Genomic DNA, 72,089 nt, shown 5'->3' with positions numbered 1-72,089 from the left:
TCTGATGTACGTGCTAAGGGAGTATCCATAGATTTTTATTTTATTAATTATGTTTTGTTTTTTCAGGAATAGGTATTTAATTTCATTCAAGGATATTTTGGTGTCTATGAAGATAATTATATAATTCTTATTATTCTATTTGTATATTAGATATATTTATTTATATATATATGTAATATGTATGCATTTATATGTTTGTGACTTAAAGAGGGTGTGTGTGTGTGTGAATTTAATTAACTTGATCACACACACACACACACACACACACACTGACCTAAATTAATATCAAAGTCAGGTCTGTCTGAATGTAAAGTCAACAGTAAAATCTTTCTCTCCAAATGGAAAAGAAACTAGGGATTATGGGCAGCTACACTGCTAAATGTTAAAACCTTATTTTTAAATGTGGCCATAAAAATCATTAAATAAAATTGACAATATATGTTTTTGATGAATACATTTCATATATGTATATGTTGGAAACTATACAGCAATAAAAATTAACCATATACAACTAAACTCAATAATGTACATAAATTTCATAAACATAATAAGTAAAAGAAGCCAGACAAAACGTAGTGTATACTGTTAAATTCCATTTACATAAAAGTTCAAAAAGGCCAAAAGAAACTATGCTGTTAAAAGTAAGGATTATAGGTACTATACAGGGAAGACAGTAGTAGCTGGAAAGAAACATAAAGGGGGTCTCTGAAGTAGAGTAATGTTCTGTTTTTTGATCTGGGTATTAGGGTGTTTAATTTCTGAAAATTACTTTATACTTACTGTATTATTGATTTTTTGCTTAACAAATTACTCAAAACTTAGAGGTTTAAAAAAAACAATTAATTATTGTATTAATTTCTCTGGGCCAGGAATTGGAAAGAACTTAGCTGAGTAGTTCTGGCTCAGAATTTCTCATGAGATTACTGTCAAGCTGTTGCAGGGGGCTGCATCATCTGAAGGCTTGACTGAGACTAGAGGATCTACTTTCAAGATGTCGCACTCACATGACTGTAGGCAAGAAACTTCAGTTCCTCATTAGCTTTTAGCAGGAGGCCTTAATTTCTCACCACATAGATCTCTCTATAGGGATACTTGACTGTCCTCACAGCAAGGTAGCTGGCTTTCTTCCGAGCCAAGTGGCTCAAGGGCAAAGAGGAAGTCACAATGCCATTTATGACCTAGTTTTGGAACTCACACATTGTCCCGAATTGACCTTCCATCACTTTCTATTCATTAGGAGTTAAGTCACTAACTCTGATCCACAGTCAAGAGGAGAAAAATTTGGCTTTATTGTTGGAGGATGGAGTAGCAAAGAATTTGTGGACACGTTTTAAAACTACCATACTTATAGTTCAGTTTTCTGAATATACTTCAATTAGAAGTTAAAATAATGCAATTTTAAAACATTCTTTCAAATGAACACGGTTAGGGAGAGAAGTGCTTCTTCTGCATATCTAATGTTTCTTGCCTATTTAGGGAGTTCCATTAGTTTAACTCTTTAAGTCTCTCAGCATGCACCACAACCCCCGCACCACCCTAGTGTATTGTCTTTCCTTCCCAAGGGGAGGTAAGGTGATGCATTTGATGGTCAGTTGGGTGTGAATAATCTGGGCCTGTCTAACTTAGCTTCTCCTTTCCCCCTTTGAAAGTTATCATCCCTCTTGGAATACTTGCTTCACGGTAGGATTTTGTAGTTTGGGGAGCTTTATCTCAAGACCTAACATTTGGTACATAGGCTTTCCACACTGAGAATTAAAATTGGGTGTAGAATTTGTAAACAAACATAATATGTCAAGAAGTTTCTCATAGGGTTTGAATTCGTGAACCATGGATTTTGTGTGAGTAGCACATACCCCCTTTTTTGGTTGGTAAAATATTATATTATGCCAAGAAGTTTTTTTAACATTATGTGGTTGGCATTTAACTGTTATGGCATGATGTTGGCAGTTGACTGCTGCTATGGCCATTTTGTACACAGGCAAGTGGCTATTTCATAGAAGCAGGGCTGTACATGTGGGCAGCTGCACTCAAATAATCTTTGGGCTGTGCAGATCTCAGCTATAGCATGGCAGTGGGAAGACTGGGGATGTGTAAAGAGGTACAGTTCACATCTCAGAAGAGGTATGTGCTGCTAGACCATTCTAAGCCTAATGGTGGAGGCGTTATAATGTAGGCTGCTGCATCTTACATTGCAAGCATACCTGAAGCAAAGATTTAAGTCTAGGAAAAAGACAATCCTTCTACATTTGACAGTGGAAGACAGAACAATGTTAGTTACTTCAAATGCAAGACTGCTGAGTCCTACATACACTGTAGAACACCGGGGAAATAACAGTTGTAGATTGTTAGAGGCAGTTTCTAGATAAGCAGCACTCAATCTGTTGCCCCAAATTCCACTCTGAATTTAGGACCAAGGAGGAACCCATGGAAAGACTTTCTTTGTCTGTTTTGTGTTGCTATAATAGAATACTACAGACTGGGTAATTTTTACAGAGGAGAAATTTATTTCTTACAGTTCTGGAGGCTGGGAAGTCCAAGGTCAAGAAGCGCACTCTGGCAAGGGCTTTCTTGCTGTGTCATCTCATGGCAGAGGCTGAAAGGACAAGACAACATGCACGTGTGAGAGTGGATATAAGAGGGATCTGAACTTGCAGTATAACAAACCCGCTCTCACAATAACAAACTTACTCCTGCAATAATGACACTCATTCATGAGAGCAGAGTCCTATGGTATTGTGAAATATATATTTGATCTTTGACCCTGCTTCCTGGCGTATAACTTTTAAAATCCTTAGAAACTCCAAAATGATGTCTTTTTGTATGCTAATGAGTTGACCGGTGGCTGGGAGCCCCTGGGTAGCTTCAGGATGGAGGCTGGTCACTGAAAAGACCAAGAAGGACTAGGAGGCTCGGACTTTCAGCTCACCCTCAGCCTCCAGGAAGAGGAGAGGGGCTGAAAGTTATTGCCAACAGCCAGTGATTTAATAATCATGCTTATGTAGTGAACCTTCCACAAAAACCCAAAAAGACTGGGTTCAGAGAGCTTCTAGATAGCTGAACATGTGCATGCCTACAGGAAGGTAAATAAGAACTCATCCACATGCTGGGAAGGTGGTGCACCCCAACACCACCAGCATAGAAGCTTCGTGCTTGTGACTCTTCCAGATCTTACCCTATGTATATCTTCATCTGGCTGTTTATTTGTATCCTTTACAATATCTTTTGCAATAACCTGGTAAGTGTGAGTGTTTTCCTTAGTTCTGTGAGCTGCTCTAGCAAATTAATTGAACCTTAGGAGGGGATTGTGGAAACCCCAATTTATATCCAGTTGGTCAGAAGCATAGACAAAGCAACCTAAGGCTTGCAACTGGCATCAGAAGTAAGCAGGGAGGGGGTGGGCCAAAGTAAGCAGGGAGGGGGTGGGCCTTGGGGACTGAGTCCTTAACCTGTAGAAACTGATGTAATCTCCAGGTAGATAGTATCAAAATTGAACTAGAGGACAACCAGCTGGTGTCTGCTGCAGAATTAATTGCTTACTTATTGGTAGGGGAAAACCTCCACACATTTGTTCACAGAGGTCTTCTGTGTTGATTGTTGTTGTAGAGTGAGGAATAGAAAAGTCATTTTGAGTTTGAGTGAGCTTTTCCACACTCAGCCGTCATAACCTAATCACCCCTGAAAGGTCCCACTTCTCAACTCTGTTGCATTAGGGATTAAGTTTCTAGCACATGAACTTTGGGAAACACATTCAAATTACAGCAATGACTAACCTTGAATTTGTGAGGTTTGTACACAGGTTCAAGAGTGGAAAATATTTAAGAATTACTGGGTATGTTTCAAGGTTATCCTGTTACTGTAGGTAGCATTCAGGTGCTTTAAAGAAATGTGCCTAAGAAAATTTATGGAATTGAACAGCACAAGAAAAAAGGTACTAGGGAGAATAAACTAGCTTTCATGGAACACCCAAAAGTCAGTGGTTCTCAGCCTCAGCTGTACATTATACTCACTAATTAATTCAAAATGTCTAGGGGTGCAATCCTGGCATTGTATTGACATATTTCCTTGGGATAAAGCATGAAAAGTGCCTAGCCTTGAGCCTGACAGGTAGCTGACATCTACTAAATAAATTGATTCCTGTACCAGTTTCCTCTTCCACATACCAAAGTCTTTCATTTTCCATTGAGGATTGGGTTAATTACATAAGGAATTTAAATTATCTTTCCACCTTGTTTTTTTTTTGCAAGAACAGATAATCCAACATTGCAATGTAACCCATCAGCCTAAGAAAACTCTTATTAAATGGTCATTTTTCTTTGAGACTTAGTGATCTAATAATTTCAACTGCCTTTCCTTCTTTTTACTTCCTCTGAGTGAAATATTATAAGTTTCCCAGATCTTTAGGACCAACATTACTAAAATTTGACCATAAAGATATAGAATAATTACATATGAGAGTAAGCTGGGTAGTAAGAAAAATAAAATTTCTGCTTCCAGTTTTCAAATATATGGTGTTTCTAAGATATTTTTAGATCTTTTATGGCTGGATGCTTCCCAGGAAAGAAAGTTGGCTCTTCCATCAGAAACTCATTCATTTTATCTGAGGATTTTTAGATTTTTAGATCTTTTGAAAGTGCTTTCCAAAGTCAAAAATTCTGAACCACTGAGGGATAATTAATGAGGATAAAAAAGGTATTGGGGAGTCAGCCAGCATCACACAGAGCCAGGCCCACAGCCTGTCTTAGAAGCCACAGTTCCAGCTTCCAACCCAGGAGACTCCCTTGTTCTCAATTCAACCAGCACCGGTCACATCCTATTACTCATTACACACATTTGATACATATTTTATTTCTGAGTACTTATTGGGCTTCGTTTGCTTGACTTGTATGTTTCTATATTAAGTATTATTTTGGTTATTATAAAAGCCCAATTGCCAGTTATCATGGCTTTCAGTTATAAGCTTCCTAATAATTTCTTGCTTGTTTATAACATTCCGATAATTTTCATCTCTATTTTGCCATGAACCCTAACCTGTTTTCCAAAAGCATGATTTCTGCAGAGAACAATATGTTCTATTGGAATCACTTGAAATAGCATCACAAATTACTCTTGGAGATATTGTGAGCCAGGTGCAATGTTGTGTTTGCCTTAGTTAGTTGTTGCTCTTGGCGCTGCCACAACTGATGCTCACATTGTATTAAATAGACATGACTTATTTGGGGGTCACCTTGCCAGCAAAGCTGACAGTGCTATAGCTCCACTTGTCTTGATGTATGCTGTTTCTCATTAGGATGATTCTAAATTACATTCCTTTTCATTTACTGTCGGTCATTCTATGCGGCTCTGCTCCTGGCCCACTGTCCCTTCTCTGTCTTTTTTATTCCATTATTGATATGATAACTGGATATCAGCCTTGGAAAGAGATTCTGAGCAGAAGATGTATCCTTCCGGGAGGCGTTATTGTCAAAATCCATTTCAAAAACTCAGGGCTTTGAAGATGAAGTTGTTGATGGGCCTAAACTTGCTTTGAAGTGTAAAGAAGCTTCATAATCAAAAACAAAACTTGTTAATTGTATACTTAAATACTAATTCTAGGTGTAATTATTTTTACAATAATAATGATGTTATAGCTACTAACCCAGAATGCTAACTCCACTATATGTTCTAAACAATTTGCATGTATTTGTCTTATTTAATCTCCCAGCAGTCCTATAGAGATTTCTTTTACTCTTGGTCTTCAGACGAGGCACAGAGAAATTAAGTAACATGCCCAACATCACTCAGCACCTAGATGTTACAGGCATTATTTTAAACCCTGACAAATCTGACTCCATATTCAACAGCTCTTAATCACCACCCATTGTAATAGAAAGAGAAGGTTAAAGTAGTAACTAAATAAACTCTCATGAAAAAGGACAAGATATTCTAATCTCATTTCTTGGAGGCTGAGGCAGGAGAATGGCGTAAACCCGGGAGGCGGAGCTTGCAGTGAGCTGAGATCCGGCCACTGCACTCCAGCCCGGGCGACAGAGCAAGACTCCGTCTCAACAAAAAAAAAAAAAAAAAAAAAAAAAGAATTAATTCCATTGGTGGTAAATCACAGGTCTTACCAACTTGTATTTATGGATGTGGCAATTTTAGTTTCTTTTAAAATATATGGACTATTCCTTATCATTTTATCCAATAAACATTGGTTGAGCAAACATCTGTCAGTTACCATACTGTGCATGGGTAGGTCACAAAGTTAAAAAAAAAAAAAAAAAAAAAGACACATTTCTGACCTCAAGTTGTTCCCAATCAGATAAAAGAGGCAGAATGAAAATAAATCTGAAATATAGTGGGAGTAATGTTAGGAAGGGAGTGTACACAAAATATAAAGATGGGTGGAAGGGGACCACTTTATTTGGATGTATGGCAACATGTCAACATACTCTAATGTTCAAGTATTATCCTCAGCAATTCAGCTACTCAAAAAGGATCTAAAACCCTGTTTCTTAGCCAAATCAACTTTTCTCCAAGAGATGGAAAATGGTATTATTGCTTGAATGTAAGCTGTGAAGCCAGGGTAGTGAGACAGATTCCCTTGACCCCATAGGACTTGTGAAGGGCTAGCTTGCTTACTCAGCCTGCAGGGCTCAAACCCCTTGAAAGAGGGAGAAGATGTAGGTGAGTGGGTGCAGGAGCTGGGGTGAGTGTCTTTGGGCACCAGCAGGAATGAATCCCTTACCAGCCCACAGCAACTTCTAGGGGCTGTCCACAGCCTCTAGAGCCCCAGAAGGCATGTGTTAGAGTATGCTGTTTTAGCTTTGCTGTCTGCAGGCAACTTAAGTGTTAAACAGCTCAGTGGAGAGTCAGTGTGACAGCTTCCTGCACCCGCAACTGGGTCCTTGTCCAGTGCCCAAGAGGAATGAGGTCACACGACTTGAAGGATGGTGAATGTGGAGATTTTATTGAGTGGTGAAAGTGGATGTCAGCAGGATGGGGAACTGAAAAGGGGATGGAATATGAAGGCAGTCTTCCCCTGGAGCTCAGCCAAACTCCTCTCTTACCACAGTTTCTGATGTCCAGCTGCTTCTTCTCCTTTCGATGTTCAGATGCTTCTCTCTTCTGTGTGTGTGTGAGCTGAGTTTGGGGTCTGGGGTTCTTATGAGCACAGGATAGGGGGCATGCTGGGCCAAAAGGCAACATTCAGGTGGGAAAACAGGGAAGTAAAGTTCTCATTTAGGGCCGCAGAGCCCAGTATTTTCCTGCCTCCTGTTCAAATCAGTAGCAGAGTTTGAATCCTGGCACTACTAATTTTGAGCAACTTACTTAACTTCATTGCATTTCAGTTTTGTTATCTGTAAAATAAGCATAACTTTAATAATAGAATTATTGCGAGAACTGAATGAGTTAATATGCATGAATTCTTTAGAATAGTGCCAGACATATAATAAGTACTATGCTACATGTATCAGTTATTGTTATTGTAATTATAAATAAAATATCTACATTCAATGGAATATCCTTATAAAATAAAAATGGATACCATTCTGCAAATGTACTATGATGTTAATAATACACACTTATTGAGCTGCCAATATATTCTAGGTACCATGCTAGCCTCTGGGGTAAAAGTTCAATTCAGCAGCTCAGGAGTACTTAGGGAGTTTATAATAAAATTCAACAAAAAGCTAGCCATATATATTAGGATAAGTGATATTTTAATATAATATGCTATGAAAAACATAAATAAATAAAAAATTATTTTTATCCTGAATGGATTCAGAAAAGCTTCATAGAGTGGGTGACATCAGAGCTAGACCTTGAAGGAATCCAACAGCATAAATATGAAAGCCATTCTGGGCATAGGGAGCAACATGGCAAAGATGTGAAGGGATAAGAGTAGAAGTTAAAGGCTCACGGGGTGCATATGGAAGAGGGTCTGAAGAAGAGCAGGACATATTAGTCCATTTTCACACTGCTGATAAAGACATACTTGAGACTGGAAAATTTGCAAAAGAAAGAGGTTTAATGAACTTACAGTTCCACATGGCTGCGGAGGCCTCACAATCATGATGGAAGGCAAGGAGGAGCAAGTAACATCTTACACAGATGGTGTGCAGGGAAACTCCTGTTTGTAAAACCATCAGATCTTGTGAGACTCATACACTATTTGTAAGAACAGAGCAGGAAAGACCCACCCCTATAATTCAATCGTCTCCCACCAGGTTCCTCCCATGACACAGGGGAATTGTGGGAGTTACAATTCAAGATGAGATTTGGGTGGGGACACTGACCAAACCATATCACTCTGCCCCAGCCCCTCCCAAATCTCATGTCCTCACATTTCAAAACCAATCATGCCTTCCCAACAGTCCCCCAAGCCTTAACTCATTTCAGCATTAACTCAAAAGTCCACAGTCCAACATCTCATCTGAAGCAAAGCAAATGCCTTCTGCCTATGAGCCTGTCAACTTAGTTACTTTCTATATACAATGGGGATACAGGCATTGGGTAAATACAGTCATTCCAAATGAAAGAAATTGGTCAAAACAAAGGGCTACAGGCCCTAGGCAAGTCCAAAATCCAGCAGGGCAGTCAAAGCTTAAAGCTCCAACATGATCTCCTTTGACTCCATGTCTTGCATGTGGGTCATGCTGATGCAAAAGGTGGGTTCCCATGGTTTTTGCCAGCTCCACCCCTGTGGCTTTGCAGGGTACAGCCTCTCTCCAGGCTGCTTTCATGCAGTGGTGTTGAGTAACTTCAATTCTTGACTTCTGTGCACCTGCAGGCTTAATGTCATGTGGAAGCTGTCAAGGTTTGGGGCTTGCAACCTCTGAAGGCACAACCTGAACTGTACTTTGGCCCTTTTTAGTCATGGCTGGAGTGGCAGGGATGCAGGGCACCAAACACAGCATGGGAACCCTGGGCCTGGCCCATGAAACCATTTTTTCTTCCTAGGTCTACAGGCCTGTGATGAGAGGGGCTGCCATGAAGACCTCTGATATGCCCTGGAGACATTTTCCCCATTGTCTTGGTCATTTAAAATTCAGATCCTTGTTACTTATGCAAATTCCTGCAGCCAGCTTGAATTTCTCCTCAGAAAATGGAATTTTATTTTCTATCACATTGTCAGGCTGCAAATTTTCTGAACTTTTATGCTCTGCTTCCATTATAAAACTGAATGCCGTTAATAGCACTCAAATCACCTCTTGAATGCATTGCTGCTTGGCAGTTTCTTCCACCAGATACCCTTATCATTTCTCTCAAGTTCAAAGTTCCACAGATCTCTAGGACAGAGGCAAAATGCCATCAGTCTCTTTGCTAAAACATAACAAGAGTCACCTTTGCTCCAGTTCCAAACAAGTTCCTTATCTCCATCTGAGACCACCTCAGCCTGGACCTTATTGCTCATATCACTATCAGCATTTTTGTCAAAGTTATTCAACAAGTCTCTAGGAAGTTCCAAAATTTCCCACATTTTCCTGTCTTCTTCTGAGCCCTCCAAACTGTTCCAACCTCTGCCGGTTATCCAGTTCCAAAGTTGCTTCCACATTCCACATTTTTGGGTATCTTTTCAGCAATGCCCCACTCTCCTAGTAACCAATATACTGTCCATTTTCACGCTGCTGATAAAGACATACCTGAGACTGGGAAGAAAAAGAGTTTTAACGAACTTACAGTTCCACATGGCTGGAGAGGACTCATAATCATGGTGGAAGACAAGAAGGAGCAAGTCATATCTTACATGGATGGCAGTGGGCAGAGAGCTTGTGCATGGAAACTCCCATTTTTAAAACCATCGGATCTCATGAGATTCATTCACTATCATGAGAACAGCATAGGAAAGACCCACTCCCATAAATCAATCACCTCTCACTCCCATAATTCAATCACCTCCCACCGGGTTCCTCCCATGACACGCAGGAATTGTGGGAGTTACAATTCACGATGAGATTTGGGTGGGGACACAGCCAAACCATATCACAGGGAAAGGTGGAGTTGGTGCTTATGAAGGACCTGGTGGTCAGTGGAAGAGTAACCTTGAGAGAGAGTAATATAACATGATAACATCTGCATTTTAGATGGATCACTCCTGTGGCACCATGGGAAATGGATATGAAGAACGAAAAAAAGTGTAGAAAACTCATCACAAGATAATTGCAATGATCCTACCTCAGGCTGGATTGTGAGAGAGAAGATAGGATGAAAGTGACAGGAAAGCAGAGCAGTGGACAGATTTGAGAAGCATTTGCCAAGCTTTAATATATACATATTGTATATCTAAATTAGTACAATTGTACAGTCTTAAGCATAATGAAGATAATTCCTACATTTCTGTGAATTGAAAGCAGCATTTCCATCTACACTGAATTACTAATTTGATGAGTTTACTTTTATTTTGTTCTTGCTATGTTCCTTAAGTAATTTAATCAAATTATATATATATATATATATATATATATATATATATATATTTTTTTTTTTTTTTTTTTTTTTTTTGAGACGGAGTCTCGCTCTGTCACCCAGGCTGGAGTGCAGTGGCCGGATCTCAGCTCACTGCAAGCTCCGCCTCCCGGGTTCCCGCCATTCTCCTGCCTCAGCCTCCCGAGTAGCTGGGACTACAGGTGCCACCACCTCGCCCGGCTAGTTTTTTGTATTTTTTAGTAGAGACGGGGTTTCACCATGTTAGCCAGGATGGTCTCGATCTCCTGACCTCATGATCCGCCCGTCTCGGCCTCCCAAAGTGCTGGGATTACAGGCTTGAGCCACCGCGCCCGGCCAATATATTTTTAAATATTATGGTTTGACCTTGGAAACATGAAGGTAAAGAATGAGCCTATTCTTAAATCTGAATTTAATATCTTGCAGGAGAGTAAAAGTTTCTCTCATAATTGCCTTCAGTACGAAAACAATTAAGTTAAAGCCTAGGTGAACTATCATAAGCAAATAAATGTTGACATTTAAAAATACAGCAGAAAACCAAACACATTTAAGAAGTTAGTACATGCAGAGATTCTAGTAATGGTAGGGAACTTAAATATCTTTTCAATGAAATGTATTCTTTGAAGATGAGGAAACTGAGTGACTTGCGAAGGATACAAAATTGACAAGCAGTCAGAGCCTGGTCTAGGACCGACTCCAATCCAATTCACTTTTTAACACAGATTTTACTGTCTCCCAACAAGGATATTTTGCTATTCACATGTGTGATTCTCTAAAGCAGGATCTCTCAATCACAGCATTATTGACATTTTAGACTAAATAATTGACATTTTAGACTAAATAAGGTACATGTGGGCATGTACCTGTACATTGTAGAAAGTTTAGTAGCATTCCTGGCCTCCATCCATTAGATACTAGTAACATCCCCCTGCTACCCATTGTGGCAATCAAAATGTCTCTAGACGTTGACAAATATCCCCTGAGGGGCAAAATGCCCCCCTCCAGTAAAGAACAACTGCTATAAGTCTTCTAGACCCCCAAAATGTTGTGAACTTGAGCTAAAAAAGGAAGAATCCCAAAAACGTCTCATATAATTTTAAATCTGTTACACTTTCTGCAATTTTCATACCCTTTTCTCAAAAAATTCAGGATCTGTTTGCCTGCTCTCTAACTCTCAATTTGCTATTACAGTCTTGTTAAAAGAAAAATCACTGACAAATTAAATTTAACAGACTTTAATTGAGGAAAGAATAATTCACTGGAGTCAGAGAGACTCACAGCCAGGTGGTGGAAGATTTATGGACACAAAGGGAAGTGATGTACAGAAAATGGAAGTAAGGTACAGAAACAGCTGGATTGCTTATAGTTCTGTGTTTGCCTTACTTGAACCGAGTTTGAATAGTTGGCTGCCTTTAACTGACTAAAACTGAGTGACTGGCACAAGAGTAGGTTATAGTTGGTTTACACACCCAGTTAGGTTACAGTTCACTGTGCACAGAGAAACCTTTAGGTAAAACTTACTATGTAAGAAGGCATCTTTGGGCTAAACTTAATCTAACAGTCTTTTCTTTCTGTCTGCTCTCAGCCCAGCCCTTGCCATTCTCAGCTCTGCTTTGGGTCAGAGGAAACTATATTTTCTAGGGCCACTTGTTTTCTGACTTCTAGGTGGCCTCAGTCAATGGAAGTCTGACAGGAGACTGAAGTGGGAGGAAGAGAAGCCAGGGCAATTCTCTCTGTCCTCTCTCTCTTCTTCTGATAATGAGTGCTAAGTCTCCATGGCTCCTGTTCCTGTTAGACAGTCTTTCTCTGGAATCCAAGCCATGGCTCATCTTCCACAAGGCAGCCCTGGATCCTGGGGTCTGGTAACATTATCTCTGTTTCTCCAGTCCTAAGGGTAGTTGCAACCCCTACTGTTGCTAATCTCTGGTTTACCTTGCCTCCTAATTGGCTTCTTACTTTTTCCATCACCTCTGTAAGCAGTTACTGTGGATTGAATTGTTTCCCCCTAAAATTCGTATGTTGAAGCCCCCACTGTGGCTGCATTTGGAGTAAGAAAGTAATTAATGTTAAATAAGGTCATAAGGGCGGAACCCTGGACTGATAGGATTATTGTCTTTATAAGAAGACACAACAGAGCGCACATACTCTCTCTCTTTTTACCTTGTGAAGACACAGCAAGAAGTTCAACTGCAAGTCAGGAAGAGAGCCCTTACCAGGAACTGAAGAGGCCAGCACCCTGATCCTTGACTTCTCAGACTCCAGAACTCTGAGAAAAAAAAAATCTGTTGTTTAAGCTACCTAGTCAGCTGTATTTTGTTATGATAGTCCAAGCTGACTAATATAGGAGTTCCCTGTATAATTTTTTCATTGTTTGAAATAGCTGGAGGGTTTTTATTTTTCTGTCAACCCTGACTGATACAAGCTCTTTATATCATTGATACTATATAATATTTGTTGAGCCTGCAATATGTACCCGACATTATGCAAAAGACATGTTAATATTCATTTTCTTATCTAGCCCAATAACACTGTAACATATGACAAAATGGTATGATGTAAAAAGCATGGATTTTGAGTCGCTTAGACTGCATTACAACTCCTCCACTTACTAGCTACATGACCTAAAAAAAGTTAATCTCTCCAAGCCCTGCTTTCCTTATCTGTAAATTGGTCTAGTAATAGTATCAAACTAAGAGGGCTGTTCTGAATTAAATGAATGACTCTATGTAAAGTGGTTAGAATATATGTGGGCATACAGTATGCTCTCAATAAATCTATTATTTTTGGCTACAATTTGTTAAGTGTCTATTACATGCCAAGCACAAGAATAGGTACTGGAGACATAAAGACAAAGAAAAAACAATCAATGCCTTCAAAGAGTTTGAGGATGCTAACAGAGGCAAACACATGAATGGGTAATTATAATAAAATATGGCAACTTTATTGATAACTTTATTATGGGAAAGCTAACATGATCAACAGTCAGGGTTTGGGACACATTTGACAGGGTTTGATTCCCTGTTCTGCCAATTACTAATGGACTCTGAGCAAAGTTATCTATCTCCTCTGAGCCTCAGTGTTCTTACCTGTGAAATGGGAATGATAATAGTACCTACCTCATAAGGATATAGTGATTAAAAATGAGACAATAGGCCAGGCGCGGTGGCTCAAACCTGTAATCCCAGCACTTTGGGAGGCTGAGATGGGCGGATCACGAGGTCAGAAGATCGAGACCATCCTGGCTAACATGGTGAAACCCCGTCTCTACTAAAAAATACAAAAAACTAGCCGGGCGAGGTGGTGGGCGCCTGTACTCCCAGCTACTCGGGAGGCTGAGGCAGGAGAATGGCGTAAACCCGGGAGGCGGAGCTTGCAGTGAGCTGAGATCGCGTCACTGCACTCCAGCCTGGGTGACAGAGCGAGACTCCGTCTCAAAAAAAAAAAAAAAAAAAGATAAGATAATAAAAGCATAGATTTGGGTATTGTTCCTGGAAGATGACATGTACTCAAAGAAGGATAGCTTTTTTTTTTTTTTTTTTTTTTTGAGATGGAGTCTCGCTCTGTCGCCCAGGCTGGAGTGCAGTGAGGTGATCTCAGCTCACTGCAAGCTCTGCCTCCCGCGTTCAAGCAATTCTCCTGTCTCAGTCTTCTGAGTAGCTGGGACTACAGGCGCCCACCACCAAACCCAGCTAATTTTCTGTGTTTTCGGTAGAGACGGGGTTTCACCGTGTTAGCCAGGATGGTCTCGATCTCCTGACCTCGTGATCCATCCACCTCAGCCGCCCAAAGGGCTGGGATTACAGGTGTGAGCCACCTCACCTAGCCGCTATTTTTATCACTAATAGGGAAGCACAGAATAAGGGTGCCTAACCCAGCCCAAAGCTCCCCCAAGTTTCCTACTGCTTGGCTGCCACTCTAATCAGCTTGACAAGAACTGCCTTCCATAATATTTCTCTTCCTCAGAAAATGCGACTGAGTCTATTATACTTTTCTAGTATCAGCATACATTAGCACAAGAACGTTAGAAAGGCCAGGTGCGGTGGCTCATGCCTGTAATCCCAGCACTTTGGGAGGCCAAGGCAGGAGGATCACAAGGTCAGGAGATCGAGACTATCCTGGCTAACATGGTGAAACCCCATCTCTACTAAAAAATACAAAAAATTAGCTGGGTGTGGTGGTGGGCGCCTGTAGTCCCAGCTACTCAGGAGGCTGAGGCAGGAGAATGGCGTGAACCCGGGAGGCGGAGCTTGCAGTGAGCTGAGATATCCGCTGCACTCCAGCCTGGGCCACAGAGTGAGACTCTGTCTCAAAAAAAAGGAACTTTAGAAAATTTCTTGACAGAATGTATTAAAGGTAAACATATGTATGCAAAGCAGTTCTACTCCTGCATATATAGCCAGAAATGAGTACATATATGTTCCAAATGACATATAAAAGAATGTTTATAGAAGCTTTATTTATAATATGACAAACTGAACACAAACTATATACCCATCAACAGAAGAATGGATATACACATTGTGATATATTCATACACAGTGAAATGCTACATAGCTATTAGAATAAACTATAGCTACATGCAACAAATGGTTGATTCTCACACACAAAATGTTGAGTCACAGAAGCCAGAGTGCACACTTTATTATTCCATTTAGAGAAAATTCACGAACAGGCAAAATGAGTCTATGTTACAGAAGTCAGAAAAGTGGTTACCTTTAGGGAAGTATTTACAGAGAGGGGCAGTGTATTGGTAAATGTTTATCAACCAGCTCTCCAAAAAAGAAAGAAAAGAAAGAAAAGCTCTGAATTCACAGCATTTGTCGGTATCTATGGCATAAATACTCCGAGCATGGTAGATTTCAAGGTACCAATGTCATGTTACTGAACACAAAGTTGGGAAGAACTTTGTGTACAAAACTTTTGTGTATATGTGTACAATCTGCTCAGCAAGTCGGTGTGAGCCAAATACAGCCCACTACTGAGAGGAGGCATGAAGGAGCATTCTGGTGTGCTAGAAATATTCTGTATCTTCTTTTTTTTTTTTTTTTTTTTTGAGATGGGGGCCTCACTATTATTCAGGCTGGTCTCAAACTCCTGGGGTCAAGAGACCCTACTATCTCAGCTTCCCAAGTAGCTGAGCTTACAGGCATGAGCCACTGTGCCCAACTCTGATCTTAGTCCTTACACAGATGTACACATACTCACAGAGCTATACATTAAGAATTGACTTTATTGTCTGTATATTATACTTCTATAAAAAGCAAAAATGTTAAATATTTCTGAGAACTAGAAAGAAAAACATGTTATAACTGTCGTGTCTGAGAGGAAGATCCAGACGGGTACCAGAGAAGCAATGGCTGGGTGTTGAGCACTCAGACCTTTTTGTTCCTACAATAGACACGCAGCAAAAGAGAGATACTGTTAGTAGTGACATAAATAGAAAAGAGATGGTGACTCTTTTACCTGGATCATTTTAGACTTGATTCAATCGTATCACCAATGGTTGATACATCACATAAAAGAGTATCATTTCTGAAAAACCCCAGATCCACTGTCTTAACTATCTGTGGCCCTGTCAGCTTGGAGATGATTATTCCACTGGGTGGCTCCAGAAGAACATTTTAAGTACTGTACCACCTGAACACAAGGATCAGACATAGAAAAGCACCAACATAAACAGTTACTTTTATTTTGAGTAAAAATACATATTCATATCATTTTCCCTTATATCCCTCAAACCTTAAATATGTTCAATATGTCTAGAAGGTATCTGTGGTCTAGCTAGCTGAGACATTTTAAAAAGACAGCTGCTCCTGACTTATATAGCACTTACATATTTAAATTTACAAAGCCAAAGCAACATTTTAAAGGGGTTTGACTGGCGATAGCTTGACACATCCACAGATTCATTTGTTCCCGATCTGGCAATACAGGACCATAGAAAACACCAAACCCAGTATCTAGAGAACAAAATAAGAGGATTAACGTGGAATTGAAGGGAAAACACTGGACACATTATAAATAAACAGAAAGAACATTATATATGAAAAGATTTTGTATACTGACAGTTCCAATCCTATCTAAGTCATCTCTCTTGGAAAATTAGAGGTTCCAATGGGACAGAAGAGCACCGCAAACGCTAAGTTTTTTTTGTGTTTTAATCAGCATTTTTTAGCTGGCCAATCAGCCTCTATCTAACTGGCCCTATATAACCGCACAGTGGCAGCTGCCACCAGAAGACCCACTCCCTTTCCTGGAACACACACATTCTTCTGCAGAGCGTCTCCTCTGGAGCACTGGGGATCTCAGGTCCCTGGGGGCTAAATAAACGTACTGCTTCCATAAAAAGGTTATTATCATCTGGTTTAAATCATCTGCATAAAAATCAAGGACTCTAGAATTTTTCCTGCTGTAGTTTTAGGCATTTTCAGGAGGAATACAAAAATGAAGTAACTCTTTTTTTAAAAAAGCTTCTAAACTATAGGGAATAGCTTAATTCAGGAATTTCTTTTGAACTGAAAAAGCACAACTGAAAATCTGGGGCATAATTTCCATCTCAAGTAGCTCTCCCAAGAATGAGGGACCCCAAAATTTGCTCTAATTGGCTCTACAGTTGGTGACTTACACGCTATGTCTTTGACGTAGAAATGATAGACAGGACCTGTGTGCATTACCAATAGAAAGTTTCCTTCCCCACCAGCCCCCTTTGAAGGGAGGATGGAGGAAGGCAAAGTGCCATTTGTGCTGAGTCAACTTAAATGCTTCTACTGTGTTGAGACTTTCTGCTTACTAACACTTCACTGGAAATGTAATTCAAATGAGAACTGCTAACCAATACTTCTTCCTTCTTAAAATGGTTGACACCAATTCTCTGCAAAAGTAATAATTTCCATTCAAAATATTCTACAATTCAAGACCGAAATTTAGTCTTTTTGCCTTGATGCTGATCCTTAAGTCTGTGGGACAAGTATCAAGAAAGAACTTTTTTTAATGGGAAAAAATAATGGGATAAGACAACTATCATCTTTCACTGCTACATCCTTGAAATAGAAGCCCATCATTTATCAGCAGACTAGACAGTTAATATCACACTTTCTTGCATTTCATTGTCCCTGAAAAAAACATTTATCATTGTTCAAAAAAATAGCACACAATTAAAAGAGATTCGTCATTTTATAATGTATGCCAAGACTCATGATAAATTTGCTAAGAGGTATGCAGCAGTCTAAAAACATGCAAAATTATCATTTTTCTTTTAACTGCTTTATTTCTAGGACCTCCTGTTGGGATAACTTCTATCCTACAAAGTGATGGCTCTCAGTGTGTAGTTTTTCTTTTTTTATTAAAGCAAGGAAAGTGCTGATCATTTTTTGTGCTTGTAAGTTGCTATAGTCAAATGAGGAAAGATATGATAGTCTGGTTGTTTTAAGCTAGAATAATGAGAATTCCAAAAATGTCTATAGATAAATTTTTCTTGCAGAATAAGGTATTTTGCATAATTTTTAGCATTCAATGTGAGAAGAATCCCTTAGGTATATAATCTTAACAGAGCTTTGGAAACAAATATTGGCCCATCTCACTAAAACCTATGCCTAAACATACTAACATAAGGTCTAAATATGGGACAGTCTTTTTTTATATGATTTTTCTGTGGAGATAATCTGAACATATTTTCTGCAGGAAGATATTTGCTTCTGTTTTCTTAAAAGTATTTTTTAGAGGAGATTTTCTGTTTTTGTATCTTGGTGTTTTTTTTTAACTTGAACTTTGGAAACAAAGAAGGGAGATAGGCCAAGTCAAAGAGCAATAGAAAACTTGTACTAATGACTGTAAGATGAGCTATAAAATGCTTTTTTTGGGGATACATAATTTATAGACTGGGTATCAGAAGACTTTTCCAATCTACTTTTTGAATAAAGGAAGATGGAATATAAAATGATTTGTTTCCCTTTAAAAGAGGGAGGGTAGGTTTTAGATTGAGGAACTGAACAACAATTTTAAAAAGTTCAGTTACTTGAACCAACTATTTACCATATCTGCAGATAGTCTAGAAATCACAATTAATTTGGTCTAATTCAAAAACGGTTATGTTTTATGATAGTACCACAAACACTTCATACCTATAAATTACTGTATAGAATGTTTGTATTAAGCTATTTTTCTCTGAATATGTCTTTAGAAGAACCAATAAAATATTTAAACATGTAATTAATACATGGAATATACCAATTTCATAAAATACTGAAATGCATTAATCTTTTTGTAATCTTATTTTCCACTAGATGTATTTAAATTCTTGAAAATGCCTTTGACTATGACACAAAGTATTTCATCAATCTCCCCAATCAAGTATGTCCTTACTTTTTCTGGTTTTGCTAACTGAGGAGCATCTGTGATTTGAGCTAGTGATAGTCAATTGTCAAAACTTGAGTTTAACATGAAATATAACTCTTATATTAAATATCTCATTTAAAACATGCTGTCTCATACATTTAAATCATTCATTTAAAATCACTAATGATTCATTTAAATCATTCATTTCTTACTCATCTTCATGGCCATTAGTCCTTATTTCTAAATTAGCATAAACCCAGAATACAAAGCAGAGAAACAAAATACATCTTACAAAATGCAGAATCAAGAGAAATAGACCTAATCCATAGCACTATTTGACTCTGAACATATATCAGACCTAAAGAAAGATAGCCATAACCTACCAACAAAGAATGCTTCATATTTATACCTATTCATTTGGATGACAAGAAAGTAATAACCCACAGTTTAATTTGCTGTTAATAGTCCCTAACCATTCTCTAATAGTTGCCTGGGAAATTCCACCAGCAAACTAAAGAACCACGTAGGACACCAAATTGCTTCATTCTCAGTTAAAATTTCTTTCTGGCAGTGATGTGGCACGAGTAAGAGGTAGAATATTACCAGAAAGCCCAAGGAGTACCTTGCACAGCATTCCATGAGCATGAAGCACAAGTCACTCAGCTGAGCTAACCAGCTCTCACAGGCATTAACCAGGGAGATACTTCATATTATAAACATTCTTGCTAATGTCCTGGAATAGGATTGTGAGTGAATTTGATCTACTTGATATCAAAATTACCCAAGATCTGGGATGATTCCAAAATGCTTCTCTGAAGCAGTTTTAATTCATATTCTTGGCAAATTTAAGTCATGTGAAAAGTGTCTTTCAGGTGTTTTTTTTTTTTTTTTTTTTTTTTTTTTTTTTTTTTTTTAAAAACATGCCAAGAAAGTTCATTAAGACAAAAATCCTATGTGGGATATTTTTCCAACATCAATAATTAAAGTGATGAAAGTAATATATAAGCCTCAATTTTCCTTGAAAATTTCTCCAAGTGAGTCAACAATACTTAAGCTGAGGATATCAGAGGTAATTACTTCTACTTTTTAGAACTTCTTGGATTTCTCTAGAATGTAATAACAAGTAACAAGAAAACAGCTTCTCACATTCTTGAGTTCAGTTTTTATTTTGTTTCAAAATCAAGATGAGAAATAAGAAATTGTAAAGGTCGTATTTTGCTTTGTTTGGTGCTTTTTCTTCTAACTTTGGAAAATTTTAACCCCTGTGCTAGTTTTCAGTGGGAAGAATATACCTGGCACTAAGAACTATGTGAAAATTAATTCCATCTTTTTCCCGGTAGAGAGGTCATTCAAAAGCAAGAGTCTCAGCCCTGCTCACTTCCTAAGACAGGAATCTCCTCCTCAGACTCAGGCTGACTGAGGGAGATGATGAGCCTTTAGCATCCAGTGCTTTTCTAAAGCATCTGCGTTTTTTTATGGTTGTTGTGTTTGTTTGTTTACCATCAATATTTCTTAAAATTAATGAACAAGCAAGAGAATAAAAGAGTCAATAATACAAGATTATACTGTACCTCAATAACTGCCAGTCCAAATGCTATTCCAATAACTATTATCAAATTTTTTACCAAGAAGTCTCTTATGGAAGAAATACAGGGCTGTTAAAAAAAAAAAATTAAAAGTTACTTCAGAAAAGTTCGACCTTATATTAATCAAAATTTTTATTCTTTTGTTTGACTTTTTACATTGCTAACAAGAAAAACACTTAACAACAAGGAACTGGGTTATTCCTTCCACTCCCTGCTTCACCCTTGCTCCAAAAGTTTGTAACTGTTGTGGTTTGTTTATACATTAAAAAGCAACTGAGGAACAAAATTTTGCTTGACTGCCTAACTGATGAATCTAGGAATTAATAATTATAAATGATTTTTCACCAACATATCCTCAAGTGATAGATTTTATAATTTATACTATAAATTTTATAGTTGATAGAGCTATACATTTTATAACATAAAAGTATAAATGATAATTTTATCTTAACTTTATTCATTTTAGAGCTGATACCACCTTGACTAAGGATGTTTTAGGTTTGTAATCTACAACAGAAAGGTTCCTGGTTGAGATTTTAGCTAATAATATTGCAAATTTTCATTTTTAAAACAAGGTATTTTCTTTCTTTCTTTCTTTCTTTTTTTCTTTGAGACAGGGTCTCCCTCCAGCACTGAAGCTGAAGTGCAGAGGCGCGATCTTGGCTCACTGCAGCCTTGACTTCCTGGGCTCAAGTGATCCTCCCACCTAAGCCTCCCAAGTAGCTCAGACTGCAGGCATGTGCTACCATGCCTGGCTAATTTTTGTTGTGTTTTGTAGAGACAGGGTTTTGCCATGTTGCCCAGGCTTGTCTTGAACTCCCGGGCTCAAGCAATCCACCCACCTCAGCCTCTGAAAGTGTGGGGATAACAGGCTTGAGGTCACCGCCGCCGGAAAAAAAAAAACAAGACATTTTCAAAATCCCTTAATATTTATCAGGACTATTTTTATCTTAAAAAGAAAAAAACTTACTATGTCTACCATTATGCCATTACTTTAGATAAAAAAGAGAATTTAGGAAGTTGCCTCTCTGCTACATTTTTGAAATGTATACAATCCAGCATGCGTTTTCATGCTTAAAACATTTTGGACTAGACCTAGTAACTTCAAGAATCGTAAATTATGGGAAGAATTTTTAAAATGGAATAAGACCACACAATATAATAGTGTTATTTTTGTACTGCCCTGAAATATATTATCCCTTGGATGGTCATATATATGCAAAGGGCCAACAAAATATTGCTATTTGTTAAATAAAATAAAAGTTCTCCAGAAGGCTAAGTCATCTTTTCCCCTTCATTCCTGACTGTAATTTCTCCATTCACCTTTAACCCAAAGTGGTAAACATTCAAGGAAATTATTATGTCATTTAGGTTAACGATGACATTAATGATTATATCTACTGAGTCACATTCATTATGTTTCAGGGGTTTTTCTCTTCCTCTTCCCCTAAGATAATAAGGTTATCTGGGCAGAAGGAAGAGAAAAAAAAGAAACGTGAATTATGGCTATTCCATATTTTTCATTTTACCAGACTTCTTGCAACTTACACATGGCAGATGGAAGTATTTTATGAATTTACAACCTTTCTTTTGGGAAACTGGTGTAGCTATCAGCCTATATTCAGCAGAATTATGTGTGAACTTACAGAAACTATCTAGTAGTGTTTTTAGGATAGTTCCAGGGGTTTTTCAGAATCTGTCTTGAGGAAAAACATCTTTGAGTTGAATTTGAACAGGAGACAAATAGCAATCTGCAATTGAATTTACTGATTTCCTCATTATCCTAAGTGGAAACTATCTTCATTTACATTATATTTATTTCCCCTTTTCCTTGTAAATATTATGTCACTAACATTAGGTAGGGAGGAGGGGAGCAGGGAGAATATAAAACGTAAGAATCAAACTTTTTGTAGTAATATTATTGTGACAAGGAAAAACGCAGTATAACACTGTAGTCTGGTAGATTACTTATTGAGTTATTTTAAATCTTAGTGACATACTTTAAGTATTAATGACAGCAACTCCCCTTCAGAGAAGAGCCTCTTTAATTTTGATAACATCAGTGAAAAAGATAAATAGTCAAGGAGAGGGTAGTTTCCCCTGAGATACTTTCTACTTCCTTTTATAAATTAATGTCAGTAGCAGTTACTAAATCAAAACAATTCTAGATTGAAAATAATCTTTGGGTATTATAAATATTAAGATTAATTCATTGTGAATGTATAGTGGCTTTTAATGTATCTGCCTCTCAACTAGACTGTAATCTCCTAGAGGATTCAGAGGCATGTCTAACCCTAGCAAGGTTCCGTCTGACATGTAGTAGGCACTGAAGAATAACAGCAAATAAGTGAAATACTAATATCAATTGTAATTTTTGAACACATTTTTTTCTAAGCAGAAGGAACAACTGATGAAGGGACAGATGTCATGTTCTTCATGAAGCCATATCCGGAACCCCACAGACTAAGTGAGATGGGGTCCCATAACACCTTGCGCCCATCTCTATCCATGAAATACTAGTAGACCATTGGATTGAAGTTGCCTAATTATCTTTCTCTCTTCCTTATTTAAGCATCAGCTCCATGAGTGCAGACATTGTGCTCTGTTCAGGAATGAATTTCCAGTGACTGGTAGAAGGCTTGGTGCATAGAAGGTGGTCAATAAGTATTTGATGAATTGATCAATAAGAAGAACTAGGACACCCACGTACTGACATTCACAGGTCACATAAATATGACCTCTACAACACATAAAAGATTAACCTGTCTTTTTAAATTGACTTTAAATGTTCAAGGTAACTTCTCAATTGCAGCAATAACTAGGTAAATTGGTAGCTGTCAATAACATAGAGAACCTAAACCCTTAAACGTATTGGGAAGGACTTGGAGTTCTTTTTTTTTAAATTTTGAGAAAGAAGAAACCTCATTTCTTGAGAAAAGGAAATTTGATCAGAAAACAAAAAACATTGACTTTGAAAATTAAAGTGAAAATATTGTTTTCTAGAAGTCATGTTAAAGTAGGAAAAAATAAAGGAGAGTAATGATTAAGATGACCAAAGAGAGGACAAAATAAACTTTTATGTTAGTTTGTACTTTGCCTCCCATTGCAGCAGAATGTTTCTTTGACCTATTAAGATTGGACTTAAATTATGCCAGACTCATAGAATAAATGAAGTCTATCTGCTTTTATCTTTAAATAAGGATTTTTTTAATTCGGGAAATTTCTGAGATTTTTATATCATGATTCCCATTGTACTTGATACATTTTAATTTTTTGTAGGGACTTTAATTGTGAAAAGAAAGTAACAAAATTGCTTATTTTATCAAATGTGATTTAGTTCTCACCTCTTGGTAAACTAGTTTTCCATTATAGTTGGTGCATGGTCTCTGTGTATCTAGACATTCACATAAGTTGGGATATTGTTGAAAATTATTTCCCCAATCAGCAGCTCCGTTGATCAAACCACAGCATTTAAACTATTGATAAAGGGTAGAATGAGAAGCAGTCAGTAAGAAGATTAAAAACATTGGCAATACATTAAATTATAATCTTCTGAAATCATTATTAAAATGGTTATTATGCTAAAATACCATGTAAGTCACCTTTCACTTTTCCCTATATAGAAGTAAAAATTAAGGATTTTTTTCATTTTGATCTTTACATTAATGATGGAAAAATGGAGTTGCAGACTCAAAAATCTGAAGAAGTTGGGAAGATGAAAAACTCACCTACTAGTTTTTTTGTTTGTTTGTTTGTTTGAGATGGAGTCTTGCTCTGTCATCAGGCTGGAGTGCAGTGGCACGATCTTGGCTCACTGCAACCTCCAACTCCCTGGATCAGGCGATTCTCCTACCTCAGCCTCCCGAGTAGCTGAGATTATAGGCATGCACCACCACGCCCAGCTAATTTTTGTATTTTTTGTAAAGACTGGGTTTTACCATGTTGGCCAGGATGGTCTCAATCTCCTGACCTCGTGATCTGCCCACCTCAGACTCCCAAAGTGTTGGGATTACAGGCATGAGCCACCGTGCCCAGCCTCACCTACTAGTTTTTAATGACAAAAGAGAGTCAGATCTATGTAACTTAGATATTGTCAAAAAGGTTTCCAAAGAATTCTTTGACAAGAGAGTCAAAGAATTGTTGCTCAAAAGACACGTGAAGTTTTAAAAGTGAAATTTCCACTCCATGATCTCTGATCACTTTTGAAAGAGAGGAGAAAAAAGATGAGAGATATTGCAAAGACCAAAATAGATGCTCAAGGAGCCTCCAATAAGATTGAATTTTATGAACATCTTTAAAATATGGGATGGAACACAAGTGAAAAATCAAGCTCTTAGAATGTCAGGAAAGTTATAACCCCAGAATAAACTGATTCATGGAAAAAACACTAAAAAAGAGAGGAAGGAGGGTTCATAGCCATGTTTCAGGAAGAAAAACAAGGAAATGATAACCCCAAGAATCAGGGCATGTGGCACATAATATTATTTGATAGGAGAAAGAAAGATAATTATCCCTCATCTTGCTTCCATCTGCTCTATTAGAGGGAAAACACTTCGTGTAGAAATGGGAGGAAAAAAATGGCTGAAAACAACAGAACCAAGACTGAGTGGTTTTCCCAGCTCTGATACATTGCAATGCCAAGATACTGAAAGAATTTTCATTTACCGGGCAGGTAATCATGTTTATTGCCCACATTAATTTAACCTCTGTGTCAAAGTTTGTTCATCTGTAAAATACAGATAATAACAGTTGCTAATAATAGCATTTAATTTGCAGAATTATCATAAAGATAAACATGAGAAAATCCATGTAAAGATAAGAACTCCCAGGTTGAAGAAAGCACTCAATAATGCATTTGCTTTTATTGTTTTTGTTTTCATTGTTTGCTGTTGGTGTTGTTTCCGTTATGCTCTTACGGGAACATGATCTGTTCAACATTGTTATCAATGATTTGAATAAATAGAAAAAATACCTTTCCAATTCTGTAGTTTATGTAGAGCTAGGAGTGATGATTAATATGCTGGAGAACAGTCAAATTTCAAAGATAGTTTAAATAACAGAGATAAACTAACAAATTCAACTGAGGCAGATATGAAGTCTTATACTTAGGTCCAAAGACTGAGTTACACAAAAACATTACTTAACAGATGTTTATATGACAGAGAGCTGGAAATGTCAGTTTGTTTCAAGGTCAGTACTAGCAAGGAGGGTGCTCTTGAAACAACCTCCTTTCCTGTTCCCATGGTAGACATGATTGTTTATTCTTTCTGATTACATAATCTTGAGTAGTATTAACTGATACAGATATCCTCTGTCAAATGTAAAGTAAGTTTCACTATAAAATTTATATTCTCACTTACAGATCAGTTCATATTTGGAATATGGTAGACCTCAGGACTCCTTAGGGAGGCATAAAGACATACTCACAGATGAGAGGGTAGAAGTGAGGAAGGTTAAAACTTGTCACGATGTCAAGTCACTACATCAGAGATAGGAGCAGTTAAAGAAGAAGCTGGTCAGGACTTGTTGAAAGTGGTGTAACAGCTGGATGAAAAAGGCAGTATGCACTGAATGATACAACACCTCTAGACAAATAATAATGAGCAAGAATCCAAAAGGGGTGCATTCCATCAGTATGTTGACAGGGAATTTTTGTGGGAAATCCCTGAAATCCAAAGAGAAAGTCACTCAGCATCTGTAGCTTTTGTCAATGTGTTATGGGACCCCAGGTCATCCAGCCAGGGTTTGTGATGGTAGGATTCTTTTCCCAAAGAAGCATAACTTATAAAAGAGAGCATAGTGGAGAAGGAGGAGGAGGAGGAGGAGAAGGAGGAGGAGGAGGAGGAGGAGGAAGAAGAAGAAGAAAAGAAGAAGAAGAAGAAGAAGGAGGAGGAGGAGGAGGAGGAGGAGGAGGGGGAGAGAATTTATGTAGCCTCAGTACCTCTGCTGGGTGGGGCTGAGCATCCCAGACCCATCCCAAGGTGTTGACCTAGGACAAAATATACTAGAGATAATCACTGAGCCTCTGGTTTGGGTCCTGAGTAACATCTGCTGCACACCTCCCTGGATTCAAGGTCTCCGTGCCAGTCCTGGGTTTCTAAATGTTCTGTTTGTTGTAGCATGTTCTCCTGAAGTGCTCCTGCTCTTGTAAAGAAATCCTATGGCTGAAGGGGGGGGGAGGGGGAAGGGGAAGGAGGAGGAGGAAGGAAAGAAAGAGGAGGAGGACGAAGGAAGGGAGAAAGAAGAAAGAAGAAGAAGAAGGGGGAGGGAGGCGGAGGGGGAGAAGAGGAGGGGAGAAGGAGGAGGAGAGAAAGAAGAATCCTTCTTCGAAGGGCGGAGGGGGGGACTATTAGAGGAGGGAGAGGATATAGGGGCGGATGAGAGGAGAACGAAAGACGAATGAGAAGGACATCCTTTTTTGAGGTACAAGATGGAGCTCGGAGAACAGGGGAGGAAGAAAAGACTCAGCAAGAAGCAAGAAAAAGAAGGGGAGATGGAGGAGAAGAAGAAAAGGAAGAAGGAGAAGGAGGAGGAGAAGGACGAGAAGGAGAAGGAAAGAAGGAGAAGAAGGAGAAGAAGAAGACTCATAACGGACATTTGAATAAATATAGTCCTACGAACACAAGGAACTTCAGCCATAGGATTTCTTTACAAGAGCAGGAGCACTTCAGGAGAACATGCTACAACAAACAGAACATTTAGAAACCCAGGACTGGCACGGAGACCTTGAATCCAGGGAGGTGTGCAGCAGATGTTACTCAGGACCCAAACCAGAGGCTCAGTGATTATCTCTAGTATATTTTGTCCTAGGTCAACACCTTGGGATGGGTCTGGGATGCTCAGCCCCACCCAGCAGAGGTACTGAGGCTACATAAATTCTTCCTGCTTGCAGCCTGTTATAAGCTGGGCTCTAGAGTAAGAATGATCCTGGAAAGGAGAGAATCAAAGGATGCAACTAGGGGGAGCTAGGAAAAGCACATCAGAAAGGAAGTTAAACAGGGACTGACCCATATCAGGTTTCAGCTTTTGGAAATGATGCTTTAAGCAGAATTTTTACAAGCTGGCGTCTATCCAAATAGGAACTAGCGAATGCTCTGGGGGAGAAAGAAAAGGCATCTGATAAACAGTTCAAGAAACCAAGGATGTTTCCACTTGAAAAGCAAGGATTTTAGGAGTCAAACAATAGCCATTCTCAAAGAAAAATCTATCATATATAAAAGCATCAATAATTTTTTTTCCTCTGAAACTCTGGAAAAACTAGTACTAAATAATGTAAATCCTAGGGAGGCAGATTTTGTTTCAAATTAAGAAATAACTTACTAATCATCAGACTTGTATATAAGCGGGATGGGCAAAAATTAGTAAACTTTCACCTCTTTAATATTTCATTTGAGGGTAGATGACCATAAATATAAAATATGTTTATCAGTGAGAAGTCAGATTAAGTGACCTATAAAATTCAGGCCTCTCCTAAGATTCTGTGAATTTCCATGACATGCATATATTCAGAAGGAAAAAGCAGTAAGAGCACTCCAGGATGGAAACTGACGCAAAGGCAGGAAGGCAGAATTGTTCAAGGGACCCTGAGTACACAAACCTGGCTAGACTAGAGTTTACTCTTTAGAGAGCAGTACTTAGTAAAGTTAAAATATTAGGTAGGAGCCAGAAAGTAGAAGACCTTCAATGCTCACCCATATTTTGATTTTAAAGAAAAAAGGAGGGGATAGTATACTGATTTAAAAAATAATAGACTTGTCAGACAGATCTGGGTTCAAATTCCAACCCATCACTTGGTAGCTATTAGACCTCCCTAAATCCCAATCTCCTTATCTGTAAAATATGGTTAACGAAGATAATGATATTACCCATCCATAGGGTTGTTGTGGGTATTAAATGAGCTACTGGATATAAAACCTGGTACATAGTAGCAATTAATGTTAGCTATTACCATTTTTATGAGACAGAGAAGTGGTGGAGGCTGAGAAAGAGAAAAAGAGAGGTTGGACATGGTTGCTCACGCTTGTAATCCCAGCACTTTGGGAGGCCAAGGCAGGAGGATCACTTGAGGTCAGGAATCTGAGACCAGTCTAGGCAACATAGTAAGACCCCTCTCTCTACAAAAATGATAATAATTTTTAAAAAGGTAGCCAGGCATGGTGATGCGTGCTTGTGGTCCTAGCTACTCAGGAACCTGAGGTGGGAAGATCTCTTGAGTCCTGGTGGTTGAAATTGCAGTGAGCTATGATTGTACTACTGCACTCCAGGCTGAGTGACACAGCAAGACCCTGTCCTCAATATAATTAATTATTTTTTAAAAAGAAGAGAGAGAGGCTATGTGCGGTGGCTCACCCCTGTAATCCCAGCACTTTGGGAGGCTAAGGCAGGTGGATCGCTTGAGGTCAGGAGTTGAAGACCAACCTCACCAACATGGTGAAACCCTGTCTCTACTAAAAATACAAAAAATGAGCTGGGTGTGGTGGCACATGCCTGTAGTCTTAGCTACTCAGGAGGCTGAGGCAGGAGAATCACCCGGCAGGCAGAGGTTGCAGTGAGCCAAGATTGCACCACTTCACTCCAGCCTGGGTGACAGAGCAAGACTGTGTCAAAAAAAAAAAAAAAAAAAAAAAAAAAAAAAAAAGGAGAGAGAGAAAGAGAGGAGATTCCCAGACCTACTATCCTTTTAAATGGTAAATGGAAAATATTAAAACTGTTATTGATTTGACTCATTTGAGGCTTAACCTGTCATAAATGTATCTTCTTAATTTCTGTCCTTCAAAACTGCTTCAGAACTTTGTATGAAGTGAGAAAGTAATTACGAATATCTTAGATATTTCTTATCGCATGGCGACAGAATAATCAATCAAAATCTGCAAAATGGAGACACTTTTCAATCTTTAAGGAATATGTGTTAAAAACTAAACAAACACAGAAGAACTATGTCCAGCTCTTTAAAATGAACAACGAATTCTAATTACCTCTTTTTGAAACTCAACCATGGCTTGCTGGAATTGTTTTGCACTTTCCTCTGTGGTGCTCAAAAGCTTTGTGTTTTCACGGAGAGTTTCATTGATAATGCGATCAGACTGAAAATTGAAAAGTATTTTACATTATTCATGCCACAAGGTAGTATTTCAATTTTTCAAACTTTTTCAAAATTTTCAAACATCCGTACACACACCTCAGATTTGAAAACAGCTCCTAGGATACCTGCCGCCACCTGCAGGAGCAGGATCAGAAGCAAGCCTATGAAAAACTGAAGAAGAGGAAAAGAAATACACATTATCCTCAGTGCATTCAGTAACATCTGGGGGCATTTTGGCACAGCACTTCTCTCTACAGCTGGGATTATATCACAGTGAGAGTGTCACTCACACTCTTCATTTATTCCACTTTTCATGTCAAGCTGAAAATTTTGGGTTCTTTACTACTCAGAAAACTTTGCTCCAGAGACTGATCGAGGAAAGTGGTTCAGGCAAAAAACTATCAAAACAACTATTGGTATCTGTATGATACTGACTAGAGGGAAGTCTGAAAACTGAGATGAATTTATTTGAATGCTATTTTACTCCTTCCCTTTCTTCATCAAACACAACCTCACACAAACTCAGAACTGGCTTTGAAACAGCATCTCCACTACTATCAGAATCACCTGGCATCTTGTTACATATATAGATTCCTGAAATCGGCTTCAGATACGCTGAATCATAATTTAGAAGGATGCAGCCAAAAGACAATTAGTTTTTTTAAAAACAAGCTCCTTGAGTAATTAAATTCTTCAATGGCAAATGAGGCCTTGCTTTTCAAAAAGCAATCAGTAGGAATGTTATTAGAGTCCCTTTAAAACTCTGTCTCTGTCATCCCTCACAATAATCAAACAGTTTTAAGCATTTTTCTCAGATACTTATATAATCTTTACTTTATTAGAGGAATAAGTTTAGATTAGATCTGATAAACTTTTACGCCACATTTGTATCTGCTAAACACTTGATTTTTTCCGAATATTTTAACTATATCCATTTTCTACTGTATATGTTAAAAATGAATGCTTGTGAATTATCCAAAACCATTTATCCTCCTCGATGTTCTCTAAGAGACAATTCTGATTATCTCATTCATTTAAACTTTTTCTTTTAGCATGGCACGTAAAACACCTATGATTTTACCACAACCCACACTTGGATTCATCTTCCACCATTTACTGGAAACAGTCTTGCCGGTCTCCTGCCATACCCAAGTCTTCTCAGTTCCCAAACACACCAGCTTTCCAGAAAGCTTTTCCTACCCTCACTCATACAAATACCTTATTCACTTCTGCCCTGGTTTGAAAGTCCCATCCCCTGTCTTGCCCTTTGTTTCTGAGGCCACTCCCACTGTAGCTATTTGCTTACTTATTAATCATCCCTAGTAGGTTCTAAAGGTCTTATGTATTATTTAGCACAATATGTGACACACAGAGGTATGGCAGTAATGTTGAATGAGTGAATGAATGAATGGATGAATGATTACAATTTGTCTCCTCTCAGAGTATCCTCCAGTTTCTAAGCCAAACTAAGCCAAATCTAAGCCAGATCAGCTTACACACTCAAACCTTCTAAAGAGAAGTTGGAGGTAGAGTTTCATCAATCATGGCATTATTTAACAGACAATAGGGATGGGAGAGAATTCTCTGGAGTCTGAAGGTTGGACACTGGGATTTGTTTAGAGAACTCACCAACAGAAGCATGCAGCGACTTTCTTTTATAGCACCGCAGCATCCCAGGAAGCCCAGAATCATGATGATGGCACCTACAGCAATCAATATGTTCACAGCAACATAGGAGCTAGAGCTTAAATCTGTAGAATTTAAAACCTGAAGTAAAAAAGAGATTAATGGCAGAAAATTCTTTTCCTTGAAGTTGATTTTGCTTATTCAACAAATATCCATTGAGTGCCTACTATGTGTCAAGTCCTGTGCCAGGACCCTGAAATACATCAGTAATCTTAAAAAGTACAAATCTTTGCCCTCATGGAGCTCACATTCTATTGAAGTGCTATTTGCCCAAATAATGTTTCCAACCTTATATTTTTCTAAAATGATATGTTGAAAGCTGGGTAGAAGAAATGTAATAGGTTTTTTTAAACCCTATTTTAAAAAGCTTAGGACAGTTACTTTTACTCTTCTTGATGTAATCTTTGGTTCACATATTTTGTGTATTCTACATAATGTAGCATTATAAAGCATGTGTTCTTATGGTTTTTAATTCTTTAAAAAGTTCAAGTTCTTTAAACTACTGATAGACACAACAATATGAATGAATTTCAGAGTCATTATGCTGAGCTAAAGAAGCCACAGAAAAAAGTAAATACTGTATGATTCCATTTCAATAAAGTTCAAGCATTCGCAAAACTATGGTTATAAAAATCAAAGCAGTGCTTGACTTTGAGCAAGGCAGAAGGGAAAACAAGAGTTAACTGAAAAGGGACATGAGGGAACTTCCATGGGTTAATAAAAACGCTTTGTATCTTCATTAAAAAGAAATCCAGTTCCTGATATTTCATATCAATTTTATCTCTTTGTTCCCAAAAGCCATAGTCCATAAAGTCATCTAGAAACTCTTTATTTTGACTGTTAGTTAATGAGATATGAGAGGGAAAAAATCCTAGGGTTCTTTATAGTGGGTGGGTTACCCATCAGGCATAATTCAGTTCTCCCAACAACACACACATACTTGTCTTCACCACCCTCATAACACCTAGCCTCAGTCTACCTCTTGTCCTCGATATGTGGATTTATCCAGAAGTAAATCACAATGAAAAAGTAAAGCCTTGTGCATGTGTTATGCATAAATCCTATATGTAGCCCATTTGTTTTCTATAACCTCTATCTACTAGGCTCTCTCTACATAGAGCACTAGTTCCTAGACAAACTCGAAACCTCTCCCTCCCAGAATGGGCTATATAGCATGGAGGTCAGCTCCCTTAAGAGTCAATACCAAAATCACTGCTATGCTTTAATGATATTTTTGTTTTTCAAGGCTTTTTAATCCTACTTATTGCCTAGAGAAAACTTTTATTCAACAATCATCAGGAACGAATGTGCTAAAGTTATAAAAGCATTAAAACAAATTATCTATATTTTGTCAGGGTCCTAATAAATATGGAACAGTCACCCAACCTACTGGGCTCCAGTTTCCCCATTTATAGAAGGGAATTGGGTCAACCTCTGTGATAGCTAGGCCTCCTTTGTCTCTTAAAAGTCTATGCCTACAGATAATGTTTCAATTTACATATTTTGAAAGCTTGGTTAAGTCCTAAAGATTTTTGTTTGTTTGTTTTTATTGTTTTCTTATTAATATTAGAGCTAGAAAATCAGTTTTGTTAATAAACAGGCATGACATTGGAATAAAAATAAATGTGACAAAAATAGAAGCATTAGGAAACTAGCTCTATGGACTTACTGCTAAATATTGCTTCACTAGAATATTGTGGCCAGTACAGGCGAACCCTGTGAGAGGATGAAAGTCCTCGCTACCTGGGTTATCAGAACTTAGAGAAGATACCCCAGACATACAAATAATAGTTCAAATATCTACACGTGAGGCCAAGATAGCATGACCAGCACTTGTGCAGCAGGTAGTGAAACACTTCTACGAGGCTAACCTGGGCAGGGTGACCCACTGCCAGAGACTAGCCAGAAAGCAGTGTATTGACTGTCTAGTGGTCATTGTTCCAATTCCAGCCCAACAAGTGGTTATTCTTATTCAAGAATGAAGTGGAAATCTGAGTTCTGATGTTTGCACCAGGGGAGGCACAGCAGGGTTTGAAAAGCTGTCTTGAATGAACACTGTGTCCCTGTGTGTCTTAGGACAAGGGGAGAATTTCAAGACAGAGAAATTCAGCTGGGCCTGAAAGATGAGGACTCAGGAATCCTCTTTGGATCAGAAGGGACCTCCTGGGACAAGGATGGCTGCCCATGTGCTTTTCCTCATGGTGTTGCTTATCCTGAGGTAGAAAAAAGGGTCCCTATGAGACACTTCAGCAGAAAGATCTGTCATTCCCCTAACATCCTTCTTTTCTGTGTTTATGTTCATGTTTTTCCTTCTAAAATAGCTACCTCTGTTTTTTCACTAATAAAAAATTCAGCTCTTTTCTTAGTCTTGATTCTTTGTCACTGGCTTGAGATAAATACAAACCAAGCCAATTTTATATAAGTCAAGCTGGTTAATGTTGTCCTGGTAGACACTGGCTTTTGTTCAGGGTGACAGGCTGATGAAGCGTGAGTCAAAATGTAACTAAAGATGCTGTCTAACTCTATTAATTCATTCTCATCCCCAGATGTGGAGTAGCACCCTCTCAAGGACAACAGTTCCCCTTTAATACATCCAATATGTACAATTTTTTAACAGACTAAACACCAAATTTGTTTACTAGAAGCACTGGGAAGGAAAGAAAATATCAACAGGAAGTAAAATAATAAAATAAAATAAATTGCAGGCTGCACACACATCTTGAAGGGCCAAAGCACCCTGCAAGTAGGTGACTGTTAATCTCTGTGCTTAATGATGAGTCCCAAAGTCAGACTTCAGATTCTACAGGATGGAAATTCTGCACATCTTCAAATGCTCCTCTTGGACTCAAACACCAGAGCTCCAGGCCATCAGGAAGTCACAATTCCAGTTATCAGTAGAAAACAATCAGTGAAATCCTGATGGACTAGGATGTTACTAAAAAGCTGCCACACCCATCTCCCACCCAATTTCTTCACCATGGTGAGGCACAGAATGTAGAAGCCACTAATTGCCACTGTGATTCTCCGGGCTTTCTAAAGACAGAAAGCAAATTTTAAAAGGAAAAGAACAACAGGAGAGAGAGAGAAAACAAAACAAAACAAAACAAAACAAAACAAAACAAAAAAACAGAGAGTGAGAAAGAAGTTTTCAGAAAAGCCACTCACTGTAGCAAAGGAAACAGAGCAGACGTTAATTCCCTTTTCATCTTTCTTTCCACTAGGCCGTGTTCAAAGACATTTAGCTGCACCATGATATAATATGTTTTAGTAGAAAATACATTGTCTTAATTGCTGGCTTAATAATCTCTCAGTAATTATCAACTTGGAATCAAAGTTCTTCTCAGAGAGGAGAAACTCTCTTTATGTGGGGAAATACCTTAAAAAGGTTCTAGCAATAGAAGAGGTGATCCTTTAGTGGCAAGAGCCCAGAAAACAAAGAACAAATAAATGGCTCTGAATGTGTTAGAATAATAATTTGTGGGGATGGAGCCCCAGAATAGAAGAGGGGAGAGAAAAGAATAAAAGCACGGGAGCCAGGAAATGGTGCCAGGGTGGCATTATGTTCCATAAAACTGACAGAACAATCCCCGCACACTCGCCCCCTCCCTCTTCCTGCAACTCTTCCCACATTTGGGATACTGTGGCATGGAACAGATACCACACATATGGAGTCCAATAGCTGGAGCCAGAATTAACCAAACGAAATACACTTCCTCCAGTCCTGTAGATCTGGGTAAGAGCTTTGGCACTGGGAACGGAATGGTGTGTGGGGGAGGAAAATGGGTCATGTTAATCTTACATATAGCGCAAAAATCTGGACATCCCCAGAGAATTACTGAGTTACACTGAGTTAGATCAGCCACTACTGGCAAGCGGTTACCTTCACTGCCAGTTGCCACAGGTAAATAACAAGTACCCTTGTACCTTGTTGCCTTTAAAATACAGATTCAAATTATTCTTCTCCAAGAAAACTTCTCATCTTCTTTCCTTTTAGACCAACCACATTGGGATCAATTAAATTATTGTCAATACCTTCTATTATAAAAACTGTTCTTCTTGGTGAGAAGGAGAGGTGGCCTATATCCTCAATATAGGCCTTAAACAAATGGTGGCCTTAAACAAATAGTAAAAGGAGGAAAATTTCCACTTTGGCGCCTTCCCACCTGCATCTCACTGAATGTTCTTGAATTTTTTGAATAACACCTCCTCCACTCTCTAGAAAGATTTTTCCACAACTAGCACAGTGCCAGCCACATAGTAATTTTGATGGATTGAATTAAATTATAAAATCACGTAACAGCATAAGTGATTACATGAAGTAGTTGAGAGAAACACTTTAGACATGTTTATTACTATTATTGTCATAACTTTCATTATTATAAATGAAATAAACTACACCGGGGAAAGGGTGACTTGTTTTTGCATACTTACCTCTTGAGAGTCACTGCTTACTCGTACCCATATTGCTAATGCTAGGATCAAGATACCACATAGCTGCAGAAAAAAAACAAAACAAAAAAAGAATACAATTAGGATCATATGAAACTCTGATTCCATACCCTCTCATCTATCCGGTGACAGTAGTTTATCATTGACTATACTATCACAACCTGGAAGACATACATGAGGCATATTCATGTACAGATCATTGTTGAAATGTTACATTGCAATTTGTAAGTTTGATGAGAATAATTCTATTTCTCATCCACAACTCACTCATAGGTCTATGGACAAGAAGTTATTTCCATTAGGCCTGGAAAGATTATTTTTCCATGTAACTCTAGCCTTGTGTTTCTGCTAGATTGTAGCATACAAAAGAAAAGTCACAACAGCTTAAAGATAAAATATCTTTATCATGCCTCCGGGTTTGTTTGTGAGAAGCTATGCTGGACCAGGAAAAAAGGGAATGATTGAATAGTCACCATTCATTTAAGATTTGAGAGGAAGGGAGAAGTTGGGATAGACCGGAAAAAGTAAAACATTTGACAAGATGTGCAGTTAAGCAACAAGGCTACACAATAATCAACAGTTTTTGAACCCAAATAAACTATCTTAAAAACAAGCTCTTTTAGGTGGTAAAGTTTACTCAGAGAGAAGGAACAATGAAATAACTTAAAGTCTTAAATTCCTTTAATGACTTTACCAGATTATTTAATTTGGACCAATGCCAACACAATAAAATGTAAAACACATTTTACTTTAGTGTAAGGAAAACTCTTGTCATTCAGGGTTTTTTGAAAAAAGTTATGCATTGTGGTTTCAAAAACAAAAATCAAAGATCTATTATTAGATAGAATGTTAAGAGCTGGCCTGGTAACATACCAGACACAGCAGGCCTTGGAGGACTTAGTAGACAATTCTGACCTTGCTGTGCTTCAACAGACAAATGTCCTTGGAGCATCACTGCTTTCATGCATGGTTGAGACATATGCCTAGAACCCCCAGACAGCACTTTTAATGGCTTCTCATTGAGTTTGCAGGGGAAATAGAGTCAAGGGCTCTGTTAAGGACTAGGAAGCACAATGAGTAGTGGAGTAACCATAGACTCTGTACTCCCTAAAAGACCTTGAAAATCATCTAGGTCTAAACCCCTCATTTTGAATGGAGAAATTGGAATCCTGGGTGCTAATTATCATATCATGAAAATGTGGAACAATTCCTAACCAATCCGCCTTTACAAGATACTTCAACTTCTACAAAATAACGAATGCAATTAAAAACCAAACCTCTTTAACCACCAAATAACCTATGCAATTATCTCATACACACACATAAACACACATACACCATAAAATACAAATGATTAAAAAACACAGCTTTTGTGTTTGAAAATTTTCCTTACTTCTTTAACCCTGAGATTTACAGCATCCTTTCACTAAATTCTAATTTCATTTGCAAACGAAGACAAATGCTCATTTTAGCAGTTCTTTGTTAAACAGTTTGTGAATGATAATTTATGTCAAATGATAATGAGACCCTCTGGGATTTTCAGTAATTTCATACCAACTGAATTTGTTGTTTGTTGTTTAGTTTGTTCACTGATTATCTTCTTTCTTTTTCTTCTCTTTTCACAGGCAGATTCGTAATGATTGGCTTAACAGTCATTCTGGCCTTTAGTTGTAACTAATGAACCTTATAGCTATTATGAGTTGCATTCTTTCCTGATATTTGTTAAACTATCAATGAAAAAACTTTAAGAATTCTTAGAGCTTAGTAAGAACTCACTGTGATTTTTTTTAAAACTTTAACTTTTTTGTTTGTGTATTACTATTTACTTTTTCAAGGTATTTAGACATCAAATCATTCACAAATCGTATTAAATCAATCATATCTGCCCCTCAGACAGCAACTTTTAGTCTTCTCAGCCACTGAAAGTTTTCTGTAACATTAACATTTAAAAGAAAGAGTACCCAACTGTTCCAGAAGTAAAAAATATTTTGCCCAACTAATCTTCAGAATTAGACAGTCTTTTTCAGGAACTTTGAAGCTGGCCAAAGTATCATTTCCATCCCTAACTCTACCTTTTCTTCAAACTTCATTTTAAAAATGAAACAAATGTTTAGAGTATATCATTCTCATCTGAGTGGAGAAATTCCCATGTAAACATCAGTCTAATATCATGAAATTATTCATAACTTTGTTGAATGACTTTAAAAGTAAATTTATTTTCTATCAAGAATGACCATCCTAGAGCCATGAATAATACTGAACTATTTCATCCCATTATTAAAAGATTGACCATTATAATGGTTCTTTGAGCCCTTTACCACGTTTAGCTTTTAGGGTTTTTCCCCTAATGTTTTTATACTCTTTTAAAGAATTGAAAGTATAAATTAATAAATAAATGCCTGCTCTCTACTTTCTGTTGATAACATTATAAAAGTAAAATGGGTTAGTATCGTGATTCCAGGACCCTGCAGAACTGACTAGGCCTACTTTTCCCTGCTTCTGGTTTCTCTTTGAAGAGAATCACTGTGGTTTTCATTCAGCTTTCACAGAACAGCCATCATTTTATGGAATTTTGATGCAATAGGTCTGAACCAGCATCCTAAGAAATTAGGCAATTTTGATATTTGCTTACAATGGACTGAATTGTGTCTCCACAAAATTCATACGTTGAAGTCCTAACCTCCGGTGTGACTGTTTCTGATGATAGGCTTTTAGAAGATAATTAAGATTAAATGAGGTCATGAAGATGGGGTTCTAATCTGATAGAACTGGTGACCTTATAGGAGAGATATCTTTCTCTCTCCACTCACACCCAGGGAAAGAACATGTGAGAAACATGAGATGGCCACAGAATGAGGGTCCTCACCAGAAACCCAATTGGCCGGCACCTTAATCTTAGCCTTCCTAGTCTCCAGAACTATAAGAAAATTAATTTCTGTGGTTTAAGCCACCCAGTCTACAGTATTTTGTTATGACAGCCCAAGCAGATGACTAAGAACAGGCAGACGCTGAAGAACATAAAATATCAGGGAAAAAAAGGAGGGGAAGGGGGAAGATACCATCCAGAACAAAAATAAATGGTAGAACGTTGATTTGTCCCCTTCTCTAATAATGTGTCTCCAATCATCCCTACTCCTTCCCTCCAAATTCTACCCTTTTATTTGGGTGTTTATTGAAGTATGTTTGGAGAATGCTGAAAATGCTGTGTGAGGAGGAGGAGTGGATTTTGAATTACATCATAATTGGTCCCAAAATGGACACCTTTTAGATAAGCTTAAGAAACTCTTCCTGTGCTGCTCCTGAGAGGATAAAAAAGAATAAGAAAATATGCAAGTGAATAATTACAAAATTTGTTTTTATGATAACCACAGAACACTAGAGGCGACTCCACGATGACAGGGAGCAAGGATTCCGAAAGCCCTAACATACTAGGACTGTACTGCTGCTGCTACTGTTATTGTTCATTTCCAAGTCTCTTCTTTTACTAAACATTTATTTTAAAGTCTTAGTTCAATTGCATTGTGGTAAGAAAGGGCAGACTGTAGGATTGTTACTTTTGAGTTTTTTTGCATTTCCTTCATCAATTTCTAAAGATTCAGAGATACTAGAAAAGACAACAAAGTCTCAAGAGGCTACAAAGTTTATTAGAAATTTATTAAATATACTTTATTCATTAAATCATTTAGATCTCCTGTATCCATGTTTTTTCTTGTCCTTCCTGAGTTATCAAAAACTGAGAGGCGAGTTGTATTAAGCTGAATTAGTGGAGTTTGCGTTTATTATTCTGTATCTCGAACAGTGTTTCCTCCATATAATCTAATAAATGCTATTTAGTGTAATCAGTCTTGGGCTTTAGCACAGAGTAAATGTTACTAAACTGCTATTTTCTATTACATCTCTTTCCAAATATCCTCCCAATTTACATTTGAGATAATAAAAAAATAACTATCAAGACACGTGACTTCTTTATTTCCAGACCTAAAATGGTTAGCCATTTAACCATGATTTTCCCATGCTTCAACTATCCATTTTTACTTATACCTTAATCATTTTGGATATGTTTCAGTCAATTTTACAGTGTGAATACCCAAAGATCTCTTTCTCTCTTATTCATTTGTGAAAGGCTCTGAATACTCAGCAGACATTGCTCCACTGTCTTCTGACTTTCAGGGTTAAACAGGAGAAGAATATCACCAGCCTTATTTTTGCTTATGCATTATTTGCTTGTTTTCTTTTTTGTCAGTTGTACCTAGACATTTGTAAGATGTTTATTTATCTTTTAACTAAATTAGTAGTTTTCTTAATATTTATTTAGGCATAGATGTCTTCTTTCATTGGGGTAGAACAGGCACTTGCCATCTGCATACAGGTATGTTTTCAGCTCCACAAAATTTCCATATATTAATTTGATTACTATTTGTGTTCCATTTATTTTGTCCTCTTTTTCAGGAACACAGCTTATTTTGGGTTTCCATTCTCTGTTGTCTGTATCCATTATCTTCTTTGACAACATTTTGATTTCTTTTTTGATTTTCCTGTGGGAGAGCTTATCAGTTTGGGATTCTATGTCACTGTCTTTATTTAATGTAATCTCTACAGTGAAGTTTAATTCTGCTATTATGTTTGTAGTTTACTTGCAGTCCTTACATATTTTATTCATTTCCATTTTTATCTCATCCTGTTGTCCACCAATAAACTTTATCTTCTCTTATGGCCTCCATCCACTGTTTCATGAGGGGTTACTTTCTAGCATCACATTGTGGATACCAATTTCTACATACATTTTTTTCAAGATTCTAGAGTATTTCTTTCGGGGATGTGTGCTTGTCCTCTTAAGTCTTCAGGGTTACATATCTTTAACTTATTCAACAGTATTTTCTATTAGGTCTTATGCTAAATTTCCTTGAACAAGATGAGACAAATTCTGATTTAGAGTTCATTCAGAGTAGAATGTGCTGAGGCAGGTGGATCATCTGAGGTCAGGAGTTCAAGACCAGCCTGGCCAACATGGCGAAACCCTGTCTCTACTAAAAATACAAAAAAAAATTAGCTGAGTGTGGTGGCACATGCCTGCAATCCTAGCTACTCAGGAGGCTGAGGCTGGAGAATCGCTTGAACCTGGGAGGCGGAGGTTGCAGTGAGCTGAGATCACACCATTGCACTCCAGCCTGAGCAACAAGAGCGAAACTCTGTCTCAAAATAAATAAATAAATAAATAAATAAATAAATAAATAAAAGTAGAATGTGCATTCCCTTTACAAGCATGGCCTGATGCTGTTCTGATCTACTAAGTCTCATGCAATATTGGATTTTCTGATGCTGTAAACCAGTGGAGTAAATTAAAATCTTCAACTTTTAGCAGACTCTGCAATCATGGTTTTTAAAAAATCTTCAGCCCCATATGAATGGTGTTTATTGTATTGAGTGTTGATATGGTTTACCTGTGTCCTCACCCAAATTTCATCTTGAATTGTATCTCCCATAATTCCCACATGTTGTGCGAAGGACCTGGTGGGAGATAATTGAATCATGTGGGTGGTTCCCCCATACTGTTCTTGTGGTAGTGAATAAGTCTCACGAGATCTGATGGTTTTATAAGGAGAAACCCCTTTCGCTTGGCTCCCATTCTCTCTTGCCTGCCACCATGTAAGATGTGACTTTCATCTTCCACCATGATTGTGAGGCCTCCCCAGCCACACAGAACTGTGAGTCCATTAAACCTCTTTTTATTTATAAATTACCAGTCTCAGGTATGTCTTTATCAGCAGCGTGAAAACAGACTAATACAAGTGTTAAGTGTACACTCCATGTGTCTCCATGGTTGCATTCATGTGCATCTTCTAACAAGCACTCGGTATAACTGCTGCAAATTCTAATTTTTAAATAACTCTAAATTTAGGGAAAATAAATCAACCACATTGTTTTCCTCCCACAAAGAGCCTCAGTAACCACTAAAACCCTATATTCATTTAACTTCAAAACACGTAGAGACGAATGTTCAGCATTTAATCTGTATCCTGCTGCTTCTGAATCAAAAAATGACACAATTTCAGTAATATTCTTACCATATTGTTTCAAAAGTATAACTTTCATATAAGTAACACCTGTAGAACTGTACATCCATTTGAAAAGCCTAGGAAAAATACAAATGACAGCCCACAGGCCACAGGGCATTATATCATGAAGTTATAACTCAAGGTAATATGCACAGACAACATGTATCCTATCTTCCTATCTTGAAAAATGTGCCCACTTAAATCACCTGGAGGAAAAGGTTTGATTTAGAATTCTCAGGGCACTTGAGCAGGGAAATTTGGGTCCTAGATATTCAAGGCAGCCTTGGGGCTGACATATCCCTCTATTCCTGCATATTCCTCGCCCTGTGAGATGAGAAGAGGATCAGAGTAGGGCTAAAATTATATTTACCTTTTGAAAGTCCATTATGTATAAAACACTGTCACAGTAGATTCTAACAGTTGTAAATGAAAAAGCAATTATGATGTTTGGAATCAGGAAAAATATGTTAATTGTGCTATTATTGATGGTCAGTCCTTGGTTACAGGTTTTCATAAAATAGCTTAGTTAATCTTTCCAATTAATGCTGCCAGATAAAATGATCATTTTTATTTCACAAATGCAAAGACTGGAGTACGGAAAAGCCAAGGGAAATGTTCCAGAACAAGAAGGGGTAGATTCAGGATTGAAATCTCAGCCAGTCTGTTTACAAAATCCACCTTTCCCCCGTTCCCTTAATTTATGATAGAAGAGTTTCTGACTTACCATATTCTTGCTATCTTATTTCCCCTTTGTTTTAAAACTCAACATTTAAATTTATTCATCACTATGCCAAACCGTTACATATATCTGCTTCATAAAAATGCCTATAAAATACTGTTGAAATGTCTTTTTCTTAAACATTTATCTAGTGTTAATTCCTACTTCTTTATATGTATTAACTTACTTAATCATCACCACAAACCCATGAGGTAGATACTACTATCCCCATTTTTATAGATGAGAACACATAAAGCACAGAGAGGTTAACCAATTTCCCCAGAGAAGCATGGCTGCTGATGAAGGAGCTGATGTTCAGCCTGCTCTATCAACCAGTGGATTCTAATGCCTTTTGTTGCTGTTTTAGTTCCATGCTAATTACATAGGTGCAGGCAACCACTGTATTTACAAAATTCATACACTTCAGCCATTGTTAGGTCTTCATCTTGAAAGATGCCATCAACGGACACAATAAAATATAATTGTGTCCTATTCTTTTCAGTGTACCACCATCTCAGGGTTATGTCTGCTTTGCCTCCAATCTTTTAATTGCTCTCAGCACATCCAATCTCAATAAAATAAAATGATGAATATTGAAACGCTGGATCCCGGACTCTCTACAAGTTCCAGCTTCTTTCTGCTTTCTTCAAACCTCCTTGTGCAGTGGCTTCCTTCAGTTACTAATACATTCAGCTTTACAATTTGGCTCCTCCCTATGACTCATTTGAGATTGATAATGTACCTTATTCTTCTTTCCCTCATTAAGAACTGGCCTTTCCATAGCTCTCTGTCTCTAGCCATTATTCCACTGCATCTACCAGCCAAAGGCCCCATGTTTCATACTTACTCAGACCCCTAAGGCACCATAAGCATCTACAATATTCCTAGGCTTGAACTATCTGAGACGAGCATTAAAAAGTTGGGGCATTTCATCTATTTTTGAAACAAGACTCAGGGAAATAGGTTTTGTACCTATAATTTATCTATTATCTCTAGCACCTCCAGTTCTCTAACTTGCATCCAACTCCAGCATGAGTAATCAGGAATAACTTTCACTTTTACATGTTTTTCTTCAATTAGTAATTCTAACAAATGGAAATCACCATATGCTTATGTGGTATATCTCAAATTGTCCCCCAAAAGAACCTGGTCTGTTTAGATTAAATGACCACATGCATATCTAAGAGATATTTTAACATCTGGCTCTACTTTGCAAAGGCTCAGTTTTGCAAGTTATACCAGAAAGAACGCATTTGAAAACATAAGGCCCTGGGCATCTATAAGAAAACCACATCAGTGGGGTCATTAAAATTTTTACTTAAGTAAGCATTAGGAATGTGACAAATTGCTAATTTCCTATGAAGGATTGTAAAATTCCAACTGAGAGCTCAGAGGTGAGCATAGAAGGGACAGTAGATATAGGAACCTTCCCTAACCTCAGAGATTCCTCCTGCTGCCTATATTTGAATTTAAAATATTGATGCCACCTCTTGGCTAAGAAATTATCACTGGTTTTTACAACTGTTGCTCTCACTGAAAGACTCCATTTCAAAATCTCTTACGTAGAGATTGTAAATCTCACCACATATGCTGGTGGTAGGAATCGCCAAGGGACATTAGTTAGAAAGGTCTAACTGAAATCTACAGCATCAGAAAGACTTGTCTCTGTTATCAAAGAAACAGATAATGTAACCGTAAAATAATCAGAGCTCCGGTCAGGCACGGTGGCTCATCCCTGTAATCCCAGCACTTTGGGAGGCAGAAGTGGGTGATCACCTGAGGTCAGGAGTTTGAGATCAGCCTGGCCAACATGGTGAAACCCCTTCTCTACTAAAAATACAAAAAAATTAGCCAGTTATGGTGGCGCATGCCTGTAATCCCAGCTACTCGGGAGGCTGAGGCAGGAGAATTGCTAGAACCTGAGAAGCAGAGGCTGCAGTAACCCGAGATCATGCCACTGTACTCCATCCAGCCTGGGTGACAAAGGGAGACTCCTCAAAATAATAATAATAATAATAATAATAATAATAAGAAGAAGAAGAAGAAGAAGAAGAAGAAGAAGAAGAACTCCCCAGAAAGCAATGATGTGGGTGTGGCATGACACAGACCTTTACAATCTACCTTAAACTCTATTAAGGTAGGTAGGTAAATAATCCTGAATCTATAACCTACACTTTCTAGACTGTTATTTTGATAATTCATACCCATTTCAAATTTCTGATTAGCTGTTTAATGAAACACTGACCTCTGATGTCTTCATAATAGCTATTAGCACTTTCCAGGATGTTTTAATACAACAAAGATATATTTTAACTGTTTCATAATTTGAAGATTGCTACTGGTTTGAGTGCTTTGAAACATCTTTAATAAAATAGGAGCCTTGCATTTATTAGCATATTAATATTTTGGTTTGTTTACATGTGCCATATATATTCTGTATTATGTAAGGAAAACAATGACTACAGCTCTTTAAAGACAGATATTAGAACTTCGTGGAGAAATAGCTGATTCTAGGTCTGGACAGGAAATAAGCAAGTGTTCTGGAACATGTCAAACCAAATACTAAAGAGGTTATCAAAGTTATTAGAATCATTTCAAAAGAACTTTGGTCAACTTGGAAGAAGCTCCTGATGGCCAGAGATCAAACAAATTGCACATTAATAAGGGTAAACATTGTAATGGAGCTGATCTATCATTTCATAAGGATACTTAAATACTAACTTATCACTGTTGGATAATACTAGTAACTTAACTCATCACTTGCAATCTGGTAAGTAAAGAATAAGAAAGAAGTATTTTATGTCACTTAAAAAATATTAAAAATGGGATACCCAAGTAATGAAACAGTAGATGAGAAATTTCTCCTTATAGAAAGGGTTCCAGCTAATAAATAGAGAAAAGTTGATGAAACTAGAATATCATCACTTTGAACCGCTTAATGAACTAATGATGGATTTTGGCCCTTGACTATCAATGGCTATGAACGTCACAAAAGAAGGAAACAGTCAAACATCCAGTGCCTCCTCATGAAAGAATACACTTATGATTGTCATGCCAAAAAAAAAGGACCTTGAATTGTATCAGGCTGCACCACAGGTATGCAAATAGTAAAATCCAGACTGTGGGCAATGTGATAAAACAAACAGCACACACCAGTGCATAAAATTTCAGTAGGGAGAAAAAGAGGTGTTGACTGGGGGAGAATCAACCGATTAAAATAGACATGAAATATACATTAACCAATCACAAAGTGTGGACCTTATTTAGATCCTGATTCTAACAGGAACATTTATGAGGTAATAGGAATTTTCAGCCCTGAATGGGCTCAAATTTGACAATTGATTAAAATTGTCAAATCAATTTAACAATTGATTTTAAAAATTCTTATTAAGTTTTTAAGTTTAATGATATTGTGATTACTTTTTTTTTTTTCTTTGAGATGGAATCTCTGTCACCCAGGCTGGAGTGCAGTGGTGCGATCTCGGCTCACTGCAACTTCCCCCTGCCAGGTTCAAGCAATTCTCCTGCCTCAGCCTCCCGAGTAGCTGGGACTACAGGCACCCGCCACCATGCCCAGCTAATTTTTTGTATTTTTAGTAGAGGTGGCGTTTCACCATGCTGGCCAGGCTGGTCTGAAACTCCTGACGTTGTGATCCACCCACCTCGGTCTCCCAAAGTGCTGGGATTATAGGAGGCCCTGGCTGTGGTTACATTTTTTCAAGAATTATTAGTTTCAGAGATATATATACTAAAATGCTTACAGACAAAATTATATATCTGAGATGTGCTTCAAGATAATATGGGGTGGGGGAAGTGAATAGAGTAAAAATGGAGAAAGATTGGCCATCTTTCTGTGGTCACTGGGGCTGGACAATGGAGTTGATTACCTATCCTGTCTTCTTTTGTGACTATTCAAAGTTCTCCATAACAACAACAACAAAAAAGCTAGAAACAAAGCAAAATCAAAGAATACAGGTCTTTCTTTTTTTATATATCCTACTCCCAATGTGTAATCAATTTAAATATCTCAAGGGAAGAAATGTATCAGAACTAACTAAAAAACTGGCATATATGTAGCATGAGTTACATTTAGTATTTGCAAAAGCAGCCCATTTTTTAAGCTAAAAACAGTCCATTTGTTTTACCTTCTTTATTTTACTTTTTAAAATATTTAGTTATTTAAAATTCACCAATATATCTATTTGTACTCAATATATCTATTTGTATCTATTTGTACTGATCATTGAATGGAAAATCAGTCTATACAATAAAGCTGTATTCATGTAGCTAAGTTTAATTAAGTTCATCATTATTTTAATAGAACAGAAATATAGCAACACATAGATATGAGATGTCTGTTTACTAAAGACCTAAACAGAGGTCTACTAAAGAAGGAAAACCAGAGTTCTTTCATCCTTGGAGTGGATAAGCTAGCTTTTAATCCAGTATATGAAATACTTTTTTCATTTAAATACTTTGTGCTAGTTCCACTGATTGACATTTAAACAATCTTTAATTGTACCATATATGCTAAAAATGATAAGGTCAATTTCCCAACATCCCAGCCTGCTCTTTTCACACCTTGTTTTTCCATTTTTCCAATGACAGATGTCACTTATCAATTTGTTGGTTATGTCTATGTCAATGAGCTTTCAACAGAAACATAACAAATTGCTGAAATACAAATACTGTCAATTAAAAGGTGGGGTGATGACACATCAAAATACTGACTTTAAAATGCCAATACATATATATATCCACTGCCTTAGTTTGATCTTCTTATGATGTAGGAATTTTATCATTTCCCCCTCAAGTTTTTCATGACCCATTTTTTTTTTCTTTGAGTCTCTGAAAATGATCTTTATTGCCCCATACCCTGTGATTCACCTGTTCAAACCCAGAAGTGAAGGGCGGGAATCAGGACCCGGACTCCGGATGGAATCAGACCATGTTTTTGCCACAGAGTCCTTAAATTAGGGAGGGCTGCTTGATATACAACTAAGAATAACTGTCCTTTAGTTAAGGGGTATTTGTTTTCCTTTGTGATTGTTTTTACAGCAATATCAAAACATTTATGAAATGTTTATCCTCACAGATTCTGAAGTGCACTTTTTTGAATCATTGGCTCATTTTCAATTACTGAAATAACCAAAGAAAGAACAAACAAATCCAAACAAGTACATGGAAAATATATTTTCTCTCTTCTCCTATTTCTCTAGTGTACAGTCTGTTCTTGTTTATGGTATGTATATCAAGATCCCCTTTCTTGCATAAAATTGATAATTAAAAGGAAAACACTTACCCAGAACAAGAAGTTGAAGGTAAACATAGAATATTTTACACAGCCACTCACACCTGCCATTTCGGAAAAGGATTAGGAATCCAGATGCCGTGAATTTAACTATTCGTCACAGGTTTGTCCTGCAATATGCTCTGGAGCAACTTGCCTGCAGAGATTCTGTACCCACGGCTTCAGGGTGGAAAGAGAAAGCAAAGAAGTAGAAGGAGGAATAAAACAGTTATTAAAGTGGATAAAAAATTAACCCACACATTTAAATATCGCAAAGGCTATCTCCAGGCAAGTATGTGCCTTTGCTTGTCATGGCTCCTGGGGCACTGGGCCAGGATATTTATTATCCTTTCTCAAAAACTGCCTCCTCCAAAGTAAACAGATATCAAGTGAAGGGAGTGGCACTGGATCAGGCCAGAGAATGGCACAGTGTTACTGTGTTCTTGGCTTTCAGAAACCACTGCCTGACTTCCCTGCCCTCCATTTCAACTACGGGGAAATAAGGTTGTTTTGTTCTGAGTTAAGTGGACATTGTATCTACTCATTTTTGCATTGCATTTTCTCAACATTACAAAATTTCTTCTAAATGCAATAAAATGCATTTAGAAATCTGCAAGATATCAAGGCTTAGACATAGCAACCTGTTATCATTAAACCCAGAATAGTAAAACAACCATTACATGTATCTGCCCTCCAAAACATCTAAATTTACTTCAAAACAATTCCAGAGCTGCCGTAAATGCTCCACAGAAATTGCAGAGGGAGAGGCAGCCTTGCCTGTGGTGATAAGACCATTTGCTTTTTATCTTTTTTTTTTTTATGATATAAAGGGAAAGAAATCATAAAGTGGCACTGACTGCCACATTGTGTTCATTTTATAATGCATAGTCATTTTGATAGCTTGGTTTGTTTTTAAGGTGGACACTGTACTTTCCTTCCTCTGATAAATTATGTCTAGCAACAGCTCTTTTCCACCAACTCAGTTTCTGGATTCCAGGTCCTCTTGGACAAAACATTCAAAATGAGAAGGTGGTCATGGATCAGTGACCATAGATTTTACTATTTGTTTCTAGTGCTAATAGAAGACAGCTGTCTCAGGTAAAGGCAAAATTATCTGACATAATCAGGGAGGTGTGGACTGCTTTGTGTAAACAGCCTGGGTCATGTTAGTTTCCACATCTTGCCTCTAAAAGGGAGTTCTTCTCCCCTTAAATAAAAGAACCCTCTACTTTAAAAGGTTGTTAAGAAAATTACTCTTTAGAATCTTTGCTAAGTTTTACATGATAAGCAAGCATGAATTCCTTACAAAAGAAAAATATTATTTCGAATTTTCACTGGCATACAATGTTTTTGAAACAATCCCATTCCCTGACTACAAATACAATATATTTTAATCCATTATCAACAATAATATTTAGTGTTAAAGGCCAAATTTAGGATTAATTCCAAAAATAATGGCTTAATATATAAACCATCACTAAAATTGTTTGTGTTCTGTTTCCTACTAGAAAATGGAAATAGTTTCACAACCTTCTATTGAGATATTCTGTATATAGAATAATCCATGGCTGAAAGAATAATTTCAGGTTGAATGAAAACCAAAATTGAATTATAGTCCCAGAAATGATTATTTACTATTTAGAGGCTAAAATAAAAAAAAAGTACAGATTTAAATGCTGCTTTGTTGACAAGAATGTTTTGAATACTACCACATTTTAGTTTGAAATAGATATTTTGGTGGATGCTGAACATCCTTAAAAATAATCCTGTATAGTCTTTCATTAAATCACTCTTGAACTCTGTAACACAAAAATCAATGGATATGTTTGTACAGGAGAATTACTGTGTAACAAAACCCCCTAGTCCAATTCAGAACCTATATGAAACAGTTCACTCCTGGAAATTCCTACCCCTATTAATATTATAATCATACAACACTCTCCCAGGCTGAATTTGTACAGGTATTTTGTATTCCTCTTTCTTTCTATCCAATCACTCTTACTGGTCTGTGTAGTTCCTAAATTACTGTCAAAACTATTTCTTCCATCTCATCCTTTTGCATTTCATTATTCAGTCCTTCATCATTTCTTACTTGAGCTGTGTCAATAGAATGAGAATTAATTTCCCTGGCAGTCTCTCCCAGCTCCTCTCTGCCTTAGCACTTTAAAATTCTTTTTGAGAAATACTTATTGATTAGGTAATGATAATGATGAAAACCCAATCTAAGGATATTTTCCTTTTACCTACAAGATAAAGTTCAGATTCCTTAAGGTAGCACTTATGGCACATGGCAAACAAGTCCTCCACCCACTTCCTAGAACTTTGTCCCTCCACTTTCTTCCTAGGCAGCTTCCGCTTCTAGGCTCCATAACCTCAGAATTATTTCCCAGGCCTAGAACACACCTTTGGATTTTATGCCTTGTTCTTCTGCCTGGAACATCCTTTCCAAACTTCTCTATTGCAGCATCCCTGTGGAGCCTTCCCTTCCTCATCCTCTGTCCCCACTCTGGGCAGATTTACTTACTTCTCAGTCCTCAAGCCCATTATTATTTGAACAGACCTTAATCTACAATTGTCACTATGTCCCATTTATTTGTGTCTCTCCCCCAGATTTGATTCTATATGTCTGAAAAGCAGAAATCTTACCCTATTCCACCTCTGTACCTACGGTAGCTGGCATTAGAGCTACAGAGATTTGCAATGGCACCCAAGCTCCTCAGAAAGTTCAACTAGTGATTTCCTCATAAGGTTCTCTAGGGAACTACCAATATGCTACATCTGCCTTTAAAAAAATTATTAGGTAAAGAAAAACAGTTTCTTAATTTCAGGACTTGTCAGATCCTTCAACTTTCTAATATTCAAGGAGGTGATAGCAATTCTGAAGTGAATATAATCTCAGAACATATTTTTGAATGACACATTCAGGATCGGTGTTACAGAACATACATACGTACTTACAGAAGTACAGAAGCACTGTTCTAGACAAACTCTCACTCCTACACCTGAGAAAAGAGCAGCATAGGCAGATTGAGTAGCCTAAGTTCACAAAACTGGTTAGTGACAGATCTCCTTCTAGAAACAAGGTCACAGGATTATCAGATCAGTATTCTGTCTACTGGCGTCAACTATCTCTTGAGTTCTGTAGTACGAGAATGAGTCATTTACTCATTACTTATTTAATGTGTCTTAGATATTGATAAATTTTCATATCACAAATACTTTAAGTGGCGGGAGGTTGCAGGGGTTGGAGATTGTCAGTAATAAATCTTAGACCCTGTGAAAGACCAGGCCAGTAAGGAAAGAAATGGACAGTGAGATATTATAAGAAGAAATGACAATCGAGGGGAGGAACAGAGGGAAAGTCTAAGTAAATTTAGATAAAGTTTTTCTAATGTTGCCATCATGCCAATTATTATTCCTTGTAGCAAATGCACAGAGTAAGGCAGGATAATGATTCCAATTTGATTAATCGTGAAAAGTCTCCATGAGGCAGTCATCAGTGAACTAGATTTTCATAGCAGTATGGGAACCCATGCAGGGAAAAGAGAGAGAGAGAGATTCCTTATGCTCAGGGCAGAGGAAAGTGCATGAACAGCACAATCAAATACCCCACAGAAAATATGGTACTTTCTCTAAGTCATCAGGCAAACCAGGCCTACATTTGGCACTTGTATCAGAAATTAAGCACAGATAGTTCATATTTTCATCATGATATCATCTTCTCTTCCATAAGATAATATTCAAAAATTTATTCAATGGATGTATTGAATCCTTACCATATTCCAGGCATGAGACTAAGTGCTGGAGACATAGTAGTTTGTGAAGCAAGATAAGAATCCCTGCCTTCCTGGGCCTTACACCATGGTGAAAAGATAACCTCTTTGCATTTTTGTTTCCAACATCTTGTTACCCAATATATTTGTCCATGGAGTAGACAGTAAAAAAGCAATTCATGTGTTGTAGAGAAAGGATTAGTTTTTTTTCCTCGTCTTTTATACTCTCCCATCATCACTGTCCCTCTATACTATTTGTTTTTCATGACATTGTTAATAATCAATTCATGTTCTCAAAGGCTAATAGCAGCAATAAAAACATAATGTTGAGATTTCTCTTCCTTATGACTCTACTGAGGGGTATGTATGTAAGGACATGAGATCATACACTCTGAACAATTTGAGTGAAGAGATTCTGGTGCTTTTAGCATGTTTCATTTTGAAAAACCTTTTTTCTTATTTTCGGAAAGTTGGAGTTCTCACTTAGGGGTTTTATGGTCTCTTTTACAGGAGTAGAGCCTTGGCTCTTGTGCTCTAGTCCTATTCTAGCCTTCCTGAGACCAATATTCTTCTTCTGCTTTCATGTGATCCCAATGCTCTGTTTCCTACCCTGTGTGCTTATGGAGCCTGGCTCATAAAAACCTTTTGTGTATTCCCACTGGAAATGCACCAGATAGGAAGCATCCGGTATGGGAAGGATGCCTCTCCTCTCTTTTCAGGACATTTTAAAGCAACTGTCTCTACTTAGAGTATTAATTCCAGCTCAGAACTAAAGTAGGGGTTAAAATTGTCATTGTGCAGTAGTAATACAGTGTTTATAGAAAATGGATACCCAGTATTCAACATTCTTCCTCTTCTATAGATATTTTATTCTAAAATATTAATGACTTGCACCTGGACATAAATTTACCATATAGGACACATAAGGAAAAATATGGAAATGTGTATGAAAGAAACAGACTTTAGATCACCAAAGTATGTGTGTATAAGCAAAACTGAGGCAAAATGGTGCAGTGATTAAAAATGCAGTTTATAACCATGGCAGATTAGAGATGCTGTGGCTTCTTATTAGGCCTCACTATGGCACTTATACTCTTTTTACAGCAGGTTAAGAGCCAGCAGCTGGGTGGGAACCAGGGTCAGGTCCTTGGCTTGGCAGCCCTGAAGTTCCTCTTTGCCAGCCTTTCCAGGGGTGATCTGCTTGTTGGGAAAGATTCACCTTAAATGCTCTTACAGGAGCCAGAATGTCAATTTCCTAGTTTATCATGAGAAATGCACCCATCAGACTATCCATCCAGCATAAGATAGTAGCTGATCAGAAAACTCTCTCCCTGAAAAAAAAAAAAAGCAGCACAGCACAGAAGCCAGAGCCATACACAGATGGTGTCTTGGGGGATACATTTGGTAATGGAGTCAGTGTTGCCAAGGTATGATACCACCCCAGAGTCTAGAACCACCCCAGAGATCCAACAGCCAAATCTTCCAGAAGTGTTCAGTGGTCTTAGCATCCTCTCTGTAAAATTGCTGTGATACACCACCAAATTTGTTCTTCTTGAGGTTGCCTCCTCTGTTCAGTCCCTGCCCGCTCTGTGGTCACATCTATCTCCAGACAAGAGTCCATGATAATTGACTAGGTTTCCATTTACCAGACTGTAAATACAATTTAGTCCTGCTTCCAAGGTCACACTTTAATTGCATTTTAGATACTTCTAAAATTCTTCACTCACACAAGATTGATCACGTGGTTCATTCCTACAGATTTTACTAGTTGATTTGTCAGAGGTTGATCTTATTTTTCTTCTCTCTAAACCAGGACTTGTGCCAATGCACAGGCTGCAATACTCAACAAGAAAACGAAGAATACAAAGCAGGGCTTTGTAATCACCACGTCAGGATCATTGAACAGCCCATTTTTGTGCTTTATTATTTGCCTGGCTGTTTGCTTTTGAGTTTAAAGTTTAAATGCCAGCCTGCTTTTCTCTGAGTTCTCTCTGAATCAGTTCTTTGTTTGCCAAGTTCACAAGGTACACATTAACTACTAAACATGATTAGGTTCTAAGTTAACAGTGGTTAAGAGATGGGAAAGTAAGTGGAGCCCACCAATACAGAAGAAAAAAAAAATAGACTAGGATGGCGATATTAAACACTTGTATGAGACATCAGCTTCTCAAACTGCAGGAGCCAACAAAATGTTACACTGAATTTAACACAGCCTTATTCCATGCCTGGTCAGAAATAAACATAGACACTTTACTCAAAATGCTAATTAGGATCTCACAAGTGACTAATTCCAAATTACAAAGATTTATTCAACCTCACACAGTGGGAAGGTATTGCATGGCTGTTCTGGTTCCCCAGAAAAAATAAAATAACAGGAAGTCATTGTAAAAGGTCATTTATGAGGAAATTCCAAACCTCCATTTCACACCTTTGTAAGAAGCAACAAAATGTATCCCAAATAAGCTCAGGTAGAAAATAACTCAATCTCTGGTTTGAAGGAATTTCTCTGTAGTCACAGAGAGGGATATTTTAGGTTTTTCTTGAGTACTTGGAAGACCTGATTTTCACTTAATGTGAGAAGAAAATGAAAGGCAGGGATATCCCAGGAAACCTGTGGCTGAATGCCTGAACCATGGTTCCCAAAAAGAGAGAGCAATGGCCTGACTCCATTTCCTCACTGTTGTCCCAGATGAATGGACCATCACAATTTTAATCATATCAAACAAAAGTGCATGTCTTTAAAAATACAATATCCAAATGCAATCTTTCCAGAATTCAAGGATGGAATACACCATCCTCTGAGAATTCTCTTTTGGTTCGTTTCTCCATTTATGATCAGGCATTAAAGCGTCCTTCGTTGGCCTTCCTAGTAATTACTTACTTATTAATATCCTGGTTGATTCAGAAATTGCCTCACCTATAAAGCTCAAACATGTGAGAAAGTCAGTTTTAAAAATTTTTTTAATTAGGCTACCCTTGAGGGTTATTCAAGTACCTTTAGGTCAAACAAAGCCCAGAGATTGTTTTGCTTTACACAGAGTCACATTGGTCTTTCATGCACACGAATCATTCAACCTTCAGAAACTATTCCAAAGGAGACCTTACTGGTTTGGATGGTTTTTATTAATTATGGAAAGGGCCCAAACTCTTTCTGCATGCTAATTTATTTATATCATATTTCTCCTTGAGGCTTCAGCGAGCCAGGGAATTCCCGTAAGTGCTCTGCTGTCTTTCCTCCTCACTCTTTATGCTTTCTTGAATACATGAGTGTGAAGAAGCAGTGTTAAGCCAGAAAGACTGGCCTAGCCAAGACCCCTCAAGAAGGAATCTGCAAATCTGGGAACACGTTCCACAACTTCTTGCTACCAGCACAGAGCCTGATGTATAAGAAGTATCAGCCAAAAATTTCAAGTTTCTCAAGAATCACTGTATTCTCAGCCAATCCCCTAAAGAGCTCTCTGAGAAGAAAATAGTTCATAAAGCAATTCTCTCTGCAGTAAAAGATGATGTCACTCCCTACCTCTGAACCCTCTAATGTATTCCCATCACAATTAGAATAAAATCCAAAGCCACACAAGATAGGCCCTTGACTGACTCATCAACTTCATTTTGCCCCATTCTCTCCCTTACTCATGCTGCTGCAGCCAGAGTGGACACCCTGCTGCTCCTTGGACTTGCCAAGCGTATTCCTAACTCATTTCCTCCACCTTCCCCGCTGAATCCTCTTAGTCTGAAGAGTAGACAGTTCATCCTCCTCATTATATTTCATATCTGTTTATCTGTTATTTCCTTTTCTGCTTTCTTTCTGGAATGTTTACTTCAGGAGGTCAAGGGCACTTTTTGTGTTGTTCGCTGCCATATTCCCCAGGCTTGGAATATAATAAGCTCTTAATAAATATTTATTGAATGAATACCTGAATAACAAGTTATCTAAATATACTAACTCATTTTTAAATAACAATAGAGAGCCCCTGTTTGTGTTCACCATTGCATTCCTACTGCCTGGCCGAATGACTGGCAAATTATAATCATCACTATGTGCTGGGAGATAACGTTGCAAAAGAAAAATAAAGTTCATACCACTCGTACGAGCATTATATTCAACCAACTGGAGATGGCAAACAAAGAAATACATAAATAAATATGCAAAAAAAAAAAAAAATACCAGAAAGAGAAGAATGGCAGTATCCTGTGCTACAAAGTGAGGAAACTACTTCACATTAGGTGGAACTCTGATAAGGTAACATTTAAGCTAAGTCCTGTCTGATAAGAAGGCATAACCTGTGCGGAGATCTACGATGAGAGCATTCCAGACAAAGGTAACAGCACAAAGCCTCTAAAGTGAGCAGATACTGAGTACGCTGGAGAAAGAAGGGGAGCATGTACGTAGCATAGTTATGGAGAGCATGGTATGAGATGAGTTCAGAGAGGAAGCTCTTCAGGCCAGATCCTGTAGAGAGATGTAAGCCAGGCAAAAGATAATAAAGTTGATTTAAGTGTTATTGGACATGCAGGCAGATTTTAAATGATAAAGTGACATGACCCAGTGTTCCAGGCAGAAGATGATGGTGAGTGGTCTAGGGTGAATGTAGTGGAGAGGAAGAGAAGTGAATCCATTCAGAAGATGTTTTAGAGGTGAAATCAACATTGAGAGTGAGGGAAAGAGAGGAACATGGATACCACCCAGATTTTAACTTCAACAACTTGGTTGATAGAAAACTGGGGGAGGATCATAGGTTCTGTTTTGAGTATTTTGGATTCAAGATACCTATTAGATATGCAAGTGGAGATGTCACATGAACAGTTCAATATATGAATATGGAATACAGGGAAAATTTCAGGGCTGGACATATAGATTTGAGTGTCCTCACTGATAAAAGAAAAACTTCAGTCAAATTAAATTTAAAGGAGTTTAATCGAACAATGAAAAATTCACGAATCGGGCAACCCTCAGAATCATAGCAGATTCACAGAGACTGTTTTTATATATATACATCCTTTAAGTTTTGGGATACATGCAGAATGTGCAGGTTTGTTACATAGGTATACATGTACCATGATGGTTTGCTGCACCCATCAACCCATCATCTACATTAGGTATTTCTCCTAATGCTATCCCTCCCATAGTCTGCCACCCCCCAACAGGCTCCGGTGTTCCCCTCCATGTGTCCATGTGTTCTCATTGTTCAACTCCCACTTATGAGTGAGAACATGTGGTGTTTGGTTTTCTGTTCCTGTGTTAGTTTGCTAAGAATGATGGTTTTCAGCTTCATCCATATCCCTGTGAAGGACATGAATTCATCCTTTTTTATGGCTGCATAGTATTCCATGGTGTATAAGTGCCACATTTTCTTTATCCAGTCTATCATTGATGGACATTTGGGTTGGTTCCAAGTCTTTGCTATTGTGAACAGTGCTGCAATAAACATATGTGTGCATGTGTCTTTATAGTATAATTAATTTTAATCCTTTGAGTATATACCCAGTAATGGGATTGCTGGGTCAAATAGTATTTCTGGTTCTAGATCCTTGAGGAATCGCCACACTGCCTTCCATAATGGTTGAACTATTACACTCCCACCAACAGTGTAAAAATGTTCCTATTTCTCCACATCCTCTCCAGCACCTGTTATTTCTTGACTTTTTAATGATTGCCATTCTAACTGGTGTGAGATGGTATCTCATTGTGGTTTTGATTTGCATTTCTCTAATGACAGTGATGATGAACTTTTTTCATACATTTGTTGGCTGTATAAATGTCTTCTTTTGAGAAGTGTCTGTTCATATCCTTTGTCCGCTTTTTGATGGGGTTGTTTGTGTAGCCTCGTGGTGGAAGAAGATTTATAGACAAAAAAAGGGAAATGATGTACAGAAATCGGGAGTGAGGTACAGAATGGCTGGATTGGTTACAGGTTGCATTTGCCTTATTTGAATATAGTCTGAACACTTAGCAGTGTATGAATGGTTGAGGTACAGCCGCTGGGATTGGCCAAGACTCAGTTATTGTTACAGGTGCATACTCCTAAGTTAGGTTTTCAATCTTGTCTGCCTATTAAGCTAGGTTGCAGTTACCCCTTAAGGATTAAAATATAGAAGTACAGAGTCCTTCTCAGGCCATATTTAGTTCACTTTCACATTACCATATAGAAGTTATTTAGAAGCTAAGTACTAGATAAAATTACCTAAGGAGAAGGCATAGATCGATTACATCAGAACGCTGACCCTATCCCTGGAGCATACCAATATTTAAATTTGAAGAAAGGGGGAATAAATACATATCACTGAAAGGCAGTTAAGAAGAAAACCATCAGAGTAATGTCCAGGAAGTCAGAAAAAGAATGTCTCAGAGAGAATGAGGCAGCTGCCAAGTGCTGCTGAGAAGTCTAGTAAGATGAGAACTCCCAATCCCACTGGTCTGGCAGCATGGGATTACCACGTCTTTGAGAGAAGACCATCCTTAGTCACATAGTGGAGACAGAGCCCAAATGGAAAAGATTGAAGAAAGAATGAGAGGTATGAAAGTGAAATTATTTATTTTAGACAATTATTTCAAGTTTTGTTCTAAAGGGAAGCACTCGATATATGGAAACTAGGATAACATGAGTTTATATAGTTCCACTGTCCACTGTGAATTTCAGAGGGATGTGAAAATTTGTTCCTGTATAAAATGAATTGAAGAGTTTCTTACCCTATGGACAATTAAGATTACAATGTTGTTCATGTAGAATTAAACTCTTTATTAATTATACCAAAGCCTGTAGGAAATCATGAGTGCAGATCACAACTAAGTTAATTGTAATATGCAATAGAAAAGTAGGAATATAAAGCTTCTTGGATAATAACTTCCTATAGGCTCTCAGATGAATCTCTCTCAAAACCTATAGTAACTCGGAATTGTACCTTACATAATAGTAGTAAGAAACATTCTGTATCAATTGAATTAATAAATCCAATCAAATATTAAAAGTATTAGATGGGAAATCAAGGGAAACCTATGGTGAGAATTTTAATAGCTATATTATGAGATGCTCCAGAAAGAATCTTAGGCAACTTAGAAAAATATACACATAGTTATAATGGTTACCAGTAGCTGGGAAGGCGATTGAGGGGTTGCAGGGATAGGTGGGGATGGTCAGTGGGGGGGTGGGGGGGGCGGGGAACAGAAAGGATAAAGAAGACCTATTACTTGATAGCACAACAGGGAGACTATAGTCAATAATAACTTAATTGTACATTTTAAAGTAACTTATGGAGTGTAGTTGAATTCCTTATAACTCAAAGAGTAAATGCTTGAGGGGGATGGATTTAAAAATATATAAGTAAGAAAATTTAAGGTGAAGGAATAGATGGGGACTAGGTGGAGACAAGACTTCTCATAGTATATGTTTTTATTTCCTTTTGATTTTTAAGTATGCAAATATATTAATTATCAAGAAAATTAAGTTTTTTTTAAAGTGCAGTGGTTTGATCCAAAGCTGAGGAGACAGATAACTGAACAGGTCTCAGCAGTCAGGCTGGGGTGGTGTTTTAGGTCTGCTGTGGGTTGTATCAAATGGAAAACAGCAAGATAGGAGCTCTATGTTGGCTGGGTGGAGGCAAAGCCTAAATAAATAGAGGGAAAGTCAGTGACCAGGGGTCAAATCTAACATTTCAGAGAACTTTCAGGGTGGGGAAATTGAGGATAATTATTATGATGTGATATAAGCAGGCAGATAGATATTCAAGAACACTCTTCTCCGAGCATCCATTCTAGGACAGGGGCTTTATTTCATGCTTTGATATTTTATTTCAAATATTTCTGAGTAAAAAGGCCAATTTGGTACATGTTAGACTATTATCCAGAAGGAAAAAGATCTGGAAAAAAAAAAAAAGTCGGTTTCGCTGAAGCTAGAAGCTAATGTGAATGGCAAAGGGAGAGAGTTAGTTCCTATTAAGGATCCTTCAGGTTTGAGCCCCAGCATTTTTCTGTCTTTCCTGAGGTTTAACAGCCAGACACAAGCAGTACTTTGAATGTGGATGGTCCCTCAATTCCCACCAGGGTAGGTAACTGTTCTCAATTTTGATGCTGTTTTGCCCAATGTTTTGTTGGCCTTCCTAGTGAGTCACTTTTTCCTCTGTTTAATTTATGTGCCATACTAGTATCTTCATATCTTGCAGGACCCCAAACCCAAGGCCATCAAATTAGATTGATTTGTTTCTCCAAATAACCCAGCATCACCTCCTATCTTTCCTATTTTTTTAATTAATAGACTTCAGCTTTTAGAGCAGTTGCAGGTTTACAGGAAAATTGGGCAGAAAGAGAGTTTCCATATATTCTCTCCCCCACCTCCCACCACAGTTTCCCCAGTTATTAGCATCTTGAATTACTGTGGTACATTGTTATTATTAATGAGCTAATATTGATATATTATTGCTAAATAAAGTTTACCTTAAAGTTCATTCTTTGTGTTGTACATTCTATGGATATTGACAGCTGTTTAAGACACCCTTCTTAGAGTATCATACAGAGAGGTTTCATCGCCCTAAAAATCCCCTATCCTCCACTGATTCATCCCTCTCTTCCTTCTACTCCCAACCTCCACACACTGATCTTTTTAATCTGTCTCCACAGTATTGTCTTTTTTTTTCTTTTTCTTTTTCTTTTTTTTTTTTTGAGATGGAGTCTCGCCCTGTCACCCAGGCTGGAGTGCAATGGCGTAACCATGGTTTACAGCAACCTCTGCCTCCCGGGTTCAAGCAATTCTCTGCCTCAGCCTCTGGAGTAGCTGGGATTACAGGCACCCGCCACCACACCCAGCTAAATTTTTGTATTTTTAGTAGAAATGGGGTTTCACCAGGTTGGCCAGGCTGGTCTTGAACTCCTGAACTCGTGATCCACCCACCTCAACCTCCCAAAGTGCTGGAATTACAGGCGTGAGCCACTGTGCCCAGCCCATAGTATTGCCTTTTACAAAATGTCATCCAATTTGAATCATATAGTGTGTAGCTTTTTCATACTGGCTTCTTTCACTTAGTAATGTGCCTTTAAGTTTCCTCCACGTGTTTTTGTAGCTCAGGAGTCTATTTTTAATGCTAAATAATATCTCATTGTATGGATGCACTGTAATTTGTTTAGCCAGTCACATACTGAAGGCTATCTTGGTTGTTTCCGAGTTTTGGCCAGTATGAATAAAGTTGCTATAAACAGTCATGTGAAGGTTTTTATACACTCATAGTTTTTAACACATTTAGGTAAATAGTAAATAACACAATTGCTGGATTTTATGTTAAGAGTATGTTTAGTTTTGTAAGAAATTGTCCAACTATCTTCCAAAGTGGTTATACCCTTTTACATTCCTACTGGCAGTAAGTAGGTGTTCTTTTTTTTTTTTTTCTTTTTTTTTTTTTATTATACTTTAAGTTCTAGGGTACATGTGCATAACGTGCAGGTTTGTTACATATGTATACTTATGCCATGTTGGTGTGCTGCACCCATCAACTCGTCAGCACCCATCAATTCATCATTTATATCATGTATAACTCCCCAATGCAATCCCTCCCTCCTCCCCCCTCCCCCCTCCCCATGATAGACCCCAGTGTGTGATGTTCCCCTTCCCGAGTCCAAGTGATCTCATTGTTCAGTTCCCACCTATGAGTGAGAACATGCGGTGTTTGGTTTTCTCTTCTTGTGATAGTTTGCTAAGAATGATGGTTTCCAGCTGCATCCATGTCCCTACAAAGGACGCAAACTCATCCTTTCTTATGGCTGCATAGTATTCCATGGTGTATATGTGCCACATTTTCTTAATCCAGTCTGTCACAGATGGACATTTGGGTTGATTCCAAGTCTTTGCTATTGTGAATAGTGCCGCAATAAACATACGTGTACATGTGTCTTTGTAGTAGACTAATTTATAATCCTTTGGGTATATACCCAGTAGTGGGATGGCTGGGTCATATGGTACATCTAGTTCTAGATCCTTGAGGAATTGCCATACTCTTTTCCATAATGGTTGAACTAGTTTACAATCCCACCAACAGTGTAAAAGTGTTCCTATTTCTCCACATCCTCTCCAACACCTGTTGTTTCCTGACTTCTTAATGATTGCCATTCTAACTGGTGTGAGATGGTATCTCATTGTGGTTTTGATTTGCATTTCTCTGATGGCCAGTGATGATGAGCATTTTTTCATGTGTCTGTTGGCTGTATGAATATCTTCTTTTGAGAAATGTCTGTTCATATCCTTTCCCCACTTTTTGATGGGGTTGTTTGTTTTTTTCTTGTATATTTGTTTGAGTTCTTTGTAGATTCTGGATATTAGCCCTTTGTCAGATGAGTAGGTTGCAAAAATTTTCTCCCATTCTGTAGGTTGCCTGTTCACTCTGATGGTAGTTTCTTTTGCTGTGCAAAAGCTCTTTAGTATAATTAGATCCCATTTGTCAATTTTTGCTTTTGCTGCCGTTGCTTTTGGTGTTTTAGACATGAAGTCCTTGCCCATGCCTATGTCCTGAATGGTACTACCTAGATTTTCTTCTAGGGTTTTTATGGTATTAGGTCTAACATTTAAGTCTCTAATCCATCTTGAATTAATCTTCGTATAAGGGGTAAGGAAAGGATCCAGTTTCAGCTTTCTACTTATGGCTAGCCAATTTTCCCAGCACCATTTATTAAATAGGGAATCCTTTCCCCATTTCTTGTTTCTCTCAGGTTTGTCAAAGATCAGATGGCTGTAGATGTGCGGTATTATTTCTGAGGACTCTGTTCTGTTCCATTGGTCTATATCTCTGTTTTGGTACCAGTACCATGCTGTTTTGGTTACTGTAGCCTTGTAGTATAGTTTGAAGTCAGGTAGCGTGACGCCTCCAGCTTTGTCCTTTTGACTTAGGATTGTCTTGGCAATGCGGGCTCTTTTTTGGTTCCATATGAACTTTAAAGCAGTTTTTTCCAATTCTGTGAAGAAACTCATTGGTAGCTTGATGGGGATGGCATTGAATCTATAAATAACCTTGGGGAGTATGGCCATTTTCACGATATTGATTCTTCCTATCCATGAGCATGGTATGTTCTTCCATTTGTTTGTGTCCTCTTTGATTTCACTGAGCAGTGGTTTGTAGTTCTCCTTGAAGAGGTCCTTTACATCCCTTGTAAGCTGGATTCCTAGGTATTTTATTCTCTTTGAAGCAATTGTGAATGGAAGTTCATTCCTGATTTGGCTCTCTGCTTGTCTGTTGCTGGTGTATAAGAATGCTTGTGATTTTTGCACATTAATTTTGTATCCTGAGACTTTGCTGAAGTTGCTTATCAGCTTAAGGAGATTTTGGGCTGAGACGATGGGGTTTTCTAAATATACAATCATGTCATCTGCAAACAGGGACAATTTGACTTCTTCTTTTCCTAACTGGATACCCTTGATTTCTTTCTCTTGCCTGATTGCCCTAGCCAGAACTTCCAACACTATGTTGAATAGGAGTGGTGAGAGAGGGCATCCCTGTCTTGTGCCAGTTTTCAAAGGGAATTTTTCCAGTTTTTGCCCATTCAGTATGATATTAGCTGTGGGTTTGTCATAAATAGCTCTTATTATTTTGAGGTACGTTCCATCAATACCGAATTTATTGAGCGTTTTTAGCATGAAGGGCTGTTGAATTTTGTCAAAAGCCTTTTCTGCATCTATTGAGACAATCATGTGGTTCTTGTCTTTGGTTCTGTTTATATGCTGGATTACGTTTATTGATTTGCGAATGTTGAACCAGCCTTGCATCCCAGGGATGAAGCCCACTTGATCATGGTGGATAAGCTTTTTGATGTGCTGCTGAATCCGGTTTGCCAGTATTTTATTGAGGATTTTTGCATCAATGTTCATCAGGGATATTGGTCTAAAATTCTCTTTTTTTGTTGTGTCTCTGCCAGGCTTTGGTATCAGGATGATGTTGGCCTCATAAAATGAGTTAGGGAGGATTCCCTCTTTTTCTATTGATTGGAATAGTTTCAGAAGGAATGGTACCAGCTCCTCCTTGTACCTCTGGTAGAATTCAGCTGTGAATCCATCTGGTCCTGGACTTTTTTTGGTGGGTAGGCTATTAATTGTTGCCTCAATTTCAGAGCCTGCTATTGGTCTATTCAGGGATTCAACTTCTTCCTGGTTTAGCCTTGGGAGAGTGTAAGTGTCCAGGAAATTATCCATTTCTTCTAGATTTTCTAGTTGATTTGCGTAGAGGCGTTTATAGTATTCTCTGATGGTAGTTTGTATTTCTGTGGGGTCAGTGGTGATATCCCCTTTATCATTTTTTATTGCATCTATTTGATTCCTCTCTCTTTTTTTCTTTATTAGCCTTGCTAGCGGTCTGTCAATTTTGTTGATCTTTTCAAAAAACCAACTCCTGGATTCATTGATTTTTTGGAGGGTTTTTTGTGTCTCTATCTCCTTCAGTTCTGCTCTGATCTTAGTTATTTCTTGCCTTCTGCTAGCTTTTGAATGTGATGGCTCTTGCCTCTCTAGTTCTTTTAATTGTGATGTTAGAGTGTCAATTTTAGATCTTTCCTGCTTTCTCTTGTGGGCATTTAGTGCTATAAATTTCCCTCTACACACTGCTTTAAATGTGTCCCAGAGATTCTGGTATGTTGTATCTTTGTTCTCATTGGTTTCAAAGAACATCTTTATTTCCGCTTTCATTTCGTTATGTACCCAGTAGTCATTCAGGAGCAGGTTGTTCAGTTTCCATGTAGTTGAGCGGTTTTGATTGAGTTTCTTAGTCCTGAGTTCTAGTTTGATTGCACTGTGGTCTGAGAGACAGTTTGTTATAATTTCTGTTCTTTTACATTTGCTGAGGAGTACTTTACTTCCAATTATGTGGTCAATTTTGGAATAAGTGCGATGTGGTGCTGAGAAGAATGTATATTCTGTTGATTTGGGGTGGAGAGTTCTATAGATGTCTATTAGGTCCGCTTGGTGCAGAGATGAGTTCAATTCCTGGATATCTTTGTTAACTTTCTGTCTCGTTGATCTGTCTAATGTTGACAGCGGAGTGTTGAAGTCTCCCATTATTATTGTATGGGAGTCTAAGTCTCTTTGTAAGTCTCTAAGGACTTGCTTTATGAATCTGGGTGCTCCTGTATTGGGTGCATATATATTTAGGAGAGTTAGCTCTTCCTGTTGAATTGATCCCTTTACCATTATGTAATGGCCTTCTTTGTCTCTTTTGATCTTTGATGGTTTAAAGTCTGTTTTATCAGAGACAAGGATTGCAACCCCTGCTTTTTTTTGTTCTCCATTTGCTTGGTAGATCTTCCTCCATCCCTTTATTTTGAGCCTATGTATGTCTCTGCATGTGAGATGGGTCTCCTGAATACAGCAGACTGATGGGTCTTGACTCTTTATCCAGTTTGCCAGTCTGTGTCTTTTAATTGGAGCATTTAGTCCATTAACATTTAAGGTTAATATTGTTATGTGTGAACTTGATCCTGCCATTATGATATTAACTGGTTATTTTGCTCGTTAGTTGATGCAGTTTCTTCCTAGCCTCGATGGTCTTTACATTTTGGCATGTTTTTGCGATGGCTGGTACCGGTTGTTCCTTTCCATGTTTAGGGCTTCCTTCAGGGTCTCTTGTAAGGCAGGCCTGGTGGTGACAAAATCTCTAAGCATTTGCTTATCTGTAAAGGATTTTATTTCTCCTTCACTTATGAAACTTAGTTTGGCTGGATATGAAATTCTGGGTTTAAAATTCTTTTCTTTAAGAACGTTGAATATTGGCCCCCACTCTCTTCTGGCTTGTAGAGTTTCTGCCGAGAGATCTGCTGTTAGTCTGATGGGCTTCCCTTTGTGGGTGACCCGACCTTTCTCTCTGGCTGCCCTTAAGATTTTTTCCTTCATTTCAACTTTGGTGAATCTGGCAATTATGTGTCTTGGAGTTGCTCTTCTCGAGGAGTATCTTTGTGGCGTTCTCTGTATTTCCTGAATTTGAATGTTAGCCTGCCCTACTAGGTTGGGGAAGTTCTCCTGGATGATATCCTGAAGAGTGTTTTCCAACTTGGTTCCATTTTCCCCCTCACTTTCAGGCACCCCAATCAGACGTAGATTTGGTCTTTTTACGTAATCCCATACTTCTTGCAGGCTTTGCTCATTTCTTTTTCTTCTTTTTTCTTTTGGTTTCTCTTCTCGCTTCATTTCATTCATTTGATCTTCAATCGCTGATACTCTTTCTTCCAGTTGATCGAGTCGGTTACTGAAGCTTGTGCATTTGTCACGTATTTCTCGTGTCATGGTTTTCATCTCTGTCATTTCGTTTATGATCTTCTCTGCATTAATGAGTCTAGCTGTCAATTCTTCCACTCTTTTTTCAAGATTTTTAGTTTCTTTGCGCTGGGTACGTAATTCCTCCTTTAGCTCTGATAAGTTTGATGGACTGAAGCCTTCTTCTCTCCTCTCGTCCAAGTCATTCTCTGACCAGCTTTGATCCGTTGCTGGTGATGGGCTGCGCTCCTTTGCAGGGGGAGATGCGCTCTTATTTTTTGAATTTCCAGCTTTTCTGCCCTGCTTCTTCCCCATCTTTGTGGTTTTATCTGTCTCTGGTCTTTGATGGTGGTGACGAACTGATGGGGTTTTGGTATAGGTGTCCTTCCTGTTTGATAGTTTTCCTTCTGACAGTCAGAAGGACTCTCTGTTGGTCTGTTGGAGATTGCTTGAGGTCCACTCCAGACCCTGTTTGCCTGGGTATCAGCAGCAGAGGTTGCCGAAGATAGAATATTGCTGAACAGCGAGTGTACCTGTCTGATTCTTCCTTTGGAAGTGTCCTCTCAGGGGTGTACTCCACCCTGTGAGGTGTGGGGTGTCAGACTGCCCCTAGTGGGGGATTTCTCCCAGCTAGGCTACTCAGGGGTCAGGGACACACCTGAGCAGGCAGTCTGTCCGTTCTCAGATCTCATCCTCCGCGTTGGGAGATCCGCGGCTCTCCCCAAAGCTGTCAGACAGAGTCGTTCGCGTCTGCACCGGCTCCCGCTACTTCCCCTGTTGGTCTTCAGCTGTGCGCTGTCCCCAGAGGTGGAGACTACCGTAGGTGTTCTTAATGATCCACATCCTTATCGGCATTTGGTATTGTCTGTATTTTTTATTTTAACCATTTTAGTAGTATTTTATTGTTTTAATTCACAATTCCCTAATAACATATGATGTTGAACACCTTCTCATATGTTTACTTGTCATCTGCATATCTTCTCTTGTGAGGTGTTTTCAGATCTTTTGTCCAGTTTTTAATTGGATTGTTTTATTATTTCTGGGTTTCAAGAGTTCTTTGTATATTTTGGAGGCCAGTCCTTTACCAGATAGGTGTTTTACAAATCTTTTCTCCTTCTGTGGCTTGTCTTTTCATTCTCTTAATCTAATTTATTTTTAATGAGATAAACATCATCCCACGTGAAATCAATGCCCGAAAACCGTTTTTCTTGACTAGTTTATTTCCCCATTTTCCCAGTTTACAGACACATGTTGCTACCTTTAGAACAACTTTAGCCTCATATACACCACTAATACTTTACTGTGCCTTAATGAATTTCTATAATCACTGCTTCCTTGAACTTTAAGATTTCACTCTGTTGAAAACTGTGAAAGCTCTGAGGTTTATCTTACTTGCAGACTAACAAGTTAACCCCTCATAGTTTCATGGTTGCCATCAAAAGCCATGAGACTCCTGGGTAAGACAGAAATGACTTTATAACTCATGGCACAGCAAGCTTTACAAGCTTCATGTTTGTCTAGGTTCTCTTTGTTTCCCAAGTCCCACTGGGGAGATGCTCAGAAGCCCAGGTGGATGGTGAGTATGCAATGAATTTGTATCACGCAGAGGGACTCTGAGCTTAGAAAACTCCAATCTTTTAAAGGGGTGCTTTTTCCTCTCCTATAAGGGAGGCACTATTTTTATCTTCCAAGACTGTTCGCTATATAAACATTCTTGAAAAGATAGTCTGGAACAAAATCTGTCAATTCCTCTGCTCAGAAGATATGTAGAAATGTGAGAGACCCATGGAGAATTTTCTTCCAAAATAATCTTTCATCTCTCCAGGTCATGGTAAACTGCCAAAATAAGTATTGTATTTTTAAAAACCTCCTTATACTTAGCAAAAATACCTGTAATTGTTCTCTATTACCTAAACAAAATATAAACTCCTTAGCAGAGCATCAAGGCCATTAAATATCAGTCTCCCAAATAACCTTTATAATCGTAATCCTAAAACTTCCCAAAATGTATCATTCATACCAACCAATACAAACCTTTCTGCCCTTTTTCTTGTTTAACTAGTTCTATATTTCATTCCTTCCAGCTTCTCTGTCTCAAATGCTATGCCCATATCAACAACTTCATTGATACAATGAAACTGATTTGTTCAGGATTAGTCAAATGGTACTTCTCACATTAGACAGTTTTTAAATGAATCCCCTCCTTCTCCAGAACTCTTCTAGCACTTTTTCCTCATAACTCAATTTAAGTACACTCTATAAAGTTGTCTATTTGTATTTTCTCTCTATTAGTGTGCAAAATCTAGGGCCTATATCACAATTTTGTGTTTCTTACATTAAGAAGTATGTCTAGCAAATATTGAGTGAATGAAAGAATACATAAATATTGTGATTTTTGTATTTTCCTAAGGAATTTCTAGGGAAAGAAGATGGTACAATTTTAATAAACAATCATCTTCTATCAATAAAACAACTGTTTCTCAACTCTCCAACTTTTCTTCATCACTACAATAGTCAGAGATATTTTTTAGACCTTCCTGGTATTTTAGGACACAACCCAGTGCTTCCTTTTATTAAACCTGCTGCAACATTTTAACTGAATGTGAAAGTAGAGAAGGAAAATCAAAAACTGCATTCTGGCTTGTCAACATCCCTCATTTTATCTCTTTTATCTCCACTAAAATCCTTCCTCAACTTTTCTGACTGTTTGACATCCTTTGAGTGCTTTCATATAAGCATTGCTTGTCATGAAGTCACCTTGCACAACCCAGTCCTCCCAAGAGGAGGGCAGGTTTCAATTAAGCTAACAGACAGCAGGGTGATAACAGTGTCCACTGAGATCAGAATAACACAATGTTTTCAAGAATTAAGGCTTTACAACTTTTTCCAGAAACTAACAAGCAAGGCAGCTCGGCTTGCAAGGAACACAAGATGGCTTCATCACAGAGACTGTGAAGTAAAGGGGCAGAACAAGGGTGAAAACTAGCTACCCAAAGAGAGATGCAAACCAAAGGCTTCTGGCAAGAGCATGGACTTTATCTTCACAAAGTTCTGGGTTTAAAAGTATTTGCTTTTTACCAGCTCAGAAAAATGTGTATTTTGTCTCTTCAACAAATATCTTTTAAATCCCTAGTAAGACAATAGTCAACAGAGCAAAAGCCCCAGTAGAGTTTGCAGTCTAGCAGGGCATAGATGGAAAGCAAATAAGCAAGCAAATCAATTTATACTTACGAGTTAAGTGCCACGAAGGAAAAGCACAAGGTGTCAGGAAAGTTGTTTGTAAGAACCTACCTAGATTGCATGGTCTAGAAGGCCTCCTATTGGGAGGTAGTTTTACTTGATAAGAAAAATAAGGAGCCAGTCATGCAGAGGGTGGAGGGACAGGGAGGAGGAGGGAACAATTAATTAGGGAAAGCAAAAGTATTTTACCTCATCTGCAAAATGGGTGTTCTTATGAGAGGTTACATATAAAGGGTTTGGCACAGTTCTGATGCATTGTAAATGCTCAGCAACTGATGGTTCTTGTTATTGCTTTGGCTATTGACCTTATATACTTTTTAACCAATCTTTAAAAGCCTACAGATCACTGATCAATCTTTTAAATGCTAATAGACACTTAAATAATAAGCATCAGCAGCTACATCTTTAAAGAAGAGGGAGATAAGTAGAACATTATATACAACATAGAGAAAAATCTCTTAAGAAACTCAGCATCCTCACTAATGTATATGCTGATAATTAGGAATTTTACATTTGTTCTCTGAAGCAAGTGAAAGTGTAATCGAAATGTAAGCAGGCAGAATGTTTAATTTAATGAAGGAAACCTGTTGTTTTTGAGTAGTTTTTAACCATGTACACTTGCATACAATTAATGTGTTGATTACAAACGACTTGTCTTCTCATTAAAGCACCGCAAGTAAGACCTTACTCTGTAACACTTGACCTTTGCAAATTTGCATTTCTTGACAAAGTTTGCCATAAATAAATAATGCCACTAACTTAGACTGATTCTTTTCTTCAGTTAGTCCAAATTAGAGTTTTTTTGTGTGTGGCCAGTCCTAAATTTACCCGCTTTCCTTTAGTAGCTTTTTATAATTTATACTTTGTCATTTTCCAGAAGGTTAGTGGATCTAATTAAGGTGGACTTTTTATGGTTAAATGACCTTTGTAATAGTTATAATTTGATAAAGATTGAAAAGCTGTTCAAGATATAATTTTCTTTCCTTTATTATTCTGCCAAATCTTCCTTTTTATAATCCTTAAGACTATCCCTACACGTCTGATTCCATATGCGCAGAGCTCCATAAGGGCCCCATATGATTCTCTACATACTTAAAAAGATTTTTGTCTTTGTTGTCTGCCTCATGGGAGGAGACAAGTTGTTATAAAAGTTGTGCAAGTTTTAGCAAAAAAGACCTAGAAACCAGCCTCCCATTAGACAAAAAGCCCCAAACTTGGCCTTAAATGACTAATGTGTATTAATTATGAATGATAATCTTGGTGTCCCAAAGAAAAGATGGTTTCAGATCGCATCTAGAGTGTGTCTTTTACAGTTTATCATGTAAAATATTCTGAAATGTATAAGATCATCATGAGATAAGAGTTGAGCAATGTTAAACGGTTAATTTTCAAAATAAGGATAAAATCGTGGATTTCATACAGATGTCAAGTGAGTTTGTATCACAGGTTTTATTTAACTCATTATTAATGAGGGAATTAGTAAGAGGTTACAAGCAATTCAAAGGAGAATTCAAAGGAAAACAATTTGTAGGTCAAGTTTATTGAAATGGAGGCAAAATTCTTGCTTCTTCCATAATAAGGAAAAAAGGCAATTGAATCTCTACTGGGCTGAATCTAGTTGAATGTCCAAAACAGGTATTATTCGTTTCTATCAATTATCTACAATTTACAGAATTGTAAAATAGCTCAAGGTCAATGAAAGCCCAAAGCCTCCATAAAATCAGAATCAGATAACCTAGAAGAGATTGTTCTAACCCATTCAGTTTTCCAGTGAAGCACAAAATTTTCCCTACAACATAAATAGTACATATGCTTTCCACTGTTGTTGACAAACTCATTCATCCACAAACATATACTGATATGTTCCTGTATGCAACACAGAAGGCTAGTCTCTGGGGACACAGAAGTGAATCATATATAATCACTATTCTGGAAAAGCCTAAAATACTACAAGGAGAGACATATGCAAACAAATGAGGGTAAAAAGTGTCAGAGGAGTTATAATAAAGGTTTATACAGAACAGAGTAGTAAAAGGAATAATGAATAAGCTTCAGCACGGGCTTTTATGGCTGTAATTGTTCTAAATGCTTCTCATATGATTGTTTCCTTTAAACCTCATAACTCCACATGGTAAGTTCAATTACAAATCCATTTTACAAATAAGAAATCTGAGGCACAGGGGAATTAAAGAAATACATCCAAGATCCCACATATCCTACGTGGTAGAGCCAGAATTTAGGCCTCAGTCTGATTCCAAAACTCATACTCCAATCTCTGTACTGTACTATCCTCCCATAAAAGATAGTATACTTCATTTTACCTTGGGTGAGGGGTGGGGGTGGGAAACTGGAGGAGAAATCTAAGATGAATTTTAAAAGATGACTGATGTGCATCTACAGGTAGGAGCAGGGGCTTTCCAGAAAGAGAGCCTCATGGGCCAATGTACCAAGACCTATATTGCCCTGAAAGGTCACAGAGCACCTTTCAGGCCAAACTAAAAATGTTTATATCTATGATGAACGAAAAACTGACAAAGAATTTAAAGCTAGAGAGAACCATGATCCATTTTGCTTTTTCAAAAGAACTGTGGTTTGGTGGTGGTTGTTTTTCCCCCCAAGATGGTAGATGGGAGGCATTGTTAGTACGCCTCTCCTACTTGCAAAGACAAAATAGAGTGTAGAGATTCACACTGTGAGCTCTTTTTCCAAGAAGCAACGCAGGAACTTAACAGGAAAACTGAAAGAAACCACAGATGCTTTGAAAGAAGCTCCCTACATGGAGCATCAACATTCTTGCAGATGAAAAGGGGTCTTTCTGATCTGAATACCCAGAACAGTGGGTCAGGAGTACGAATGGGAGGTGGATGACTATCTAACTGGCCTGGCAGGAGAGCTAAGGTGGCTCCTTCCCTTCCCCATGATAGCTCCCCAGCCACCTCTGTTAAGGCTGTGACATCTGCCAACCATTGGGTATTGCATTTACCCATGTGCTTTAGCCACAACTGGCTTTTACACATGGACATCTCCCCTACTGGCCTGAAGCCTGAACTGTTCAACCAAGTAAGTAAAATACTAAGGGAAAAATAATAAATAAATAAATAAATGTATACCACTGTGGAAGAAGATAAACATATCAAGAGACCTCTGCAATTCCAACCGCACGTGAGACAGTGAACCTGCTCACACGCCTACCACATTGCTACTGTCACCAGCATCTGAGAAAGACATCATACAAAGCTC

General features: G+C 37.9%; 1 protein-coding gene across 1 annotated transcript; it reads right to left on the bottom strand.

Annotated features, from left to right (window-relative positions):
• Positions 1-16,090: 16,090 nt before the first annotated feature.
• On the bottom strand, positions 16,091-47,976 carry TSPAN8 (tetraspanin 8). Its single transcript, XM_010369878.2, has 8 exons — positions 47,639-47,976; positions 35,545-35,607; positions 31,057-31,194; positions 29,524-29,598; positions 29,321-29,428; positions 23,690-23,821; positions 20,331-20,414; positions 16,091-16,385 (listed from the first exon to the last, which is right to left on the bottom strand). Exons 1-8 carry the CDS (start codon positions 47,696-47,698, stop codon positions 16,332-16,334), a joined length of 714 nt encoding a protein of 237 aa, XP_010368180.1. The 5' UTR covers positions 47,699-47,976; the 3' UTR covers positions 16,091-16,331.
• Positions 47,977-72,089: the final 24,113 nt, after the last annotated feature.

Source organism: Rhinopithecus roxellana, chromosome 10, assembly GCF_007565055.1.
Source record: "Rhinopithecus roxellana isolate Shanxi Qingling chromosome 10, ASM756505v1, whole genome shotgun sequence".
Classification (NCBI taxonomy): domain Eukaryota; kingdom Metazoa; phylum Chordata; class Mammalia; order Primates; family Cercopithecidae; genus Rhinopithecus; species Rhinopithecus roxellana.
The sequence above is the reverse complement of the archived record's forward strand: the minus strand, read 5'-3'. Positions and strand labels throughout refer to the sequence as shown.

Coding starts and splice junctions, on each gene's coding strand:
- TSPAN8 (XM_010369878.2), bottom strand. CDS start 47,698: ATGGCAGGTGTGAGTGGCTGTGTAAAATATTCTATGTTTACCTTCAAC. Junction 35,608..47,638: donor CCTTCAACTTCTTGTTCTGG/GTAAGTGTTTTC, acceptor TTTTTTCTGCAG/CTATGTGGTATCTTGATCCT. Junction 16,386..20,330: donor TTGGACTGGCAGTTATTGAG/GTACAGTATAAT, acceptor TTTGTTCTCTAG/ATACTGGGTTTGGTGTTTTC.